This window comes from Carya illinoinensis, chromosome 11, assembly GCF_018687715.1.
Source record: "Carya illinoinensis cultivar Pawnee chromosome 11, C.illinoinensisPawnee_v1, whole genome shotgun sequence".
Taxonomy (NCBI): domain Eukaryota; kingdom Viridiplantae; phylum Streptophyta; class Magnoliopsida; order Fagales; family Juglandaceae; genus Carya; species Carya illinoinensis.
Window position 1 is genome coordinate 18,037,720 of NC_056762.1, and position 72,089 is coordinate 18,109,808.

The following is a 72,089-nucleotide window of genomic DNA, read 5'->3' on the forward strand; positions in this document are numbered from 1 at the left end:
TTCAAAATGGGCTTGAAAGAAGGAGAACCAGCTTTAATCTATGTGATACAAGCTATGGGATAGGGCAACATGATTTAGGGTTTATTATTTGATCTTATTATTATATTTATTAGATTGAGGCTTTGTACAAACAAATTCATTAAAAGGGCTTATTTTATTAGTTATAAGAATTAGTTTAGAATAATTGGGTTTGAGGATGCTTGGCCCACATATGTCTTATATTTTATTAACTAGGATTTTAAGGAAAAGTTTTTAATGTAAAAAATAGAGGGGGCGTCCATCCAAGGGCAGTTCGGAAAAGTATGTAATTTCAGCTAGGGTTTGGTTTAGGAAGGCCTTTAATTTTGGCCAGGGTTAATTTGGGGGATTGGTTATTTAAGTTACTGTAGCCACACTATTGAGGAGTTTATGAAATTTGATGAATATTTTCTCATTGTTAGTTGAGTTTACCTTATCTTGTTCTTGAATGAACTTTTGAACTTATCAAAGGCAAATCACAACCTTTGTGACATTTTTCCTTGTAATCTAGGTTTTTTTTTTTTTTTTGAAAGGTAGATCTTGCATTCATTCATTGAAACAAGTTTTGAATACAAGGGGGACAATCCCCCAGCAAAATACATTCATCTGGATGTGACAGAACGTGCTTGGTCAAACCACGAGCAACGCCATTGCCCCTCCTTGGTACATGTCCAATGGACCAGCTACTGAAATTAGAAAGTAGAAGTTTTATGTCTCTAACCATAAGGCCAACTGAAGACCAACACTCTTCTGTCTACTGCACTGCCTTGACTATTCCTAACGAATCACCTTCCAATATAATGTGATTGAGACCCAGTTCAACACAGAGGGATGTAGCTCGAAGAGCAGCAGCTGCCTCACCGAGTATGGGATCCAGGTGCATGGCCTTGCATGCCCACAAAGTAGCTATCAGAAGACCTTTTGAGTCTCTGATTACAACCCCACCCTTGAGTTTGTCTTATCTACTGCAGCATCCCAGTTTGCTTTGAACACTCCTAGAGGGGGAGGTGTCCACGTTTGAGGACTCAAATTTTGTTTTGGCTGCTTCTCAGCTCTTTGCTCAGCTTCTGATTTAATTAGTGCCACTTTTGCTTGGATCTTTTTGGAGAGCTTAGCAGGTGAAGTGAATGAATCCTCGAACACTAGGCAGTTTCTTCGATGCCACAAGAGTTTGGCTGTTACTGCCATCTCACACATTACTTCAAAGAGAAATTTATCAAGCATAGATTCAAGAAGCTCTCTGAAAGACTTAGCAAAACTACTCATCTTCTGTATTTGTCTCGAGCCTAAATACCATACATCTTGAGCTGACTTGCATGACCAAAGAGCATGGGAAACTGTCTCCTCTTCAGTGAGGCAGATGGGGTGATGTGAACCCCAATCGACTCGCTTTGAGACCCAACAACAATATTGGAAAAACAAATCCAAGAACGCCAAACTCAAGTCTATGGATGGAGAATTTAGACCCGTTGAGATCTCGTTTCAAGAACCTAGATTATATTAAAATCTAGACCCAATGAAATCTCGTCTCAAGAACCCAAATTACAAGGAGGAACGCCACAAAGGTTGTGATTTACCTTTGATAAGTTCAAGAGTTCAATTAAGAACAAGAGGAGAAAACTCACTCACAATGAAAATTCAATAAAAAATGTCTTACCCCCTCATATGAGGCTACAAGTGGTTTAAATAAACAATCCCCAAAACCCTAAAGTGAGCCGCGGGTACTGTAGCGTGAACAGTGCCTGGGCTACAGTACTTCTAAAACCCTAGTTCACTTTAATTTATAACTTTCCAAATATGCCCTTGGCCAAAATACAAGACCTTCCCAAAAACCTAGTTCATTAGAAATAAGACATATGTGTGGGCTAACATACTCAAGCCCACTTATTCTTAAACTAATAAGATAAGCTCTTTTAATGAAATAAATAAGTTCATGGTCTTCATTAACAGTAGGCCCAAGTCGTGTCTTCCATAACTTGGATCAAGTGGATCAAAACTGGTTCTGGCTCTTGCTAGCTTTATCCCAATTGGATTGTACCAATCCTTGCATTGCTTCTTTGATCTTCATGGCTCTTAATCTTATAATTGATCCTTAAGACTTGGTCCACCTTGGGGCCCATCATGGGGCATAAGGGAGATGTCACCACCTTCTTCTTTAGTAGGTTGAGATTAGTAGGAAGTGACTCCTTTGCTGCTCTCCACGGAAATGATTTGGTTCCATTAGGAGCCTTGATACTCCACAGCCTCTCCCATAACTTAGAACCAGTGTTGTTCTTAGAAGGTTGTCCCATACTATCCTCCCTCATAGTACCCTGTAGGTGGTAAGCACTTTTTACAGAAAACTTTCCATTATTTGAACACCTCCAGGATAGGACATCTTGGCTTCTGCAGGGACTAATGGGCATGTTACAAATTAGCTTTGCCTCCTCTTCTGAAAAAATTGAATGGACTAAGTCGAGGTTCCACTACATGGTTCCTGGGTTGATTAGTTGATCAACTGAAGCCTCCTTGTCTAATACACTCACAGGGGATTGTATCATATAGGAGGATGGCCTTGGCACCCACTTATCAACCCAAATCTTAATATTTTTACCATTGCCTACTCTCCATAACAAGCCTTCTTCAAGAACATGTCTGGTTGCAAGGAAGCTTTTCCATACATAGGAGTTCGAGACTCTCTTTCTGATTGAGAGAAAACTCGAAGTAGGATAATATTTTGCTTTAAGGACCTGTGCAGCAAGGGAGTTTTGGTCTTGTATGAGCCTCCATCCTTGCTTTGCTAGTAAGGCTAAATTGAACTGTTTAAAGTCCCTAAACCCCAGTCCTCCTTTGCTCTTTAGTTCCTATGGTCTTCCAACTGATCCAGTGAATCTTGGATCTGTTATCCTTTTGGCCCCACCAGAAAGACTGTAGGAGTTGGTTAAGCCTTCTTAAGATAACTTTTGGCAGGAGAAAAATACCCATGCTATACGTTGGGATGGCCTATAAAACTGACTTCAGCAGAATTTCTTTACCTCCTTGAGACAGCATATTAACTTTCCAGTTTGACATCTTTCCTTTAACTTTATCAAGTAATGAGCTTGAAGGCTTTTTGTTTGTTCCTACCAACATAAGATGGTAGACACAAGTATTTGTCGAATGCTCCTGTTCCTTTGATGCCTGCTAGCTCTAAAATAGAGAGTTGAGTGTCTGGCTTAGTGTTGCTGCTGAAAAAAATGGTTGTAATCTAGGTTCTTGAAACCAGATTTCAACAGGTCTAGATTTTCTATAATTTAAGCTCTTGAAATGAGTTCTTCAATGGGTCTAGATTTTTCATTGGCTTGATTTTGTCTTTCTTGGGTTGGTTTTAAAATTAATTGTGGGTTCAAGAGATTTCAATCCTACAGGTTATCAGGTACTCTTGGTTGACCTCCTTCCCTATGGGGTACTCCCATCTTGAGCCTAATACAAAAAAGAATTTCCGATTTCACTCCTTGATGAGTGATGCTGCTCGAGGGTGATGATCTTCTAACCAGGGGAGCAAGCCTAGAAGCTGCATATGCTCCCCTTGATCCAGTTCACTTGGTAGGCGTATAGGAACTCCCAAGAGGTCAGGTCAGGATAGTCCTCCGCAATTAAAGTAAGAGCCTTTCGGTAGATAATGCAACTGGATATCAAAAGCACCCAGGTGTTGGGATTAAGCTGTGCAAGGGCCAACCCCATAAAATTGAGGACCTCGCAGATTGGGCGGCAGAAGGGAAGATGCAAGCCATTCACAAACATGAGTGGGTAGCACTACCTGGGATGCCATCCTAGGGTAGCACTACATGTTGTCCCACCCTAGGGACTTCGATGACCTTGGAAGAAAGGAAGTCATACTTTGAGAAAATCGCTTGAAGATCTGCCGGTGTGATGGAGGACACCCAGTCTTTCCCCGTGAAGTAGGGAGGAAGAGGCTCAGAAGAAGCTTTGCGAGCCATGGGAGGAATGGAGGCGGTGGGAAGGAAGGGGGAGACAAACATTGTCGAAGAAGCGGGAAGAGAAAGCCGGCTGGGAAGCACCTGGGGAGCAAAAGGGGAATGAGGGGGGTATGAGAGGAGGAGGAGGCACAACGGAGAGCCAAGGACGAGAGGAAGAAATGCCAAAAAGACTGGGACTGAGGAAGACCCAGAAGAGAGGAGATGCCGAAGTAAAGGAGACGCGGGAGTAAGGGAGAAGAAGAAGGGGGGGCCTTATATAGCCAAAGATGGCTAGGAACGACACAAGAAGCAAAGCGACATTGAAAATGTTGACAATAGCAAAATGGCTTTCAGATCCCAACCAACGCGAGTAGCAGCAGTCATGTCAGGCATGTGGGAAGTATGGGCCAATGTGCTTCGCGAGATGTGGGGAGAGGAGAAGACGACCTGTCCCATCAACCATCAAAAGACAGGAGGGCACAAGAACTGAGGAGACGTGCATTCATTAAGGGGAACAGGCGGCATAGGGAACCCAACCAATGGGGAATGGCTCAAAAAAGAGTAGGGAACGCATGGAGGTAACAAGAAAGAAGGAAGGAAGTCGAGCCGACCCCCAACCATCAAAAATTGAGGGGCCTCGAGAGCCCAAATGATGTGAACCCCAATCGACTCGCTTTGAGACTTAACAACAATATTGAAAAATCAAACCCAAGAACGCCAAACTCAAGTCTATGGATGGAGAATTTAGACCCGTTGAGATCTTGTTTCAAGAACTTAAATTATATTAAAATCTAGATCCAATGAAATCCCGTCTCAAGAACCCAAATTACAAGGAGGAACGCCACAAAGATTGTGATTTACCTTTAATAAGTTCAAGAGTTCAATTAAGAACAAGAGGAGAAAACTCACTCACAATGAAAATTCAATAAAAAAATGTCTTACCTTCTCAAATGAGGTTACAAGTGGTTTAAATAAACAATCCTCAAAATCCTAAAGGAATAGTGTCGCGGTACTGTAGTGTGAACAGTGCCACGCTACAGTAACATCTAAAACCCTAGTTCAAATAAAATAATAACTTTTCAAATATGTCCTTGGCCAAAATACAAGGCCATCCCAAACACCCTAGTTCATTAAAAATAAGACATGTGTGGGCTGACATCCTCAAGCCCACTTATTCTAAACTAACAAAATAAGCTCTTTTAATGAAATGAATAAGTCTAAGGCCTTCAATAACAATAGGCCAAAGTCGTGTCTTCCATAACTTGGATCAAGTGGATCAAAACTAATTCTCCTTCTTTCAAATTCATCATGAGTGTCGGGCTCTTGCTAGTTTCATCCCAATTGAATTGTACCAATTCTTATATTGCTCCCTTGATCTTTGTGGCCTTAATCTTGTAATTGATTCGTAAGACTTGGTCTGCCTTGGGGCGCATCACCAAAGGTCTCCCCCTCCCATCTGAAGAGTTGGTTGGTGATGGGACACGTGTTTGAAGGGTAGCACGGGCCATGAGGCACAGTTGAATTCCCACCATGCCCCTGTGATAAGAATTCGCAGGGTAATGTGTGGGAAAAAGGGCCCTGTGCCCAACTGTCATAGAGCGCAGGAAGCTGGAAGGCCCTAGGCCCATCAAACAAGAAGCAGGGCAGGACTTGGTAGCCTGGGGAAGAGGCCTTGTGCTGCCCTGTGATGCACCTCACAGCCTAAAGAGCCCCAGGCCCTGGGCTTGGCTTGGTCAGAAAGCCCACCATGGGCAATGATCACCCAGTGCCTCGGTGGGGAACCGAACCCTACCAAAAGGGTACAATGATAGGCTACTAATGCAGAGCACTGGTGGCTAGGCGTATCAAGAGACCCGAACACTCAACGGTGTACAGCCTAAGACCCATGGGACGGTACGACCTCGGCCTAACACTTCGCCGCAGCAATAGGGTGGTGGCAGGTCTGACCTAGGCACGACCTGACACCCCACGATCTCCCTAATCCCCAATCAAGGGAAGATGTCTGATTCTTTTTCTCTTTATTCACTTTCTAAGCTTTCTCCATCACCAGAGCTTCGACTAACTTTGGCATTGGAGGGTCCTTGGACTCTATTGAAGCCCACTTTTCTTCCTTCTTGTAGTTGCCGAAAGCTTTGGGCCACTATGGAACTGCTCATGCCGCGAAACACAACATCAACACCAGGGTAATTGTTATGTCTTCTTTAATTTACTCTTACTCACTTTTCAACTAAACTTTCTCTAACTTAAGTATCGGAACTCCCTAATTTAACCATCTAACTCTCTCTTGACCTATTTTAAGAAGCGACCAGTGGAGGATGGTAGCTTAGAAATTGCTCAAAAAAAAATATTAATTTTTTTTGCCAATTAAGAGGTATTTAACAAAGAAGATGAAGAACTTGGGACTCAAAGGGGGAGGAGGGCCAAGAAAAAACTGAGCTTATCACAAATGATGCTGAAAACTTTCGTTCTTTTTTCGGCTAGTTACACATTTCAGTTTACTTGAGATGCAAGAAACGCTTTCCCCTTCGACTAATTTATAACCAATCAGCAAATCAACATTAAATGACATTCGTGTTAATAAAAGAATAGATACTTCTCTTAGATATTTGTATCTCTTATCCAATATGGATTTGAGTTTGCACATTCAATCTACTCAAGCACAAATGGCACACCTTGGGTTATTGGGCTTTAATAACGCCTTCCTCAAATTGGGTTGATGTTGCATCCATCCATCAGATACTATCATGGCCAGTGACTTGTGTTGCTCTTCCTTTACCAAAATATGTAATTGTTATTTCTATTTGGCATGCTAATTTTGTAAGCTTGTGATTTTAGGATTGATCAAACTGATCATCCTGCAAGAAATCTTTCACGACTTTCTAAAAGAAAAAAATATTTTAGAATTTAAGAACAAGTTAAAAAATTAAAATATAATAAAAACAGAATAGAAAAATATGTTAAAAAATAAAACTAAAATTAGAAACTAAAAACGTATGAAATAAGAAAGTGAAAAATGAAACCTTTTAGAATCGAAAAAAATATATATAACTTCAAAAACTTTGAACATTTATAAAAGAGTTGTTCTACGGAACAACAACTGTACAGCTGCACACCTGCACACCAGACGTGGCATCCCATTTGTTATTTATTTATTTATTTTTTTTAATAATTTGAAATGTGAATTTGAAAATTTAGGTTGATCCCGCTTCTTCAGCACCCGCGTTGCCCAGCAACCGCGTCGCCTGCCCAAAGCACCCTGCGACGGCCATCCCTCGGTCCAGCACCACCCCGCGCCGCCCAGCCCTCGCTTTGACTACATAATTTATATGATATCTCGCCAGCCATTTTCATTTGTCACCTTCACCGCTGTAAGTGTTTTTCGACTTATAGCATACAAGCTCGCTGCGAAGTATAATTTGGAGAAGGAAAACCGAGGAGAAAATGCCTAGGTTCGATCCGTGGCCCGTGTTCTTCAAGTGAGAGTGGAATCGGAACTAGCCTTTTCTGGTAAGGTTCGCCATCACCGGAACCATCATCACTAAGTTCTCTCTCGGTGTCTCGAGTAATCCACTTGCAGTCTCTCGTTTCCTATTCTAAATCCCTGATTTTATTTTTATTATCTAACCAAAGCTTTCCGTCCGTCCATTAATAATGCGCAGAGGAAGACGTGAAGAACTTTGCCTTCGTTCAGAGGCACGAGAGGTAGCCTTTCCAATCCCCAAACCCTGGTTTTCATCTTCAATCCCCGTGTTTATTTTGTTCCTATTTGGTCCAACAATCTGAAAACCCTAATCTCAATGACCCACGCATGGACAAAGAAACTTAGATTATCATATTGGAAATGAAAAATCTTCATAAACATAGACTGAACTAGCTCAATATAGAATGCTTACTACGGAGTGTTAGACTTATGAAAATTTAGGAATCTGCTTATGAAAAGATGTAGGTTCTAGGCTCCTGAAAATTGCTCTGGGAACTTGGGCAATTGACCAGAGCTAATGATCTTGTACCGTTACTGTGGTCTTGATTTGCTAAGATGATTCGAGGCTATTTTTGCTACATACAAATTGGTAGAACCTGTGTTTGTTTTTTTATGAGTTTGGCCCTCTGTTTTTTGTGCCATTAGTGTGTATTTAGTTCTATTGTCAAACACGAGTGAGTACCTTGAAGTGGTTGTTGATGTGTTCCACTACAATTTTTGGGTTTCTTAGGAACCAACAACATAGTTAACTGAATCTTGGAGCCATCTGCTCTGGGACTTCTCAAGTTTTATTACTGCTATTGAGTAGTCCTAGTCAACTCTCTTATTTCCTTTAACAAGAGAGGTGCAATGGCAGCTAAGAGTACATCCTTTATGTATTTATACTTTTATATTTGTATGGTTGTGATACTTAAGTTAGCTTAGGTGGTCTTTTAGCACCTGTTATATGAAGCTTGGTGGGAGGTTCTTACCCCATGAGTGATTATCTCAGTAGGAGGTTTCCAACCTTCAACTATGACACAATCCATGATGAAGGTGGATGTGTCTTCCATGAAAAGTAACTTGTAGATATGGACCTCAGCTTGAGCAACTTTGCATCAACTCTCAAGGATTTGTTTGCTTATTTTTCTCCTTTTTCCCCCACCTGTTCTCAACAAATTCATAAGTGTTTGGTGTTATCCCTTAAGTTCCCAGCTTTAATTATTAACGTCCCATTCTTTTTTCTTTGTTAATTGTTAACTTCCCAGTAGGAGGGCTTGAAGCTATCTAGTAGAGAACCTCAGTTAAGATTTAACTTTTAAGATGAACAAAAAATTGGCCATGCGCTGCAGTCTTAACAGTCTGATCTAAACTAATAGTGTAAATTAGAAAATTGGCCATGCACTGCAGTCTCATAAAAAATATGTTATTTGAAGTTCTCTGTTTTCATCCTTTACTAGTGAGTTCCTCTTTCTTTCTTTCTTTTTTTTTTTTTTTTTTTTTTCCAAATATGTAGAGTTTAGACGCTTCCTTAGCCATTTTGGGCTTGAGTTTTATAATTTTTCTTTGACTTGATTTCATAACAAGCGTGTAATTCTTTCACTACTTTGTATATCAGAATATTTTGAACTCTGGTGCTATTTGAGACTCTTTCTTTTGCCTGTTTCAAGTGCTAACTCCCAAATCTCTCATAACCATCTATCTGTTGATGCTTGTTTTTTACAGCAAGATTGTTGGTTATACAGTGCAATAGGAATGAAAATTTGAGATCTTAGATACATTGCTACAGAAAAAAAAAATAAAAATAAAAAAATCTTGAAGTATGGTGCCATTAGAGTTATTGTCTTCAGATTTAATGTCTCATCTGGTTGTAACTTTCCTTTTATGACCTAAATAGCAGTGATGGATTTATGCATTTGGTACTAAAAGATTTCGAAGGGATCCAATTCCTTGTGATTAAATGCAGAGATTTGATTTTAGATAGGGCTACTTCAACCATAGACTTTATTTATTTATTTATCTCTTCTTTACTTCAACCATAGACTTAAAGTAGAAAATATATGATGTTTAAAGGTATACTAATAGCACCAATTAAGTGGTTATGTACATACTTTCCTGCATTTGTTGGGGTTGAAAGTTTTCAAAATATGGAGTGTTGTTTATTGGTACTCTTGTTTGCTAAGAAGTGATTGATAATCTTGGTTTGCTAATACGCGTTGGTCGATTTTGTAGATTGGGCATTCTTTCAGGTTTTTTTAGTTGGTATGACTTGAAAATACCACCATATGGTGAAAAGAGAATCAACCAATTAAAAACCGAACTTCGAAAGATACAACTATCAATGGATATCCAAACAACTCGACATCGATTAGAGATAGAGGCTAAGAGGTGCAAGAGAAAACTTGAGTGTCAATTTATCTATAATAATTTCAATGATGTAGGTACTTTGTTTAGGATTTTATTTTGGGAAATTATTAGAAAACAATGTGAACAAGATTGTAATTTTCACGTCGTGGGTACTTTGTTTAGGATTTTATATGAAGTTGTTTTCATTTTAGATTAATTTTCAGCTTTTTAATTTTACTTATTGAGCATGTCATTCTTTGTTGATCCATCTATGTTAATTATCCATTTTGCAATGAAGAGGGGGAGGGCACCCATGTGGGCGTACTGCCTGCCCCCCATCTTCTGTGAGCATGCATGATTTTGAACTCATTGTTCTGATGCTATTTCAGAGGTCGATGTAAAATATTGTATGGTGAAAAGCCACATGTTGATCTTCTGAAAGTCTAATAAATAACAAAAGAACTTACATGGATCAAACTTGAAAATTGAAACCTGAAAAGTAATTGACATCGATCTTTAAATGATAGTGTAGTTTCATTACAAAAAATCTGGATCAAACTTGCTCAAAAAAGCATTGAAATACTCAAGAACAACAATGATGGGCCCCAAGGCAGATCAAGTCTTAAGGATCAATTACAAGATTAAGAGCCACGAAGATTAAGGGAGCAATGTAAGAATTGGTGCAATCCAATTGGGATGAAACTAGCAAGAGCCCAACACACATGATGGGCTTGAAAGAATGAGAACCAGTTTTGATCCACTTGATCCAAGCTATGGAAGACACGACTTGAGCCGATTGTTATTAAAGACCATGGACTTATTTATTTCATTGAAATGACTTATTTTATTAGTCAAAGGAATTATTCTAGAATAATTGGGCTTGGGAGATGTCTAGCCCATATGTCTCATTTCTAATGAACTAGGATTTTTGGGAAGGCCTTGTATTTTGGCCAAGGGCATATTTGGAAAGTTATTAATTTATGTGAACTAGGGTTTTAGAAGTTACTGTAGCGCGGCACTGTTCACGCTACAGTACCCGCGGCACTATTCCTTTAGGGTTTTGGGAATTGTTTATTTAAGGCACTTGTAGCCTCATTTGAGAAAAAAGACATTTTTTATTAAATTTTCATTGTGAGTGAGTTTTCTCCTCGTGTTCTTAATTGAACTCTTGAACTTATCAAAGGTAAATCACAACCTTTGTGGCGTTCCTCCTTGTAATTTGGGTTCTTGAGACGGGCTTTCATTGGGTCTAGATTTTAATATAATCTAGGTTCTTGGAACGAGATTTCAACAGGTCTAAATTCTCCATCCATAGACTTGAGTTTGGCGTTCTTGGGTTTGCTTTTTCCAATATTGTTGTTGGGTCTCAAAGCGAGTCGATTGGGGTTCACATCATTTGGAAATCAGAGCAAGGTTTCCAATCAGGTCTGATTCTATCTTTATTTATTGTATCGTTAATTCTAGAGCTTCATTGTTCTAGGGTTGCACAAAAAAAAAAAAAAAAAAAGTGCAGAAATTCGAATTTCCTAGGGCTGCCAAATTATTCTATCTTTTGGGTTTCATGTTCATCATCATAGGGTGACTAAATTCCATGTTTGAGAGCTGTCAAAATTTGCATCATCTAGGGTTTGAAATTTCTAGGGTTTCATTGATTCCCTTCTATTTCCTTATCAATTTGTATGTGTTTGAATTCAATTGTTTCATTATCACAATTGAATATTTCTGTTTGTGGTTGAATTGTTGAGAAAAGAAAAGAAAAAAAAAGGAAAGGAAAAGAAAAGAAAAGAAAGGAAAAGAAACGAAAAAAAAAAAAATCGAAGAAAACAGGCAAAAAAAAAACAATCCAAAATTCAAAAAAAAAAAAGAGAAAGAAAATGATTTTGGGTATAGTTGTTTGAAATACTTTGCCATATGAAATTGAGTCATTTGGCATTGATTGAGCGTTATCTTTAAAGGGGCTGAATACATTTTTTCTAATTGGTGTCTTGTTTTGTAATTACTCTTTCTCTCGTATAATTTCCTTGATTCTCGTGTCATTGTTGTTCCTTCCGTGTTTCTCTTGTTCTTGTTTCTTGGAGCTAATTGCAAGTTGGGATTAAACAAGGTTGCTTTGTCTTGATTTTGTTCAATTAGTTCTTTTAGAACTTGAGTGTGAAAACTCTTAAGGTAAAAGGCAAGAGAGTGTGAGATCATTATCGGGAAAAAGCCAATTAAGAGTGAAACACGAGTGGAGTGTCATTATTTGAGTGTAAACACGTGAGGGAGAGCGTGTGAGGTCTTTTTTCACTAACATTCTTTTTTGTGCAGCACATACGATGTCTCATTAAAGTGACTCATAACTAAAGGGGATGTCAGACAATTCATTCTTTTTGTTGCAGTCCATGCAACAAAAATTTGAAAAGTTAAATTTGAAGTTGGGGGAAGTGAGGTATAAGATGGAACAACAAGGTGCATTGATTAGAAATTTGCAAAGTGGGTGAGATAGGAGGAGACGTGAGCCTAGTATTGAGAATAGGTACAATAAGAATGAAGAGTATGGCGAGTCTCTTGTTGTTAGGCATGCTCCCAATACAGAATTTAAGATGGATGGTATAGAGCAGCAAAGAGAAAACATTTTTCGTACTAGATGCCACATCAACAACAAGGTATGTAGTATGATTATTGATGGAGGGAGTTATACTAATGTTGCTAGCACTACTTTAGTTGAGAAATTGAATTTACCTACTTTGAAACACCCTAGACCATACAAGTTGCAGTGTTTGAATGATTGTGGGGAGGTTAAAATAAATAAGCAAGTGCTAGTTTCTTTTTCAATTGGGAGGTACAAGGTTGAGGTACTTTGTGATGTAGTGCCTATGCATATTGGCGATATTTTGTTGGGGAGGCCGTGGTAGTGTGATAGGAGAGTGATCTATGATGGGTTTAGAAACATGTACAGCTTTGAAAAGGATGGAAAAAGAATCAAACTTGCTCCTTTAACTCCAACACAGGGTCCATGAGGACCAACTCAAGTTGAAAAGTGAGGTCGATCAAAAAAGAAAGAAAGAAAGTAAAGTTGATAAAAAAGAATAGAGAGAAAGTGAGATTGATGAAAAAAGAAAGAGTGAAAATGAGATTGAGAAAAGAAGAAATAGTGAGGCCAAAACTTCAAGAGAAGGAGAGAGTGAAGAAAAAACAGAGAGTGAAAAGGAAATAGAGAGTGAAAAGGAAAAAGAAAGTGAAAAGAAAAAGGAGAGTGAAAAGAGTAAAGAGACTGAAGAAAAAAGAGAGAGTAAAAAGAGAAGAGATAGTGCAGAAAATGAGAGGAAAACTGATGGGCCCCAAGGCAGATCAAGTCTTAAGGATCAATTACAAGGTTAAGAGCCACGAAGATTAAGGGAGCAATGCAAGAATTGGTGCAATCCAATTGGGATGAAACTAGCAAGAGCCCAACACACATGATGGGCTTGAAAGAATGAGAACCAGTTTTGATCCACTTGATCCAAGCTATGGAAGACACGACTTGAGCTGATTGTTATTAAAGACCATGGACTTATTTATTTCATTGAAATGACTTATTTTATTAGTCAAAGGAATTATTCTAGAATAATTGGGCTTGGGAGATGTCTAGCCCATATGTCTTATTTCTAATGAACTAGGGTTTTTGGGAAGGTCTTATATTTTGGCCAAGGGCATATTTGGAAAGTTATTAATTTATGTGAACTAGGGTTTTAGAAGTTACTGTAGTGCGGCACTGTTCACGCTACAGTACCCGCGGCACTATTCCTTTAGGGTTTTGGGAATTGTTTATTTAAGGCACTTGTAGCCTCATTTGAGAGGAAGACATTTTTTATTGAATTTTCATTGTGAGTGAGTTTTCTCCTCGTGTTCTTAATTGAACTCTTGAACTTATCAAAGGTAAATCACAACCTTTGTGGCGTTCCTCCTTGTAATTTGGGTTCTTGAGACGGGATTTCATTGGGTCTAGATTTTAATATAATCTAGGTTCTTGGAACGAGATTTCAACGGGTCTAAATACTCCATCCATAGACTTGAGTTTGGCGTTCTTGGGTTTGTTTTCCAATATTGTGTTGGGTCTCAAAGCGAGTCGATTGGGGTTCACATCATTTGGTAATCAGAGCAAGGTTTCCAATCAGGTCTGATTCTATCTTTATTTATTGTATCGTTAATTCTAGAGCTTCATTGTTCTAGGGTTGCACAAAAAAAAAAAAAAAAGTGCAGAAATTCGAATTTCCTAGGGCTGCCAAATTATTCTATCTTTTGGGTTTCATGTTCATCATCATAGGGTGGCTAAATTCCTTGTTTGAGAGCTGTCAAAATTTGCACCATCTAGGATTTGAAATTTCTAGGGTTTCATTGATTCCCTTCTATTTCCTTATCAATTTGTATGTGTTTGAATTCAATTGTTTCATTATCACAATTGAATATTTCTGTTTGTGGTTGAATTGTTGAGAAAAGAAAAGAAAAAAAAAAGGACAGGAAAAGAAAGGAAAAGAAAGGAAAAGAAAAGAAAGAAAAAAAAAATCGAAAAAAAAGGCAAAAAAAAAAAAATCCAAAATTCGAAAAAAAAGAAGAGAAAGAAAATGATTTTGGGTATAGTTGTTTGAAATACTTTGCCATATGAAATTGAGTCGTTTGCCATTGATTGAGCGTTATCTTTAAAGGGGCTGAATACATTTTTTCTAGTTGGTGTCTTGTTTTGTAATTACTCTTTCCCTCGTATAATTTTCTTGATTCTCGTGTCATTGTTGTTCCTTCCGTGTTTCTCTTGTTCTTGTTTCTTTGAGCTAATTGCAAGTTGGGATTAAACAAGTTTGCTTTGTCTTGATTTTGTTCAATTAGTTCTTTTAGAACTTGAGTCTGAAAACTCTTGAGGTAAAAGGTAAGAGAGTGTGAGATCATTATCGGGAAAAAGTCAATTAAGAGTGAAACACGAGTGGAGTGTCATTATTTGAGTGTAAACACGTGAGGGAGAGCGTGTGAGGTCTTTTTCCACTAACATTCTTTTTTGTGCAGCACATACGATGTCTCATTAAAGTGACTCATAACTAAAGGGGATGTCAGATAATTCATTCTTTTTATTGCAGTCCATGCAACAAAAATTTGAAAGGTTAAATTTGAAGTTGGGGGAAGTGAGGGATAAGATGGAACAACAAGGTGCATTGATTAGAAATTTACAAAGTGGGAGAGATAGGAGGAGACGAGCCTAGTATTGAGAATAGGTACAATAAGAATGAAGAGTATGGCGAGTCTCTTGTTGTTAGGCGTGCTCCCAATACAGAATTTACGATGGATGGTATAGAGCAGCAAAGAGAAAACATTTTTCGTACTAGATGCCACATCAACAACAAGGTATGTAGTATGATTATTGATGGAGGGAGTTGTACTAATGTTGCTAGCACTACTTTAGTTGAGAAATTGCATTTACCTACTTTGAAACACCCTAGACCATACAAGTTGCAGTAGTTGAATGATTGTGAGGAGGTTAAAATAAATAAGCAAGTGCTAGTTTCTTTTTCAATTGGGAGGTACAAGGATGAGGTACTTTGTGATGTAGTGCCTATGCATATTGGCCATATTTTGTTGGGGAGGCCGTGGCAGTGTGATAGGAGAGTGATCTATGATGGGTTTAGAAACATGTACAGCTTTGAAAAGGATGGAAAAAGAATCAAACTTGCTCCTTTAACTCCAACACAGGTCCATGAGGACCAACTCAAGTTGAAAAGTGAGGTCGATCAAAAAAGAAAGAAAGAAAGTGAAGTTGATAAAAAAAAACAGAGAAAAAGTGAGATTGATGAAAAAAGAAAGAGTGAAAATGAGATTGAGAAAAGAAGAAATAGAGAGGCCAAAACGTCAAGAGAAGGAGAGAGTGAAGAAAAAACAGAGTGTGAAAAGGAAATAGAGAGTGAAAAGGAAAAAGAAAGTGAAAAGAAAAAGGAGAGTGAAAAGAGTAAAGAGACTGAAGAAAAAAGAGAGTGAAAAGAGAAGAGATAGTGCAGAAAATGAGAGGAAAACAAAAAGAAAAGTGAGTTTTTATGCTAAGGCAAGTTTTAATACTAACGAACATAACGTACCTTTGCCTAGTATTGTTGTTTCTTTGTTGCAGGGATATAAGATCATGATTCCTACTGGTGTGTTTAGTGGATTGCCACCTATTAGAAAGATAGAGCATTATATTGATTTTGTGCTGGGTGCAACAATTACTAACCGACCACTCTTTCAAGAACATGAGTCCTTAATACACTTGAAGGGACAAGGTAAGTTGTTGACTAGAATGCATGCTAAGTGGGAGGAATGTATTGAGACTTTTCCTCATAAAATCAAATACACACATGGTAAGGAAAATCTTCTGTTTGATGCATTATCAAGAAGGTATGTCCTTATCTTCATTTTGGATGCAAAGTTATTGAGACTTGAATATGATAAGAACTTGTTTGTTAATGATGATGGCTTGGCTAGTGTGTATGGAGTACGTAAGAAAGCATCGTTTTCTTATTTATATAGACTATATTGGTACTTGTTTAGAGAGAAAATACTTTGTGTGCCTACTAGTCTTATGCGTGAGTTGCTTGTGCATGGATGTGGTCTGTTGGGAAATTTTGATATAAAGGGAATTTTAGACGTGTTGGATGACCATTGGTGGGAGTACTACTTACCATTCATTGAGTTTGCATATAATTGGAATGGTCATTTTGGTGCAAAGAAAACTTTAGATGTGTCTCATGAACATTTGTGGGAGTATCATTTGCCTTTCATTGAATTATTGGATGAACATTTCTTTTGGCCTAAGATGAAAAGAGACGTCAATTGCATTTGTGGCATGTGCATCACATGTAGGAAGACCAAGTCTAAGGTTTTGCCACATTGGTTGTATACACCTTTACCCGTTCCTAGTAAACCATTGGTAGGCATATCTATAGACTTTGTTTTGGGGCTGCGTACAATTAAAAGGGGTAGAAATTCTATTTTTGTGGTTGTGCATAGATTTAGCAAAATGTCACATTTCATTCCATGTCATAAAATTGATGATACCACAAACATAGCTAACTTATTTTTCAGGGGGATAGTGCGACTTCATGGTATACCTAGGAGTATTGTTTCTAATACTCAGTTCTTATGCACTGTTCTTCATAAGAATTTAAAAACTTGGGAGGATTGTTTGCCATTTAAAGAGTTTGCATATAATAGGACCTTGCATACTACTACTTTATATTCTCATTTTGAAGTTGTTTATGATTTTAATCCATATAATTATTTAACTCTGATACTTTTGTTTGTGGATGATAGAAGTAGCTTGGATGGACATTTCCAAATTCTTGATAAAATTAATGATATCTCATATCTTGTGGATCTTCGAGGTATGTATCATGTGTTTGTTATTTTCAATATTACTAATCTTTTTCCCTTTGATCCAGGTGGAGATTCGAGGTCGAATCCTTTTGAGGAGAGGGGGAATAATGGGCCCCAAGGCAGATCAAGTCTTAAGGATCAATTACAAGATTAAGAGCCACGAAGATTAAGGGAGCAATGCAAGAATTGGTGCAATGCAATTGGGATGAAACTAGCAAGAGCCCAACACACATGATGGGCTTGAAAGAATGAGAACCAGTTTTGATCCACTTGATCCAAGCTATGGAAGACACGACTTGAGCCGATTGTTATTAAAGACCATGGACTTATTTATTTCATTGAAATAGCTTATTTTATTAGTCAAAGGAATTATTCTAGAATAATTGGGCTTGGGAGATGTCTAGCCCATGTGTCTTATTTCTAATGAACTAGGGTTTTTGGGAAGGTCTTGTATTTTGGCCAAGGGCATATTTGGAAAGTTATTAATTTATGTGAACTAGGGTTTTAGAAGTTACTGTAGCGCGGCACTGTTCTGGCGTTCCTCCTTGTAATTTGGGTTCTTGAGACGGGATTTCATTGGGTCTAGATTTTAATATAATCTAGGTTCTTGGAACGAGATTTCAACGGGTCTAAATTCTCCATCCATAGACTTGAGTTTGGCGTTCTTGGGTTTGTTTTCCAATATTGTGTTGGGTCTCAAAGCGAGTCGATTGGGGTTCACATCAAAAACAAAAAGAAAAGTGAGTTTTTATACTAAGGCAAGTTTTAATACTAACGAACTTAACATACCTTTGCCTAGTATTGTTGTTTCTTTGTTGCAGGGATATAAGATCATGATTCCTACTGGTGTGTTTAGTGGATTGCCAACTATTAGAGAGATAGAGCATTATATTGATTTTGTGCCGGGTGCGACAATTACTAACCGACCTCTCTTTCAAGAACATGAGTCCTTGATACACTTGAAGGGACAAGGTAAGTTGTTGACTAGAATGCATGCTAAGTGGGAGGAATGTATTGAGACTTTTCCTCATGAAATCAAATACACACATGGTAAGGAAAATCTTCTGTTTGATGCATTATCAAGAAGGTATGTCCTTATCTTTATTTTGGATGCAAAGTTATTGAGACTTGAATATGGTAAGAACTTGTTTGTTAATAATGATGGCTTGGCTAGTGTGTATGGAGTACGTAAGAAAGCATCGTTTTCTTATTTATATAGACTATATTGGTACTTGTTTAGAGAGAAAATACTTTGTGTGCCTACTTGATGGGAACCAAGGCAGGCCTACTCTTAAAGATCCTTTGCAAGTTCCAGATGGGCCAATTACAAGATCGAGAGCCAAGAAGATCAAGGAAGCAATGCAAGGATTAGTACAAACCACTTGGGAAGAAGCTAGCAAGAGCCCAACACTCAAGATGGGCTTAAAAGAAGAAAAACCAGCTTTGATCCACTTGATCCAAGCTGTGGAAGACTTGACTTAGAAATATGGCCTTTAGATATTAAGGCTTTCAATTTGTTTAAAGGATTTTTATTATTAGTTTTGAATAAGTGGGCTTGAGGATGCTTAACCCACATATGTCTTACTTATTTGAACTAGGGTTTAGAAGTACTGTAGCATGACACTGTTCACGCTACAGTACACGCGGCTACTGTTCACAAAGGGTATTTTTGAGAGAAAGGGTCTCAAATTTTAGTCTAGGGTTTTATCATGTTTTGGGGAGGGTATTTAAAGGATGTAATTAGCCATTTCAAGGCAGACATTATTTTATTTCGAATTTTAATTGTGAGTAAGTTTTCTCCTCTTGTTCTTAATTGAATTCTTGAACTTATCAAAGGTAAATCACAACCTTTGTGGCGTTCCTCCTCGTAATTTGGGTTCTTGAGACGGGATTTCAACGGGTCTAGATTTTGATATAATCTAGGTTCTTGAAACGAGTTCTCAACGGGTCTAAATTCTCCATCCATAGACTTGAGTTTGGCGTTCTTGGGTTTGTTTTTCCAATATTGTTGTTGGGTCTCAAAGCGAGTCGATTGGGGTTCACATCATTTGGTATTCAGAGCCAGGTTTCCAATCAGGTCTGATTCTATCTTTTATTTATTGCATCGTAAATTCTAGGGCTTCAATGTTCTAAGGTTCCCAAAAAAAATAAAAAAAGGTGCAAAAATTCGTTTTTCCTTAGGCTGCCAAAATTTCCACCATCTAGGGTTTGAAATTTGTAGGGTTTCATTGATTCCCTTCTATTTCCTTGTCAATTTTTATATGTTTGAATTCAATTGTTTGATTATCCCAATTGAATATTTCTGTTTGTGGATGAATTGTTGAGAAAAGAAGAGAAAAGAAAAGAAAGGAAAAGAAAAGAAAAGAAAAGAAAAGAAAGGAAAAGAAAAGAAAAAAATCGTCCAGAAAAAAATAAAAAAAAAGGTGTAGAAAAATCTCCAAAAATTTTTTCTTGAGCCTTTCATCATAGGGGTTGTGCATCCTTCATTATAGTTGGTATCTTGTGTTACAGTCACTCTTCCATTCGTATAATTTTCGTGATTCTCATGTCGTTTCTTTCCTTCCGTGTTTCTCTTGTTCTTGTTTCTTGGATCTAATTGCTAGTTGGGATTAAACAAAGTTGCTTTGTCTTGATTGAGTTCAATTAGTTCTGAAAGAATTTGAGTGGGAAAACTCGAGGTAAAAGGCAAGAGAGTGTGAGATTATTATCGAAAAAAAAAAAGCCAATTCAGAGTGAAACACGAGTGGAGTGCCATGATTTGAGTGTAAACACGTAAGGGAGCGTGTGAGGTCCTTTTTTTCTGCTAACATTTTCTTTTTGCTGCACATTACAATGTCTCACCGCAGTGGCTCATCACCCAAGGGGATAGCAGATAACTCATTTGTGTTGCAAGCCATGCAACAACAGTTTGAGCGGATGAACATGCTATTGGGACAAATGGAGGATAGGATGAATCAACAACAAGCAGAGATTAGAAATTTGCAAGGTGGGAGAAATCGGAGGCAATGTGAGCCTAGGGTTGAAAATGCATATGAGAATGAAGGAGATGATGAGGATGAGGAAGACCTAACATCTGAAATTGGGTTGGGTAGACATAGAGGAGTTAGGCGTGAAAGAGGATTTGAGGGGAACCTAGGGGGTCGGGATGGTGTCGATAGAGACTTGGGGAGCATCAAAATGACAATACCATCTTTCCAAGGTAGAACTGACCCAGAGGTTTATCTAGAGTGGGAGAAAAAAATAGATTTGGTATTTGATTGTCATAATTACTCTGAGGAGAAGAAAGTAAAGTTGGCAGTAATTGAATTCACTGATTATGCTATTATTTGGTGGGATCAATTAGTGACCACTAGGAGGAGGAATCATGAGAGGCCTATAGAGACATGGGGAGAGTTGAAAGCTCTCATGAGGCGGAGATTTGTACCTAGTCACTACTATAGGGACCTTTATCAAAAGCTCCAAAATCTTACACAGGGATCTTGGAGTGTGGAGGATTACCATAAGGAGATGGAGGTGGCTATGATTCGGGCTAATGTAGAGGAGGACCGGGAGGCCACCATGGCTAGATTTTTGAGTGGTTTGAATAGAGATATAGCCAATGTGGTTGAATTGCAACATTATGTGGAGATAGAGGACATGGTGCACATGACTATGAAGGTGGAGAGGCAATTAAAGAGAAAAGGGACAGCAAGGTACACTTCGGTTCCTAGCACTACTTGGAAATTAAAGTGGGATAGGAATGATCCTGCTGAAGCAAAGAGAAAGATTGAACCACCTAAGGGCAAAGATGAGGGACCTAGCAGCAAAGCCAAGGTAGAATCTCAACCTTCAAGGAATAGAGATATTAAATGTTTTAAGTGTTTGGGTTCAGGGCACATTGCTTCTCAATGTCCAAATAGGCGAGTGATGATTATGCGTGACAATGGGGAGGTGATGACTGAGAGTGAGGATGATCGTGATGGAGTGCCCAAGTTGGTTGATGCTAGTGATGACGAAGGAGTGATATATGCTGTGAGTGAATCTCTTGTTGCTAGGCGTGCTTTCAACACACACATTAAGGTGGATGATGCCGAGCAACAGAGAGAGAACATTTTCCATACTAGATGTCATGTCAACAGCAAAGTATGTAGTATGATTATTGATGGAGGGAGTTGTACTAATGTGGCTAGCACTACTTTGGTTGAGAAACTGAATTTACCAACCTTAAAACACTCTAGACCATACAAATTGCAGTGGTTGAATGATTGTGGGGAAGTTAGGGTGGATAGACAAGTGTTAGTTCCTTTTTCAATTGGAAGGTATCAGGATGAGGTGCTTTGTGATGTTGTGCCTATGCATGCTGGCCATATTTTGTTGGGGAGGCCGTGGCAATATGATAGGAGGGTGACACATGATGGGTTCAAAAACATGTACAGCTTTGTAAAGGAGGGCAAAACAATCAAGCTTGCTCCTTTAACTCCAAGCCAGGTCTATGAAGACCAATTGAAACTGAAAAGTGAGGTTGCTCAGAAAAGAAAGAGTGAAAATGAGAGTGATCAAAAAAGAAAGAGTGAAAATGAGAGTGATCAAAAAAGAATGAGTGAAAAAGAGATTGAGCAGAAAAGAAAGAGTGATAGTGAAAATGAGCACAACAAAAAGAGTGAAAAGAAAGTAGAGATGTGGCTGAGAGTAGAGAAAAAAGAGTAGAGCCATGAGAGAAAAAAGAAAGAGAGTCTGCAGAGAGAAAAGGAAAGACAAAAGTGAGTTTCTATGCCAGAGAGAGTGAGGTTAAGAGGGCTTTCTTCGCAGATCGCCCTATGATTTTTCTTATCTATAAAGAGTCTTATCTTACTCTTGATGACATTCACCAGTCTCTTCCTAGTTTGGCTATTTCCTTGTTGCAGGAGTTTGATGATGTATTCCCAGAGGAGATGCCTAATGAGTTGCCACCCATTAGAGGCATTGAGCATCAGATTGATTTTGTACCTGGAGCTGCTATTCCAAACCGACCAGCCTATAGGAGTAATCCAGAGGAGACAAAGGAGCTTCAGAGGCAAGTTGAGGACTTGATGAGCAAGGGCTACGTGAGGGAGAGCATGAGCCCATGTGCAGTACCAGTGCTATTAGTGCCAAAGAAGCATGGGACGTGGAGAATGTGTGTTGATTGCAGGGCGGTCAACAATATTACGGTAAAGTATCGGCATCCCATTCCTAGATTAGATGATATGCTTGATGAATTGCATGGCTCTTGTATTTTTAGTAAAATTGATCTTAAAAGTGGGTACCATCAAATTAGAATGAAAGAGGGTGATGAATGGAAAACTGCTTTTAAGACTAAGTATGGCCTTTATGAATGGTTGGTTATGCCATTTGGACTTACAAATGCGCCCAGTACTTTCATGAGATTGATGAACCATGTCCTACGTGCATTCATTGGCAAGTTTGTGGTTGTGTATTTTGATGATATTCTAGTGTACAGCAAGGACTTAAATGAGCATATTGAGCATTTGAGATATGTGTTTGATGTGTTGAGATGTGAAAAGTTGTATGCTAATTTCAAGAAATGTACCTTTTGCATGGAAAGAGTTGTTTTTCTTGGATATGTTGTTAGTACAAAGGGTATTGAGGTGGATGAAGAGAAAGTCAAGGCCATCAAGGAGTGGCCAACGCCAAAGATTATCACTGAGGTAAGAAGCTTTCATGGTTTAGCTAGCTTTTATCGGCGTTTTGTTAAAGATTTTAGCACCATTGCTGCACCACTCACTGAAGTCATTAAAAAGAATGTTGGGTTTCATTGGGGGGCTACTCAAGAGAATGCTTTTGCCACCATTAAAGAAAGGTTGTGCTCTGCACCTGTGCTAGCATTACCTGATTTTAACAAAGCTTTTGAGATTGAATGTGATGCCTCAGGTATAGGGATTGGAGCTGTTTTGATGCAGGATAGGCGGCCCATAGCTTTCTTCAGTGAAAAATTAAGTGGGGCCTCACTCAAGTACCATACTTATGACAAAGAGCTTTATGCTCTTATTCGTGCATTGGAGACTTGGCAGCACTATCTATGGCCTAGGGAATTTGTGATCCACACCGATCATGAATCATTAAAGCATCTCAAGGGTCAAGGTAAGTTGAATAAAAGGCATGCTCGTTGGATGGAATACATTGAGACATTTCCATATGTCATCTGTTACAAGCAAGGTAAGGAGAACATTGTTGCTGATGCTTTGTCTCGAAGGTATGTACTTCTTACTTCTATGAGTGCTAAGATGCTTGGGTTTGAATATGTAAAAGACCTATATGCCGATGACGTTGACTTCTCTAATGTGTACGTGGCATGTGATAAGGTGGCATTTGGTAAGTTTTACAAGCATGAGGGTTACTTGTTTAAAGAAAACAAACTTTGTGTGCCAGGTTGTTCTATGCGTGAATTACTAGTGCGTGAGGCACATGGTGGTGGATTAATGGGACACTTTGGTGTCAAGAAGACTTTGGATATTTTGCATGAACATTTCTTTTGGCCTAAGATGAAGAGAGATGTCACTCGCATTTGTGGCAGGTGCATTACATGTAAGAAGGCCAAATCTAAAGTGTTGCCACATGGGTTGTATACACCCTTACCCGTTCCTAGTGAACCATGGGTCGACATATCTATGGACTTTGTTTTGGGGCTACCTAGGACCAAAAGGGGTAGAGATTCTATTTTTGTGGTTGTGGATAGATTTAGTAAAATGGCACATTTCATTCCATGCCATAAAACAGATGATGCCACAAACATAGCTGACTTGTTTTTCAGGGAGATAGTGCGACTCCATGGTGTTCCCAGGAGTATTGTTTATGATAGGGATGTTAAATTCCTTAGCTACTTTTGGAAGGTGTTGTGGGGCAAATTGGGTACCAAGCTCTTATTTTCCACTACTTGTCATCCGCAGACTGATGGTCAAACTGAAGTAGTTAATAGGACCTTAACTCAGCTTTTACGCACTGTTGTTCATAAGAATTTAAAAACTTGGGAGGATTGTTTGCCATTCATAGAGTTTGCATATAATAGGACCATGCATACTACTACTTCATATTCTCCTTTTGAAATTGTGGGAGTATCATTTGCCTTTCATTGAATTATTGGATGAACATTTCTTTTGGCCTAAGATGAAAAGAGACGTCAATTGCATTTGTGACATGTGCATTACATGTAGGAAGGCCAAGTCTAAGGTTTTGCCACATTGGTTGTATACAACTTTACCCGTTCCTAGTAAACCATTGGTAGGCATATCTATAGACTTTGTTTTGGGGCTGCGTACAACTAAAAGGGGTAGAGATTCTATTTTTGTGGTTGTGCATAGATTTAGCAAAATGTCACATTTCATTCCATGTCATAAAATTGATGATACTACAAACATAGCTAACTTATTTTTCAGGGGGATAGTGCGACTTCATGTTGTACCTAGGAGTATTGTTTCTAATACTCAGCTCTTATGCACTATTCTTCATAAGAATTTAAAAACTTGGGAGGATTGTTTGCCATTTAAAGAGTTTGCATATAATAGGACCTTGCATACTACTACTTCATATTCTCATTTTGAAGTTGTTTATGATTTTAATCCACATAATTATTTAACTCTGATACTTTTGTTTGTGGATGACAGAAGTAGCTTGGATGGACATTTCCAAATTCTTGATAAAATTAATGATATTTCATATCTCGTGGATCTTCGAGGTATGTATCATGTGTTTGTTATTTTCAATATTACTAATCTTTTTCCCTTTGATCCAGGTGGAGATTCGAGGTCGAATCCTTTTGAGGAGAGGGGGAATGATGGGGCCCAAGGCAGATCAAGTCTTAAGGATCAATTACAAGATTAAGAGCCACGAAGATTAAGGGAGCAATGTAAGAATTGATTCAATCCAATTGGGATGAAACTAGCAAGAGCCCAACACACATGATGGGCTTGAAAGAATGAGAACCAATTTTGATCCACTTGATCCAAGCTATGGAAGACACGACTTGAGCCGATTGTTATTAAAGACCATGGACTTATTTATTTCATTGAAATGGCTTATTTTATTAGTCAAAGGAATTATTCTAGAATAATTGGGCTTGGGAGATGTCTAGCCCATATATCTTATTTCTAATGAACTAGGGTTTTTGGGAAGGCCTTGTATTTTGGCCAAGGGCATATTTGGAAAGTTATTAATTTATGTGAACTAGGGTTTTAGAAGTTACTGTAGCGCGGCACTGTTCACGCTACAGTACCCGCGGCACTATTCCTTTAGGGTTTTGGGAATTGTTTATTTAAGGCACTTGTAGCCTCATTTGAGAAAAAAGACATTTTTTATTGAATTTTCATTGTGAGTGAGTTTTCTCCTCGTGTTCTTAATTGAATTCTTGAACTTATTAAAGGTAAATCACAACATTTGTGGCGTTCCTCCTTGTAATTTGGGTTCTTGAGACGGGATTTCATTGGGTCTAGATTTTAATATAATATAGGTTCTTGGAACGAGATTTCAACGGGTCTAAATTCTCCATCCATAGACTTGAGTTTGGCGTTCTTGGGTTTGCTTTTTCCAATATTGTTGTTGGGTCTCAAAGCGAGTCGATTGGGGTTCACATCAAACAATGTCTAGAATTTACAATAGCTACAAGTTTATGGAGACAATATGCACTAAAAATAGTCATTTTCACAAAAAAAATATGACATCTCCACCAATGATACTTCACGAAAAAGGGAGTAGTCTGTCTATCACCAAAATAATCCATGTCGGAAGCCATCACCACCAATGTACTTGGAATTGAGGAGCCTCATGTTGTGTACCTTGTTCCATGTCGGAATCCATTGTCCGTCCAGCGTTCGAATTATCTATGAAGATCCAGCACATTTCAAATAAAGATAATACCTTCTATATGAAAGAAATCATATACAAGGGAAAAACCTTTAAAGCATAAGTGTATAAAACATCTACAGCCCCGCAGCATTAGTTTCTAGCAAATACAGGGAGCAAAAATAATTAAGTAAATAGAGATCAAAAATAATTTTTCCCCAAGCCCTAGATTCATAGATTATTTACCTTTCCACAGATTTTAGGTATTCGCGTTGGTGGAGTGAGGGTGTGAGGGTGGCTTCGCAGCAGTGGACTTAGCGCTTCGCGTTGGTGGACTTAGGGACCCACGGCTTGGGGACTGATCTCCTCGGGTGGGCTTGGGTTCGAGGGCTGAGATTGAACAAGACGAGCCGCCTATGGGAGTTTCGGGAGGGCCAGTTTGATTGAGACGTCCGGCGATACGAGGGGGAGAGTGGGCTCATAGTTTTATGGTGGGGGGACGCTGCCGACGGAACGAGGGAGGGAGATCCAAGAAGACGAATGGAAAGGATGAGGAGAGAGGAGCTCGTGCTTTCAGGATGAGGAGAGACGATCGAAGAAGACAGATGAGGAGATTCGGCCGCCGGAGTTTGTGGGAGAGGATGGGCGAGATGAGGGGGAGAGTGGGCTGAGAGTGCTAGGAGGGGGGATGCTTTCGACGGAACGAGGGAGAGAGGAGCTCGTGCTTTCAAGTTTGTGAAAACTCAAATGTTTCCCAATGCTGAGGGAGGGAACGGAAAGTTAGGGACATTTTTGTCATTACACAGGCACCACGTAGGGTGTGCGTCCGGCTGCTCCCAAACAAGGGCTGACGCGAAGATTAATTCTTTATAAAATAATTTTCTCTTTTACAAAATAGGGCTAAATAGTCTAGAACCTAGCCGAAAAGTGGAGATCTAGACGCGATCGGGCAACGACAGCGAGTTCGTCAGGGGACCACCGCAGCCCAACCTTCCTAGAGCCCACATTGGTGGCTCAATTCCAGGCCATCAATTTTTTTTTTTTAGTACTCAAAATGTATTTATATATTTATTTATTTTTAATCTTTGTGAGGAATCTCACTTCAGTAGTTGGATTAACAAGTTTCTGGAAACCGAACCATAAAGTAGGCAGAAGGAACATGCTACCACGAGTGAAGAAGGCAAACAATGAAAATGTGGGGCATTTTCAAGTTGGACAACTCTCAGGGCATGCATACGAAATCACCCATGAGGCTTTTATGACTTACCTTTTAAGATTAGAAGGAATTTCAGATACGATTTTAAGATGAGCATATACTGTTAAAAAAAAAAAAAAAGATGACCATATACCTTGCAATTAATTTATAAAAAAAATTAAAATCCATAATGAAAAAGTTAATTTCTTCATATGAATTGTGTGCCACACTATTTTCAAATAGGCTGCTCAAAACTTGCATACATTAAAATCAAATTATTTTAGGAAAATGTTAAATATACTTTAGAAAAACTTGCAAAAACTTTTTTCTTTTTCTACATGTCAATTATTAATATGCTTAAAATTATAATATTTAAAATTTAAAAGAAAACTAATAAAATGAATCTTGTAAGTAAAAGTATAAATAAAATAGTAAATACATGTAGCACTACTCATTATTTTACTGAGACAAAATTGGTTGCCAATAATTTGTCTCCTTGCGCAAGGGTCCCATATGAAAGAAAAGGAAATAATCTCTCAAGATGGTCAAAACTGAATGTAACCCCTAAAGACAATGAGTTTCCCCCGCATCTCATCAAAACTCGGTTTCTGATAACATTTTACAAAAGTTGCACAATGCATGGATAGAAGAATGTAGTTCAGATTCAAACTAGCCTCGCATTAACCATGAACATATTCGACTGACCTTGGTGAGTCAAAGTCCATAAGTTGCATCTTTTAGTATAAGGTGTGTCTGATTGAAGGCTGAAGGGAGGACTAACGGCTTTAACTGCCTTTGTTAAACAATGCGTGTTGATGGGAAGGGAGAAGTGATTGTGGAGCTACAATATGCTGTGTTGAGACATTAATAAAATGGTGCATTACGATAAGACTTTAGAAAGGGGTGAATGAAAGCAAAGCAACGTCATGTTCAATTGCATTTAGTTTGTTAGTTGTTTTTTCTATTAGGATGGGAAGTGTAGTATAAAAAGGCTGTTCTGTTTACTGAAAAATTATCTGAATTCTTGTAATTGTTACAGAGAGAACTTGTGGAGCTTAGAGAATGCTTGAAAATCTCTACCAAAGAATTATAGTAGTTTCTTGGTTGTTCTTGTGTTTGTTTCTTGATTTGTGTGATTGTGAAGTGTATTGCATTCTGCTGCTCTATTTCCAATAGCCTAAAATAGAGTTCTTCTTCTGGAGTTATCTTGAGCAAGAAGAACATAACAATTGGTATCAGCATAGCGGTCGATCCTTACTAATGGCATAAGGGACACGAGGAGCATTGAAAGGTCAACAGCAAGAAATGGTGCAGCAACAATTGGAGCATCACCAGATCGCAATTTCTGGCATGGCAGAAAGGTTAGATCAAGTTTCTGATGTATTAAAAACTTTGGTTGAAACAGTGAATGTAATGTCTCGTAGAGAGAGAGAGAGAGAGCCCTCATGATAGAGATAATGATACTAGAACTCATGATGAAAGGGGTGGGGCTCAGAGAAATTTTAGATTAGATTTTCCACGTTTTAGTGGAACTGAACCTACTGGTTGGGTCTTTAAGGCCAATCAATACTTTCACTGTTTTCAAGTTCCATTCCATCAGAAGTTAATGGTAGCTTCACACCATATGGATGGGGAAACTTTGGTTTGGTACCAAAATGGTTTAGATTCGGGGCAATTTAATTCTTGGGAGACATTGGTGGTAGCTTTACAAACAAGATTTGGACCATCCTCATTTGATGATCCTATGGAAGCTCTTACTAGGTTGAGACAAACTTCTTCTGTGAGTTTGTACACTTCTCAATTCGAGGCATTGACTAATAGGTTGAGAGGATTATCTGAAAGACACAAAATGAGTTGCTTCATAAGTGGATTAAAAGATGACATTCGCATTCCTGTTAAAATGTTCAATCCATTAAATTTGGGGACTGCTTTTGGTCTGGCAAAGTTATAGGAGGAATATGTGCTGTCCTCTAGGAAATCTTGGAGACCTACTACTCATTATACTGATAAGTGGCCAATTAACAATACTGGCCTTAATGATTCAGCTTCTAAGGACCACAAAGGGTTGTTGCCTTTCAAGAAGGTAAACCCTTCTCATATTGATGAAAAGAGGAGAAAGGGCCTGTGTTTCCTTTGTGAGGAAAAATGGAACCCAAATCATGTGTGTAAGAAACCAAAAGTCTATTTTACTCAACTTGATTCTGATATAGAAAACCAACTAGAAGTTGACGAGTCTGAGGTTACTATACCTGCAGAGCCAAAGTCTGAAGAGGTTGATAGCTTGGAAGTTCCTGTCAATGCCATTTCAAGTTGTATTTGTGGTAATGCTATGAGATTGCATGGATATGTGGGTTCTTGTGTTGTTGAAGTTCTGGTCGATTCAGGGAGCACACACAATTTTTTGGACCCTTTAGTAGTTAAAGAAGCAAAGCTGAGGGTTCAGCAAGATTCCTGTTTGCAAGTCTCTATGGCTAATGGTGAAAAAATTGTGACTCAAGGCAGTGGGCAGGAAGTTATTAAGATTCAAGGCTCTAGGTTCCCTGTTCCTTTTCATGTTCTTTCATTAGGAGGTTGTGATGTAGTACTTGGAGTCCAGTGGTTGAAGACCTTGGGCTCGATTACTTGGAATTTCTTGGATATGACCATGAGCTTTAATTGGGATGGTCAAGCCATTAAACTGAAGGGATTGACTTCTGCAAGTGTTCAAATGTTGGCTGGTGCTAAAGGCTTCAAGTTTGATTTTGTGAATAAACAAGGTTGGTTATTGCAATTGATGCTTATTAACAAAGAGCCTACTAAAGTGTGTGATGAAGGACCAATGTTTGGGTTACTCAAGGAGTTTGCTGATGTTTTTGAGGAACCAGTGGGACTACCACCAAGAAGAGAATTTGACCATCCAATTAACTTGAAGGAAGGGGCTTTACCTGTTTCTATTAGACCTTACAGGTACCTCATTACCAAGAGTCTGAAATAGAAAAAATTATTCATGACTTGTTGCATTCTGTTGTGGTGAGACCTAGTTAGAGTCCATTTTCTTCTCCAGTTTTGTTGGTTAAGAAAGCTGATGGAACTTGGCATATGTGTATTGATTATAGAGCCTTAAATTAGGAAACTATTAAAGACAAGTTTCCAATCCCTATTATAGATGAACTTTTGGATGAATTGTTTGGGGCAAAGATTTTTTCAAAGTTGGATTTAAGGGCTGGCTACCACTAGATTCAAGTAAGAGAAGGGGATATTGAGAAAACTGCCTTTAGAACACATGAAGGCCATTACGAATTCTTAGTGATGCCATTTGGGCTCACTAATGCACCTGCCACCTTTCAAGGGTTGATGAACCACATTTTCAAACCTTTTTTAAGGAGGTTTGTGCTAGCCTTTTTTGATGATATTCTGGTCTATAGTAAAACTGTTGAAGACCATTTGGTGCATGTGAAAATTGTTTTAGGCATATTAAGACAACATATTCTTTATGCTAAAATGTCAAAGTGCAAGTTTGGGTTATATGAGATTGAGTACTTGGGCCATATTATCTCTGGGAAATGTGTGCAAATAGATTCAGCAAAAATAGCAACTATGGTTCAATGGCCCATTCCTAAAACCTTAAAGGCATTAAGAGAGTTTTTTGGTTTGACTGGCTATTATAGGAAGTTCATTAAAGGCTATGGTTCAATAGCAACTCCTCTAACTGAGTTGTTGAAGAAAAATTCTTTTTGTTGGAATGAAAAAGTTGTTGTTGCTTTTTACATGTCAAAAACAGCAGTTAGCAATCCTCCTGTGTTGAGATTACCAGATTTCAGTAAATCATTCACCATTGAGTGTGATGCATTTGGTGTGGGTCTTGGTGCAATGTTAATGCAAGAGTCTCAACCTATAGCATTTTACAGCAAAGCTTTGAAAGGGAAGGCATTATTGCTGTCAACTTATGAAAAGAAATTGTTGGCTTTGGTTTCCGTTGTGCAAAGATGGAGACCTTATCTTCTTGGCCATTCCTTTAAAATCAAGACTGATCAACAAGCACTCAAGTTCTTGGTGGAACTGGAGATTGGAACTGAAGCACAGCATAAATGGGTTTCAAAACTCATTGGTTATGATTTTTCTGTGGATTATAAAAAAGGCAAGGAGAATGTGGTGGCTGATGCCCTATCAAGAAAGAATGAGGAAGAGAAAGCTGTCTTGGCAGTGATTTCTTTTCCCACTCCCTTGTGGATTGATGAGCTTAAAGGGAGTTATTCTTTGTGCCCGAGGGTAGCAGATATTGTTACTAAGTTGCAGCTTGGAGAACCAGGTCCTAAACATTTCTCCATGCAACAAGGGTTGTTGTTGAGGAAGGGTAAGATGGTGGTTGTTCCTGCATCCTCTATTCAGTCTAAAATTCTCGAGTATATTCATAATAACTCACAAGCTGGTCATGTTGGGTATCACAAAACACTGCATCGTGCTAGAAGAGATTTTTGGTGGGAGGGTATGAGGAAAGATGTCAGGAAATTGGTCAAGGAATGTGATGTTTGCCAAGTCAGTAAGAATGAGAATGTCTCGTACCCTGGCCTATTGCAGCCCTTGTCCATACTAGAATCTCCGTGGTTGGACATTTCCATGGACTTCATTGAAGGCTTGCCTCTTTCAAATGGAGTTTCTATGGTTTTTTCTGTGGTTGATAGATTAACCAAGTTTGCCCATTTTTTTCTCTCTCACATCCTTATACATCAGCTAAGGTGGCTCAAGTATTCTTTAATGGTGTTTTCAAGTTACATGGCCTACCTCGTTCTATTGTTTCAGATAGAGACACAGTTTTCACCAATGCATTTTGGAAACAATTATTTCAGTTGCAAGGAGTTTCAATGGATTTTAGTTCCTCTTACCATCCACAGTCAGATGGGCAGACAGAAGCATTGAACAAATGTTTGGAGGGTTACTTAAGGTGTTATTGCAGTCAAATACCTAAGGAATGGAATTCTTGGTTGTCAATGCTTAAATGGTGTTATAACACCACTGTCCATTCTACCATTAACATCACTCCTTTTGAGGCTCTTTATGGATACCCTCCTCCTAAATTGCTGGCTTATGTGCCAGGTACCTCTTCAAATGATGCTGTGGATAAGCAACTCAAGTCCAGGGAAGAGTTGCTAATTTTATTAAGGAATAATATGCTCAGAGCACAACAAAGAATGAAGTACTTTGCTGATAGGAAAAGGAGTGATAGGTCATTTGAGGTTGGGGATTGGGTATTTTTTAAACTTCAACCCTATAGACAAAAGACAGTAGCTATGAAACACAATATGAAGTTAACCCCATGTTTTTATGGCCTTTTCCTTGTCCAAAAGTTAGGGACTGTGGCATATAAGCTGAATGTGCCTGACTCTTCAAAAATACATCCAGTCTTCCATGTTTCCTGTCTTAAAAAGAAACTTGGCCAGCATATTGTACCATTACCTACTTTACCCCCTATAAATTCTTCTGGTCAAGTACAACTTGAGCCTCAACAGATTCTTGAGAGGATTATAAAGGAAGGGCAATCATGCTATTACAGAAGTGTTGGTCAGTTGGGTAGGGGCTACGGCTGAAGATGCTTCTTGGGAAAGTTTGTATAAACTGCATCAGCTTTATCCTCATTTGGTAGGAACTGTACTATGAAGGTGTGTCTGATTTAAGGCCTCGTGAGCAAGTCCTTTAAGGAGGAGAGAATGTAAGGTGTGTCTGATTGAAGGCTGAAGGAAGGACTAACAGCTTTAACTGCATTTGTTAAATGGTGCATGTTGATGCGGAGGGAGAAGTGATTGTGGAGCGTACAACTTTAACTGCATTTGTTAAATGGTGCGTGTTGATGCAGAGGGAGAAGTAATTGTGGAGCTACAGTACGCTGCGCTGAGACATTAATAAAATGATGCGTTGCGAGAAGACTTTAGAAAGGGGTGAATGAAAGCAAGGTGACGTCGTATTCAATTGCATTTAGTTTGTTAGTTGTTTTTTCTGTTAGGATCGGAAGTGTATTACAATAAGGCTGTTCTGTTTACTGAAAAATTATCTGAATTCTTGTAACGATAATTGTTACAGAGAGAACTTGTGGAGCTTAGGGATTGCTCGAAAATCTCTGCCAAGGAATTATAGTAGATTCTTGGTTGTTCTTGTGTTTGTTTCTTGATTTGTGCGATTGCGAAGTGTATTGCATTCTGCTGCTCTATTTCTAGTAGCCTACGTCAAAACTCTTCTTCCGGAGTTATCTTGAGCAGGAAGAACATAACATTTAGGCTGGATTACTAGTTAAGTCCCTAAGAAATCCTCTAAAAAGTGCTAAAGAAGGCAAGATCTCGGTCACACATGCAGGGAAGAGTGCACCATCATAAATTCTGAATCAACAAAATGGGTGTAGTAGAGCGCAAACAACCTTAAATTATTACACTTGGAGAAACTCTTTTACTTGACAGCACCCACAATTTTACTCACATTCAGTACAAGGAAAAGGCGGAAGATGAGAAAATAAGGGAGCGTAAGTTGGGAACTAAAATAATTTAGAGCAAGTTGGGCCCTTCTCCTGAGCAAGAAGGCAAATCACCACTCTGTCCAAATATATCATAAATCCCATCCCAGTTCTTCTTTTCTCTTGCTTCCCAGTATCCACCCTTATAACAGTAGCAACCATCCTCATCCTTCTGAAACCATCTTGGCTGCCACCCTCTCTCCTGCAACTTCCTTGCCTGTGTAACAAAGTAAACAGGAGCTGCTCAATGCGCTTATTAAAAAAGATAAAGAAACGGAAGGAGATTTAAATAAATTTCACTTATCACCAAAAACTTAAGAACTTCATTCCCTGATAACCATGACTCCAGTATATAGTGGCTTCCAACCCAAATGCGCTCCAAAAGTGGAGTCCCAAAATCCAGACTTTAGGTACAAATTGTATAATTTCTTACATTTATATTTGTTACTGCAAAATACGTTATCATAAGGAATGATCAAAGTATGTCTCGAGTAAGCAATTATAATAAAAATGATGCTAGCTGAAGCATTTTGAAAAATAGCTGAATGTGGTGTAAGGCTAAAAGTTCACAACTAGTAAAACATACCCCAGACCTGAGGCTAACTAAACATAATCCTTCATCACACAGCTTATTACAAATTTCATCAGCTCAAAGGATAGATACATAGAAAAAGAAGGGGGGGAGAGAGAGAGAGAGAGAGAGAGAGAGAGGAAATACCTGTCTCTGTAACTGTTCAAGTCTTAGTTTCTCTGCATTTGCCAATTCATATTCTCCATTCTCTAGATGCCTTTGATCTGGCCTCAGCCTCGAGTCAGTCGGAGGCAATCTCTCTAATAAGCCAGTTGTCAGTTCATTTAAGGATATTGCAAAAGGAGAGAGATTGTATCTTGTCTTCGTAACATATTTATCTCTTTCCCACAGCAATACAGCTTCTGTCATTGGGTCATAACCCTTAGGCTTTGTAGTTGGATCTCCCAGCACATAGTACATGGCCTCATCCCACTTCCCAACCAACATAGCTACCTTCTCTCCAGTTCTATTGTCTTGAACAAATCCATGGACCTGAGATTTTATAAGATCAAACTCAGTGATGCTTACCAGTAATCAGCAGTGAAATTCAACATGGCCACTATAATTGTCAATTGTGCTTTCCCATCAATGACTTTGAAATTTTGTTGGCATATAGGACGGATATCTAAATTAGCCTTTTCTTTCTAGCCCCTGGGGGGGGGTGTTGGAGGTGGGTTTTGTGAAAAAGTAGAACGATAATTCTTGTTATGTTATGATGACTATGATACAACATGGATCAGAGCAGAAATGGATTATCACCAGATCCTATATCTACCTACCATGTGGCACATTGATAGAAGTGGAAACCTCGTTTCAAAGAAAAGAACCATGAAATGGACAAAACCAAAGTGCTGTGAATCAAGAAAAGGAACAAGTTTGGTATTTATCAGCTTTCATAGCATAGGAAATCATTTTTCTGACATGTCCATCATATGGAAAGTGTGAAGAGTGTTATTGTGTCTTATATCATTTCCTTCCAAAATGTAAAATGTACCTGATGTGGATTTCGGTCAATGATAGACTGCTCCTTGAACTTTAGCTTGCAGGAGTAGTTGCCACTGCCCTTAATGCGCATGGTTCCATAATGGTCACAATAGATTTTACCAAGTATGATATTATATATAGAAGTTGTAACCTTGCTCCACTGGAACGTCTCACCATCCTCAAACTGGAGAGTAAGGACACCTACAGGATCAAGCTGAATAGAACGCCCCCAAAACTTGCCTTTGAGATTGGAATCAGCCCAGAATTTCCATCCTTTTCCTTCACAGTGACATGCGACAATCATTGGGTGGTGACTCACCTGAGTAGTAGCTGCTTATTAGACAACAATTATCACTTTTAACACACAGAGCCTCCACCCCAAAACTCAAAGTTCAATGGGTTGGAATGACAAGGCAAGACATGATTTCAGAGATCGAAACTTTGAAGAAAAAACATGCTTAACAAGAAGGGAGAAAAATTACTTTCTCAGAGAAAAAACGAAGCCCTTTATCTGGGTAGTCAGCCTCATATGTCTCCCCAAGGAGAGGATTGAAAGGTTTGCACTGCCGACCTTCCGTTGATGAATAACCAGATACAGCAAAAGCTGCAATTTTTAAAATTCTCAACAACTCATTCCCCTGCACCCCATTAAATCCAAACTTTTTAAGTCCCAATTCTCATACATATGTCAAACCCGGTCATAACATAAGGAACACAAGAACAAGTACAAAACCATTGAGTAAACACTCAAGATTAATTCCATAGCACAATTTTAAACCAATAGAATGAAGCATGAAGAAAAGAAGGTTTTCTGACTACATTCACAGATGGTTAAATCTCAACCCGGTTCCTCTCTTATTCCCTAGCACAGCATTCTTCATTGAACCAAATTTTCTTGAAAAAACCATAACCAAGCTATGAGTTCTAAAAAAGGTCACTTAAATCGTGGCTTAGAGCTGGTGAGGGACTTTGGGGGGTTGGGGAGGGGGGTGTTCACACACACTAGAGAATCAAAAACTACGCACAGTCAACTACACTTGAATGTGCTGGTCCCTCTGCTACATTGCAACATGCATTCCACTTGAAATGTTCTCTGTATCCTCTCTTCAAAACTATAACAAAGGGTGAATAGTGATTATGACCCTAATCCAAGAACTAGCATTAAAAAACAGAACTCCTCAACAAGCCCTGCCCTCCCTGACGAGAAAAAAAGAGAGAGAGAGAAATAACTGCATGTTGAAAATTTCATGGCTTATAAATTGTACACTAGATTCCAAAGTCTTTCTTCATTTATAATTTATAAGTAATAATCATTTCATCAGTTGCCAAATTCATTATAAAATAAAACTAAGGTCGGCATCTCAACTACCTGGAATACAAATGTAACTAGGACATCATGCGTTAAATCTGCTTTGTGACAAAAGAAAGCACAGGTGAGAACCTGACCTGCTTTCCCCATTCCAGAGCTTGATCAACCAAATAAGAATACTCCAAATCTTCAAAGCACTTTTGCAAAGAAGACAGTGGCTCATTAAAATAAACAGGAAGACAAACTCCAGAGAGGTCCTTTCCAATATTGTCCTTAATAATTGACCACAAGCCAACAGGCTTCTCTTTCTCCTTGGGTTCGGGCAAATTTTCTCTTCTTTTGACATAAGGATATTCAACTAGCCTGATCTCTTTCTCAACTCCATGCAAGTGATCAGAAGAAAAAGAATCTCTACCGTATATAAAAGCATTTCCCAGAGCTTCCCTACTCCTATATGAAGCACTTCTTAAAGCGTCTGCAGATAAAAAATCATTTGTATCAAAATACGTTCCATCATCTTCATCTGTTTCAACATCTACTCCATCGTTACTCTCATTATCAGCACATGAGTCAGTTGCACTACCCTCTGACATGACAGAATAGAAATCTGCAAGCAAGAGGAAAAGAAAATGAGTGGCTTGGTAAAATCTGGGTGTGCACACCTCATGCGCCTAATTATGTATACATATGTTGTATATTACTACTATGCATACAGATAACTAGGGGGAAGGAAACTTTTTGAGCAACCTCACTGAGATCCTGAAAAGTTCAATACGAAAGACTGGTTTGTCGGGCTAAGGATATGTAAGTATCACCACAAAAAAACAAAACTCCAAGCATACAATGTAATGTTATAATGCAAGAACAGCAGTTACCTAAAATGTAACCTAGCCGTTGAAATCTTTTATTGAGGAAATCAAAACATATCTTGTTTCCATACAATGAATTATAGTAAGTGTAAATAAGGATAGATTTCAAAGATATAAGAATGTCGTGCATTAACTAGACATGTTGTCCATGTAATAGCGAGGATGTTCATATATTCATAGTGAACCCAAAGAATATACCTCTTGATAAACAATTTGTTTACAAGGTCAGTTCAACATTAAGGAAAATGAATTCAACGAAGCAATACTACAGTCCACAACAGAAAGCATAACTAACCACTAAATCTTCTATTCCCTTGCAAACAACATGACTCGCGTTCCTTTGTTTCATCCACTACAGTAGTTTCCAGCTCTATTTTATCTGTCTGCAAAAAACAAATTAGAAGGGAGAAATTATTCCTCAAACTAAGTACCTTATAACAAAATATTCACACAGAAACTTGACCAACAGGGGGATGTTTCTTTACCCTAGTGTATAGAGACCTACAATCTTGTAAGACAATTATCAACAGGTGCCATTTACCGCAAGCCCCAACAGGACGGCATATCTCTATGTCACAGACCCATACTGCAGGTAAGGAAGTCAAACTAACACCCTGTCATAATATACACCATGACACTTTTGCTCTAGTGCACTGCCCTACCTTCTATTAAGACACCTACCAACAGATTCTACAGCTATTTGGTCACCCACCATCTAACAAAAATATACTGAGCATGGCTGTGGTTAAAAAGAAAAAACAGCAAGTAAATAAAGTGGAGAAAGCCAAAAAGGTTTTGAAGTTCTGCATCAACTACACATCAAATTCCAAAACCTGCTTTGGTGTGAGTTGCATACAATCCACCAAAATCTCTTAAGAACATCTTAAGCCCAAAAAACAAAAAGATAGAACACCATGCAAACATTTGAAAAATGAACAAAAGCTGTCCAGCTCAATTCCCAGAAGTATTGGATGATTGTAATCCCTACATTTTAAAGCATCTTTTAGCGCAGAATAATGAACCAGGATGGAGAAATGGAAGGGGAAAAACAAAAAAAATACCTCCAGTTGTCTCAATGAGTCTAGCAACATAACATGTTTATATTGAAGAGCCTTCAGTTGGTTTTGCAACTCCGAGAGTTCTAAGAGCATGATTGATTCGCAATCTTTGATGACGGCCTCACCAATGCCTTCCTGCAATAATCGTATTCGGAGCTTCTCTGTTGAAACAACTATATCTTCAGTAGATGCAAAATCATTGCTAGCCAACGTTCTAGGGAATAGATCTTTAGCAGCCAGCAGTGCCTCAATCCATGCAAATCTGTCCTCCTTAGATACAGAGCGCAGGTGAAGAGTTTTTGTTCCAGTAAATATGGAAAGCCTTTTATCGTCTGATTTGCTAGCACGGATTGAAGAAACCTGTAAAGCAAACTTAAAGAATCTCAGCAACCCTAAAACAAAAGGAAAATATGGAAGACTGAGGTCACAGGCACGAAAAATGCAAAGCAAAAGTGAGAAAATACGAAAAGCAGTTGTATCATGAGGATAAGCTAACTATGCACAAGTTGTTTTAGTGTGATCAGTAAGCAATATTTATGAAAGGGGTAAATTTATTTCGGACAAGTTACCATCCAAAACTGGTATGAGAAGTGCAACAGCAGCATAAGGGAGGATCAAGAACCAACAACTATCTTTTGGTTATTGGAGTCTGACTGTAGGTTTTGATGGAATTCCAGACACTCGTAAAACTAAGGCTACAACAACTTAAACAGAGCAAGAGTTCGTTGGAGATGTGGGTAACAACACCCAACTTTAATTTTCAACTGCAGGTCGGGAGAATACATGGTTAAGAGTCTACTTCTCTTTGGTACACGAATCACTTACACAAACGAGAACAACATGAGTGAAACTGTATGCATGAATAGAGATCTGATCTCTTAGGAGGTTGGTGCCCTTCCTGTCAAATTCACGTCAATGCTAAAAAGAGAAAAGCACAAAATCTCTCTCTATAAAATTGGAATCTCTCTAAGAAAATAAATTAACAGGTTTCTGGCATCTTACCAAACTAGTCTCATCTCAGGATAAAACATGCAATTTCATTAATCATTCAAAAGTGCCTTTAATTGTACATCCTTGATCATTAAATAGCTAACAAAATAGAATACTAATCTAACTAGGTAATAACAATTGTAGATAGAATAAAACTAGAAAATACTAATCTAACTAGGAAATAACAATTGCAGATAGAATAAAACTAGGAAATACTAATCTAACTAGGAAAGCAATATATTAGGAAAAGATAACAATCAATTAAAACAGCTCCACTAATTATGGAGCATCCTCCTAATTTGCATCAATTTTCAGCTCCCCTAAAGAACTTGACTCTGGCAAGTTTTGACGTGTAAGCAACAAATAGATGCGGATGTAAACGCTGGACTTCTAATGCTTGCAACCAAACTGATTCCGAATTTGGACGATTTTTCCATTGCACTAAAAACTTGTAATATCCTCCTCGATGGGTTGTAACAAATTGGTAATCAAGTATGGAGGCAATCTCATCTCAAGTAGCTATATTTGCTGGGACACAAAGAGTTGGTGTTTGTGATGCCTCTGGAGTTGGTAATGTGGAAAAATCATTTTCATCACCCTTAAACTCAGTGAGATCTTCTATGTTAAAAATTGGGTGAATCGCCGAATACCAAAATCAGAGAGCAAATCAATGATATACGCATTGGTGCCCAATTTCTTGGCGACTTTAAAAGGACTCGCCCGTTGTGCATGAAGCTTGGTAAAACTCCCCGGAGGAAATCGCTCCGATCTTAAACAAATAAGAACCATATCACCCATGCTGAATTGCCTATCTTTGTGCCTTGCATTTGTAGAAGCTGCATAAGAATCTATATGAAAGGTAAGGTGTCATTTGCATTCTTCATGAACTTCCCTCATACAGCTAGAAAAATCTAGTGTAGCTTCGCTTGGTTTGGGGGGCAATGATAAGGAGTTGTTATTGATTGGAGTGCTAGGTCGAAAACCATAAACCACTTAGAATGGGGTGCACCCTGTTGATCTGTTAATAGAATTATTGAAAGTAAATTCTGCTTGTGGAAGTACTATATCCCAACTGGTGACATGATCTGCGATGAGGCAACGTATTAAATTTTCCAAGCTCATGTTGGTTACTTCAGTTTGGCCGTCTGTTTGGGGATGAAATGCACGAGAAAACATCATTTTCATCCCCATTTTCGTCCACAATGTCTTCCAGAAATAACTCACAAATTTTACATCCTCGTCAGACATGATAGAAGCTGGAACACCATGTAATCAGATTACTTCTTGCAAGAATAATGTAGCGATCTTTGAGGCATCATAAGTCTTGTGACATGGAACGAAATGCGCCACTTTTTAAAAACAATCCACGACCACCATAATTGAGTCATGTTGCCGAAGAGTTTTAGGCAACCCAAGAACAAAGTCCATGCTAATATGTTGCCATGGCTTGTCCGGAATGGGGAGTGGTGTATAGAGCCCCGCTTGTTGCTTGGTTCCTTTATTTATTTGGCAAATCTGACAACGATCAACCATTGTATGCACATCTCTACGCATCCGAGGCCAATAGAACCGATCAACAACAATAGCAAATGTTTAATCATATCCAAAACGCTCAGCTAAACCCCCACCATGGAGTTCTATAATTAGGAACTCTTGGAAAGACTCATGAGGAATGCACAGCCGTGTTCCATAAAATAGATATTCATCTTTCAAAAAATATTCACTACCAAATATGTGCACGAGTAGATAGATTACTCCACACGTTGCCCAAGTCCTCATCATTAGCATACTACGTTTTGAGACTTTCAAATCCTATAAAATTAGCTGAAAACATATGCAACAAGTGAGGTCTCCTACTTAAGGCGTCAGCCACCTTATTTTCAGTCCCCAACTTATGCCTGATAACTATCGATTTGGAAGGAAAAACTAAATATTCCAATATATTTCAAATAATGATTACATTCCCCTCTATATATAGATGATAATACTCATCTATTTTAGGGATATTTACAACTTACCTAGGAAAGAATTAAAACTACCTAAAACAGAAAGCTATAAAAACGGAAACTCATATCTACGGATTTGGTAACAGACTACCAAATCCCCTAAAATCATGGGATAAGAAAACATGATCTGTTAGCTGTAGATCTCCTCAATCTTAGCCCCTAACATTGCTGACAGATCATCAAATTAAATCTCCCTATAATTTTACATTTATTAACCCCAGCTTGGAACTCAGATCATCAAACACCTTTCTCGTAGAGCCTTGGTAAGAATGTCAGCTGTTTGAATGCATGTAGGCATGTACAACATCTTGATTATTCCTTCCTCTATCTTCTCCTTTATGAAATGTCAATCAATTTCCACATGTTTTGTTCTATGATGTACTGGATTTTTGGCAATGCTGATTGCTGACTGATTATCATAGAACATTTTCATAGGTTCTTCATCTAAAATCTTTAATTCCTTTAGCACCATTCTTAACCATATTCCCTCACAAATGTCGTATGCCATTGCCCGGAATTTAGCTTCTGCACTGCTCCTTGACACCACTGATTGCTTCTTACTTCTCCATGGGACCAGATTACCCCACATTGATCTTCGGTCTTGTACTGATCTTGCCCAATCTACATTGCTAAACACTTCAATATCTATTCTTTGGTTCTTCTCAAAAAATAATCCTTTACCTAGTGTTAGTTTCAGGTATCTCAGGATTCTATACACAGTCTCCATGTGTTCTTCATTTGGATTATTCATGAATTGACTTACCATGCTGATAGAAAAACCAATATCTGGTAGTGTGTGAGATGGGTATATTAGTTTACCCACTAATCTTTGGTATCTCCCTTTATCCACGGGTGCACAATTTTCCTTAACTCCTAGTTTGGTTGTTGGATCCATAGGAGTATCTGCCGACTTACACCCGAGCATTCCAGTCTCTTTTAAGAGATCTAGGACATATTTTCTTTGTGAGATAGAGATTCCCTTTCTTGACCTCGCAATCTCCATGCCTAGAAAGTATTTGAGATTCCCAAGGTCCTTGATCTCAAATTCTGTAGCTAGAAAACTTTTGATGGTGCGGATTTCCTCTTCATAATCTCTTCTTAGAATTATGCCGTCCACATATACAATGAGGACAGCAAGCTTTCCTGCAGGAGAGCGTTTAACAAATGGAGTATGGTCCACCTGACATTGAGAGTAGCCATGTTTCTTAACTACCTTTGTGAATTTTTCACACTAGGCTCTTGGAGATTGCTTGAGCCCATATAGAGATCTCCTAAGTTTACAAAATTTGTTGCGTGTAGTTTGTGTCTCAAATCCTGGAGGAACTTTCATGTAAACTTCTTTAGCTAGATCCCCATTTAGGAAGGCATTCTTGACATCTAGTTGGTGGAGAGGCCAGTCAAGGTTTGCAGCCAAAGATAGTAGAACCCAAACTGTGTTTAACTTGGCTACAGGGGCAAATGTCTCCCCATAGTCGATTCCATATGATTGGGTGAATCACTTTGCAACCAGCCGTGCCTTGAATCGATTAACACTCCCATCTTTATTATATTTGACTGTGAAGATCCATTTGTAGCCTACTGGGCATTTTCCGACTGGTAATTCTGAGATTTCCTAGGTTCCATTTTTTTCAAGTGCATGAATTTCTTCTACACTGCTGATCTCCACTCAAGTGAGCTGAGAGCTTCTTGTATATTATTAGGAACATGGATGTTGTCGAGGTTGGCAACAAATGCTTTGAACTTCAGTGACAGCCATTCATATGACACAAATGTGTATATAGGGTGTTTTGTGCATGATCTTACACCTTTTCTCACAGCAATAGAAAAGTCACTATCATCATTAGTTTCGGGATTATAGTTACCTGATGGATCTTCACTTGATCTAGGACTTGGGTCAAACTCTTGGGTTTGCTCAAGAGATGCTTGTTGTTCCATCTCCTTTTGGTTCTTTCTCCTCCTTGAGTAGGTAATCAACTCATCATTCTTTGTTGATTGAATAATGTCCAGATTTTGAGGTGGATTAGTAGGCGGATTGTTGGTTTGATCTTGAGAAGGAGATTCTAGGAAGTAAGGAGATTCAAGGAAGAGATTTTGAGGAGGAATGGATTCATGATTTAGTGATGGGCAGGGTTGGTCAGAATTAGGAGAGAAATGAGATGATTCTTCAATATCCCAAAGCTGGTATTCCTAGATAGAATTAGTCTCCCCCTGAATATCAAATTTGGAGAAATTAGGTTGTTGCTCAAAGAAGGTGACATCCATGGAGTGATAGAACTGTTTAGTGACCAGTGAGTAGCACTTATATCCTTTTTGAGTTGGAGAGTACCCAAGGAAAATACATTTAAAATCTCTAGGATCAAGTTTGTCCTTGTGTTGTTGATGGACATGGACAAAAGCTGAGCACCCGAAAACTTTGAATTGAATGGTGGAAATGAGACGAGTATTAGGAAAGGACTCGAGAAGAATTTGACAAGGAGTCTAGAATTTGAGAATACGAGATGACATCCTATTTATGAGATATGCGGCAGTGAGGATGGGCTTCACCCCAGAAAAATTTTGGTACATGGGTAGAGAACATTGGGGAGCGAGCAACATCAAGAAGATGCCAGTTTTTTCTTTCGGCAATACCATTTTGCTGAGGAGTGTTGACATGGGAACTTCGGTGAATTATACCATGACTCAAGAGATAATCATTAAGAATGGAGTTGAAATACTCTTTCGCATTGTCAGTTTTCAGAATTTGGATTTTTGCTTGGAATTGTGTTTGGATCATGGTGTTGAAGGTTTTGAAAATCTGGTTTGCCTTTGATTTTCCTTTCATGAGGAATACCCATGTGAGTCTAGTGTGATCATCAATAAATGAAATGAACCAGCGAGAACCATTAACATTTTTGATCCTAGAAGGACCCCATACATCACTATGAATCATGGAAAAAGGTTGAGATGCTTTGTAGGATCGGTTAGGATAAGAATTACGAATATGTTTAGAAAATTGACAAACCTCACATTAAACTCATTTGGATTTTTATTATGGAATAATGAAGGAAACAACTTCTCAAGATACAAGAAATTTGGATGACCTAACCTATAGTGCCACAACATAATTGCACCATCATTATTAGACCGACTCACAAACAAAGAAATAGGACTATGGACACTGAACAATCGGATTGGTGAGTTGCTCCTTGAGGAGGATAATTAACCTCTAGAAGATAGAGCCCCGAACACATCTTAGCACTGCCAATCGTCTTCCCTGAGTCCAAGACCTAAAATTCACACAGATTGGAGCTAAATTTAGTAACACAGTTGAGATCCCAAGTGAGTTTACTAATGGACAGTAAACTGAACTTTAATTTTGGCACAAGGAGAACTGAATCAAGAGTGATGTTCTCTAAAACTCTAACAGAACTTGTACCAGCCACCTTTGAGATTGAACCATCGGCTATTCTCACAGTTAAATTTTTATAGCATGGATTGTAAGTGGAAAAAAGCTTCTCATCTCCAGTCATATACTCAGATGCTCCTGAGTCTATAATCCATGGACTTAGCTTCTCCTTTTTAACATTTAAAGCACTCAAAAAACTACCTTTTTGTGCCAAGGAACCAGTACCAACCACAGTGGGGGTAGGTGCAGGCAAGGATTGGCTGAACAATTTCTATAAGACTTCTATTTGTTCCTTGCTGAAGGGAGTGGGTTCGGGTGATGGTTTTTAATCCATGGAGACGAGGTTGCCTCGTCCTTCTTTGTCATTAGCAAACCGGGAAGGCTTTCAGTCTGCAGGTTTGCTGTAAATCTTCCAGCAAGTGTCCTTGGTGTAACCAGGACGTCGACAATGATCACACCATGGTCACCCTTTAAAGTCTGTGATCATTGTTGTTGGATGGATTTCCTCTAACTGAAAGGACTGAGCTCTCAGGATTTGTCACAGAATCTTGAGAGCCCATCATGATCTTCTTTCGACTTTCCTCTCTCCGAACTTCTGAAAATGCTTCCCGAATATTTAGCAGTGGTTTGGATTCTAAGATTCTTCCTCGTACTTCATCGAGATTCTTATTTAATCCAATCATAAATTTGTATATTCTTTTCTGTTCAATAATCTGTCTATACCTGATTCCATCATCCGGACAGCTCCAATTGTGCTCCTCGAACAAGTCCAGCTACTGCCGGTAGCGATTGAGTGTGTTGAAGTACTGAGTCACCGTTAACTCTCTCCTTGGCGGAAGTCATGGAGAACACTCTCCACCTCAAACAATTCCGACATATTCTCATTGTTAGAATACGTTTGCTTGGTAGCATCCCAAATCTCCTTTGTTGTTCCATAGAGAAGAAAATTTTCTCCAATGTCATTTGTCATGGAATTAATGAGCCATGACATGACCATATTATTTTCAGCATTCCAAACTTTGAACTTTTCATCCGTCTTGTTCGGTTTGACAGCAACCCCGTTGAGATAATCGTCTTTGCCCTTTCTGCATATGAACATCATTACGGAATGGGACCATTGGAGATAGTTGTTTCCATTCAGTTTATGTCCTATAATGGGCATGAGGTTACTATCTGCACTACTGTTGCTGGAAGCCATGGCTTCCTGATTGGAGGTGATTTGGGAAACGGTAGCAGTTGAATCACGTTTCCCGTAGTTGGTCATATGAGAGAATTAGGGTTCAGAGAATACTCTGATACCATATCGATTTGGAAGGAAAAACTCAATATTCCAATATATTTCGAATAATGATTACATTCTCCTCTATATATAGATGATAATACTCATCTATTTTAGGGATATTTACAACTTACCTAGGAAAGAATCAAAACTACCTAAAACAGAAAGATATAAAAACGGAAACTTATATCTACGGATTTGGTAACAGACTACCAAATCTCCTAAAATCATGGGATAAGAAAACATGATCCATTAGCTGTAGATCTCCTCAATCTTAGCCCCTAACATTGCTAACAGATCATCAAATTAAATCTCCCTATAATTCTACAATAACAAACTCGAACTGCTGCAAATAGTCCATCCAGTGAGCATGTTGGGCATTTAGCTTACGTTGGGAATTTAGATGCTTCAAGGAATCATGATCAATGTAAAGAATACACTCTATGAATCAAACATGATCGCCAGTGCTTGAGAGTTTGAATTAAAGCATAGAATTCTATGTCATATATCGAATATCGCTGGAGAGTGTCATTAAGCTTCTCACTGTAAAAAGCGATGTGGCGACCTTCTTGACTCAATACACCCCCAATTCCTACATGTGAGGCATCACAAGCCACTTCAAAAACTTTGGAGAAATTAGGCAACTTAAGAAATGGTGCTTGCCCATCTTCTCTTTAATTTTGGTGAAGGCCTTGGCATCTGCAGCACTCCTCGAAAATTTCTTTGCTTTCAAGCACTCAGTGATTAGGGCCATTATAGTACTAAAGGCGATAGAACGTGGCCAAACCGTGAAAGCTCCTGACTTCGGAAAAATTCTGGGGCGTTGGCCAATTCTAAACAGCTTGCACCTTTGCAGAGTCAACCTCGACACCTTGATCAAAAATTATAAAACCCAGAAATTTGGCACTTTTCTTCATAAACAAACACTTGCCCCGATTAATATAAAGTTGTTTAGCTCTCAAAGTCTTCAATACCTGCTCAACATGGCCTAAATGGTCCTGTAAACTTCGGCTAAAGATTAGGATATCATCAAAATAAACAACAAAGTTACCCAAGAATGGCTTGAGAGCTTGTGTCATAACGCACATAAAGGTGCTTGGCGCATTGGTCAATCCGAAGGGCATGACTAACCAGTAACCATTCAAACAAACCATCTTTCGTTTTGAAGGCAGTCTTCCACTCGTCACCCGGCCGAATACGGATTTGGTGGTATCTACTTCGAAGGTTGATCTTAGTGAAAGTAGAGGAATCATTTAGCAAATCCGACATCTCATCAAGACGGGGAATGGGAAAACAGTATTTCACTGTTATCTTGTTAATTGCTTGACTATCTACGCACATCCTCCAACTACCATCATTCTTGGACGTAAGTATAACTAGAATAGCGTAGGGGTTAAGACTCTCTCAGATAAAGCTTTTGTCTAACAATTGCTGAATTTTTCCGCTGAGCTCTTCATTCTCTGTTGGGCTTATGCGATAGTGCACTAAATTAGGCAAGGTTGATCCGGGGATCAAGTCTATAGCATCTTGCAAATCTTGCATTGGAGGTAGTTGCTTTGGTATCTCATCCGGGATAATGTCCTGAAATTCCTCCAACAGTGTGGCGAGTTCCACTGAAACATAACCATCATCTTGTTTCATTTCACGCCTTACTACCACTAGCACCATAGCTTCATTATGTATGACTCGAGAAAATTGACACATGATCAAAACTGAGACAGGTTCCTTTTATGTCTCAAATTCCAAGATCTGCAAAGGATCCAAAACAAATTTCTTATCTTTGAAATTAAAGGAGTAAGCGTTTGCATACCCATCATAGGAAACCCTCCGATCATAGAGTCATGGACACCCCAATAGCATGTGACAAACGGTCATATGGATCACGTCGCACCAAGCCTCGTCCACATTTTTTTCCCAATGAAAATTTAACCAAACATCGTTGCTTCACTAGGACTAAGTTTTCTTCATTAACCCAACTGATCCAATAAGGAGTAGGATGCTTTCAATCTTCAACCCCAAACGTTCTACAAATGTTTTGGAAATCACATTCATCCGCTGCCATTATCAATAATGACGTTCAAAGCTTGACCATTATGTTTCATGCGCGTGAAAAATATTAGTACGCAATCACTCAAGATTAGCTTGAAGCTCTTTCTTAATTATAGTCAACGCTCGATGGATCACGCAGCTATGTAAATCCGATGAACCCAAGTGTTCTTCCTCACCGTGACTACCCCATCGGTCTCCTCTTCATCTGTTTCTTCAACAACATCCATTACCAATAATTCTTTTCACATATGAAGGCTACTTTTTTATCTCTTGTACAAAACACAACAGCATAGTGTAAAAAACCTTTACATTTATAACATTGTGGCCCTTCGCTTGTAGCTTTTGCTTTTCCTTTCTGGTCTCCAATCACTGGGCCCTTGGGTTGATCTTTCAATAATGGTGGCCTTTGGAATGAAGGCGTTGTGACACGTTCTGGGCTTGGATCCATTGATATCGTTTTCTTCCCAACCGAGGTCCCCATTTGTTTCTCACTACCTAGTGCCAATTGATACACCTTCTCTACATTGTTTCTCAATACGTAGTGCAGTCAACATCTCCTGGCTTTGATACCAAAATTGGTGCCAACTTCCTGGTTCAAGCTCACATCGATGCCAAGAAGAGAAAAACACATAATCTTTCTCTATAAAATTGGAATCTCTCCAAAAAACTAAATTAATAGGTTTCTAGCATCTCACCAGACTAGTCACATCTCAGGATCAAACATTCAATTTCATTAATTATTCAAAAGTACCTTTAATTGTACATCCTTGATCCTTAAATAGCCAACATAATAGAATATTAATCTAACTAGAAAATAACAATTGCAGATAGAAAAAAACTAGGAAATAATAATCTAACTAGGAAAGCAATAAATCACGAAAAGATAACAACAAATTAAAACAGCTCCACTAATTATGGAGCATCCTCCTAATTTGCATCAGAGGTCCTTGGAGATGATACCATAATCTCCCAAACTCACATACATCATATATATTGTAATACCCCCATTTTGACAAGTGATAAGGGTAGGTGGTACATGAGATTACACATTGCTGGGAATGAGAAGTTCTTGCTCTTTATAATGTTCCGATAAAACTCCAATTGTATCATCAGATAGTCTTTTTCAAATATAAATCATGTGGTTTGGCCTTTCTTTTTCTTTTCTTTTTTTCTCAGTAAACAATTTTTTATTGATAAAAAACAGTACACAAGGACCCAAGTATGTGGGACATATACAAAATCAATGCCTAAGTGTACTAGTTTAGTGATACAGGGAATTCATGAAAAGTCATGCCATGAAAGTCTATTACAATCAATAAATGAAGTATTAAAGAATAAGCTTCTACAAGCCCAAGAGTAATGCCATGTGGCTTAGGCCTTTCATGAGGACATTACATATATTTAACCAATGGTCATAATTGAAGTTCACATAAGCAACATAATAATCAATTTGCAAGTAGAAACTGTTCTAATGAGAGATATTTACAGAACATATAGATTCACCTCCCCCCACAACCCCCCCCCCCCATCCCTGGGTTTATCGCATTCCATAAAGTAGAATTAGAGTATGCAGCAACTAGAATGCATGTAAAAGCTGTTAAGAGTGCGAGATAAATCATCGCAACATCTTTCCTCCAATTTTCTTGCTTTCAATTGGAAAATATTTTAAAAGTAGTTACAAATCTTTATTTGTAGACCAGAAGGTTAAATACGGAAAAGCAACTTGTAACATACGAACCTAGAATTTAGGTTAATTCAGTTAGAAATGATTTAGTTATGTTATTTTTATATTTATTCTTTTTATTAATTACTTATTTATTTATCTTCAAATGCTTATAATTATTTATTTATTAAATAAGATAATGAACCAGATTAATTAGAGTTCTAAAGTGGTTTCCTTTTATCTTGTATTCTTTGTTATTATCGGATAGGTTTAAAATTTTTTTGAAAAGATTCTAAGATCAAAACCAAATCAGATCTAGCTAATCCCCTGAAAACTCTAGCTAATCTCCTAAAAAATCCCGTAAAGCCCTTTCCCTCACCTTTATAAAATCTCACCAGACCCCCAGATTAATGATTCAGAAATTTTAGTTGACAAAGAGGGAAAAGAAAAAGATAGCACTCGTGCAGCCCCTTCTTTTTTTTTTTTGACACCTCATCAGAGCACCTTCAGATCTGCACAGACTCTACCAGTCAACCACTTCGTTGAACACCCCACCATCTGGTAAGCCACTGCAGTCTGCCACCTCTTTTCTCTTTCTCTTGTCACATGTTACCTTTCCTTAGCAAGCCTTAGATCCCATCGCTGGCTTGCTTTCTCCAGCAAATGATTAATTGCTTTGTTCATATCCTTTTATTTCTTTTACTTTACTGAAAAGCACATGCAAATTTTAGTTATTACACAAATGCCCTTCAACCCACTGCACCTAACCTTTCCGTAAACTGCCTCATAAAGGTACTTTTGGTGAAGTTACCTCTTTACCCTCTAGTAACTAGGCAGACTTTATGTCTTAAACCTGATCATATACGTGGGCTATTTTCCTTGTGGGCTGGGCTTGAGGTTTATTAGACATGTTTCATTAATATGGACTTTTGTTTTAATTTGGGCTTGATTTTAGTATATTTCAGAAACTTGTTTTAATTGTTAAGTGAGTTGATTTCTTGTGGGCTTGATTTTTTTTTACTGGGCTGGTTGTATTTACAGAAACTGTTCTAGTAACCTTAAATGTTTTCTGTAATTGGGGCTGGGCTGAAACTTAAATCAGACCAAAGTTTCACTTAAATAAATATATTAGTCTTAGACTCATTCTTTTATACAATATATTGAAGGGCTTTTAAGCATATTTTAAAGAATTCTTTTACATTGTTTCAACTTATTATCTTAGCTAATATTTCAATTGACCTTTAACTAAGTTTTATAAAATTATTAAGATTATGATATGAGCTTTGGAATGATATTATTTTAGGTAATTTTTTTATATTTGAATATTTATTAAATTATCTCTATGGTAAGTTTTTAAGTAATTAGATTGCTACGACACGTCTTCTAGAAAGATTAGTAACGTCTAGTGCCTCGTATAGGTCACGAGCTATGACGTGAGATTTTGGAAGCAGCACTAAGAGGTAAATAATATGATCATATAAATGTATGTGTAATGTAAATATTATAATTGGGTATGATAATATGATATGGTTTTGATGGTTATCTACGTTGCGCTAAGAGCCAAGTCAAGGTTAGATCGCTTTCATGAACTTCTATGAATTATGATGATTTACATGAAAGTAAGCCTATATATATGTTATGCTTTTATGGATTGTTGGATTGTTGATTGATGGATTGAATGTTACTAAAATCACATGGAAGCCATGATATGATCATATAATAATTTAAGATAGGTATTCTATGAATTAAAATAGCCAGATCATGCATGCTTCATTCATGTAGTGCTTAGACCATGTATGCCATGTATTGTTCATGCAATAACTTAAGACAAGCATGCCATGTAATAAATAGCCAGATCATGTATGCCATATTCATGTAGTTTTGAGATCATGCATGCCATGAAATGTCATAAAATGATTAATTCATGTTAGGCCATGTCATGCTATGCTATACCATGTACAAGAATATATCATGTTATGCCATGCCATGTATAAGAATATGCCATGCTAGAAAAGTCTATGAAGTCCAAGAAAATTATCATGCATTAAGAAAGATAAACATTTTAAGGTAACACGGACCCAAGCGTGTTTACCATAGTTATGCTAAGACGGTACCACGGACTCAAGCGTGGTTACCACAAGTTAAGTGAAACACGGACTCAAGCGTGTTTCACTCCATGTCATACAAGTTAAGTAAACATGGACCCAAGCATGTTTCACTACATATCAAGCAAGATAAGTGAAACACGGACCCAAGCGTGATTCACTCCATGTCATGCAAGTTAAGTGAACATAGACCCAAGCATGTTTCACTACATGTCAAGCAAGATAAGTGAAACACGGACCCAAGCGTGTTTCACTCCATGTCAAGCAAGATAGGTGAAACACGGACTCAAGCGTGTTTCACTCCACGTCAAGCAAGATAAGTGAAACACGGACTCAAGCGTGTTTCACTCCATGTTATGTAAGTTAAGTGAAACACGGACTCAAGCGTGTTTCACTACATGACAAGTTATGTGGTGCCATGGATTCAAGCGTGATTCACCATGAAATAAGTATAATTCAAGATAAACAAGTTACTCATGCATTCACGCTTCATGTTTGCCACGATTATGAATGTTTCCGTTCATGTTAATCCATGAATGTTATATGAAAGTTATGATAAGGCTTTAAAAATCAAATTTATGCTAAGCTAGATAGTATTTTACGGTATGATGTATTATTTACTGAGTATTCGACTCATTTTTGTTGTTTGTCTTTTTGTTTTCTTCTATGTTGATTGCCACAGATGGTGATTATGATGATGCAGAGCTGGATGGCCAGGAGTAGATTTAGTATAAGGACTTAGAGATGAATAAGTGTCTTTTACACAAGGATTAAGTTTCTTTTATGTCATTTCAATAACTAGTCTTGTTTAAGACTAGCTCATGTTTTGCTTTATTCAGTTTCAAGTTTCAAGACTATTTATATCCTTTCAATTAAGTTTCTTTCAATAAATGAGGTCTTTAAGAGTAATGAGTCTCTTTACCAGGCATTTTATCATGTGTGTTACTAACGTCTCTATCCTACGCGAACGGGGTGTTACACAACTTTAGTCTTTTTTCTTTTTCTCTTTTTTTTTTTTTTTTTTTGATAAAGCAACTTTAGTCACATGCACATGCTTGTACATGTGGACTTGTGGTTACTAGAGATTGCTATTTATAGGGATTGCTCCCCCCCCCCCCCCCCTCTTTTTTCCCTCTCTCTCTCTCTCTCTCTCTAAGAGTTGCCCCCAAATTTCATTACTTTTCTTTTCCGTGGTTAATTTTCTTCATTGCTTCAGGAAATAATCCCCTAGTCCATGTGTGTGCAGTGAAGAGGGGGTGTCTCCTGCCTTCCAGGTTTACATTCTGTGCCAATTTGTTTACAAACCACTCTTCTGGGCCTATGTATCGTGAAGTGCATGTCATCTAACAACCCGGTCCTGAATTTTGGAGCTCTGCTGCAATATGTACGTCTAGAATATATGAAATTTAAACTTTATTCATCTCCAATACCTTTAAACTAAATTATTCATCACCCTATGTCCAACTGTAAAAACTGCCTGAAAACTGAGGAAAACTAACCGGAGACTCTTCCAACTTTAATTTACTTTTACTTTCTTTTCCCCTAGGCAATGCAATACAAGACGTAAGAAAAAAAGGACACCCAAACAAGTATTACTTTTCTTGTACTTAAGATAACATCAACATCTTATAGTAAACTGAAATCTCACATTTAAACTGAACTGATAAATCAAATAATCAGAAACCTATCAAATCGAATAAGAAAATAAACGAAATTAAATGTGCATTTTTTATTGGATCAAACTAAAGGCAAGAACCTTCAAATGAACTTCGCCAAAAGGCTTGCACTGCTTGTTCGACACGCCGAGCCGGTTGCTACTCCAATTAGCCTTCCTCATATACCTCAGAGAGTCCTCGCCGATCACCCTACCGCCTTGCTCTCTCGCAGGGCTCATTAGAATCTTGTCGGGGCCGTGAATCTTGTAGTACGAGAGCACCCCGTCTTCGAGCACGAACCACCTCGACTTCCACCCCCTGCCGTAGTTCACCCACTTGTACAGAATCCCGGCAACACTGCCACCGAAGCCCCCATACACTTTCGAATCGATGGATTCGACGACGGCATCTTCGACATCCTGGTTCGCGGCCGAAACTTTGTCAGAATCGATTCCGGTCGACGATACCCGAGCCGAGAGACCCGGTTTGTGATAGTTCACAGATTTTATTGACGCATCAAGCCCCAAGTGGCACTGACCGGGGGATTTGGCTACGGCTGGGTTGGCCCGATCCCGATCGATCGAAACCGGAGCAATGCAGCACAGTGGATTCATGTCGAGCACTCAAGAACATTCAGAGAGACCCACAACATGCCATCGTCAATCACGGAGTCACAAAAACAAGTAGGGATCAACTCCAAAAGCGGGTTCTAGAAATGAAAGGCTCCGATTTGAGGTGGTTCGAGCAATGCAGGACCCGATCGGAACCGAAAGGGGACTGAGAAACGAAACGTTTGGGCGATGACATAAAGATCAAGACAAGGAGTTACAAAACGGAGCCTGAAATCAGAGAGAGAGAGGGGAAGGAAGCGTGGATGGGGTTGTTAACAAAAGAAGTGGGAAGTCTGAGTAGAGTAGGGTGCACACATGCATTTAAGGCAATGGCCTTAAGTCAGTAAATTCAGTAGCCAGCAGAGATCACTGCAACGCCTGTGGCTTCCTCGCCTCCCACCTCCAAGCCTACTCCAATTAATTGTTAAAAATAGAAAGAGTCAAGATATATATATATATATATATAAATTTTTAAAAAACATATTTTTTTTTTATTAAAGGAGTAGATTTTCAATTCAAATTTTTTATTTAAAAAATTAAACCATATAAACTCAGTCAAGATATTTTGATTTTATTTCTTTTATATCAAAAATTGAATTTGATACCATAAATGTAATAAGAAGGTTAAATAGTTTACTTATTCTATATCTAAAATAATTTTTTTTTTCCATTCAATCAACGTAGTGATGAGCACATGAGGATGTGGTCCTCAGATGAGCTCTTTTTTCTTGACCGCCGCTCTCCCCTTCTCTCTGTTAATCACCCTAATCCCCTCGACCAAAAGCCGTGCTACTGGGGGGGGGGGTTGGGAGCTTCGTCTCCTGCTCCCCTCCCTCTCTTGTTTTAGTAATTTTTCTTTTCTTTTATCTGTTTTTGGGTTTTCAGGTCCAATAAGGGAGGATTACCACTCCGGTCTGTCCATGGTGTCCTTTAGCTGCCGATCTATAAGCCCACCAAACGTGGTGTCGAACGGAGTGGGGAGTTGGCCGTACGCGCAGGACGAAGCCTCGGCTCTCTACGGCGTGTGGCTGTCACGCGCCACCAAGGGGCCTTCTACGAACGATTTCCTCGGTGTGTTTGGATCCTCAGTCTTCGGTTGTCAGATTCCGATCTACGGTTTTCCTCCCAGTCGTTGCCCGCCGGTTGTTTTTTTCTTTTTTTTTTCCTTTGTTTTCGGCGTCCAGTGTTATGTTGTTGTACGGTATTTACCGTGGTTGGTTTTTGTGTTGCCGGTGGGTGTGCTATGTATCTCCGTTAATGGAGTCTTTTTTGTGTCTTGCCCGGTTACTCTTTGTAGCAGACGTGTGAGCTGTGCACGGCCTCTGCTGCCGTGTTTTTTGGTTGTTTGTTGTTCTGTTGTTATGTCTGTTTCTTGTGCAGTCCACGGTGAGGCGATGAGTTGCTAAGTGGTCATAATCTGAGGCGAAGAGCTAAGAGCGGCGGTCGATGTTGATTGCGTACGGTCGGCCTTCGCTGTGGAGGTTGTTGTGGTCCGTACGCAATCTAAGTGCTCGTGCCGTTGAGGCTCATGATGCCGATTGCCTGTGGAGGGTGTGCTGCCGGAACTCTTGTCGTGCTCGTGGTTGGGTTGTTTATGTTGGTTTTTTGGTTTAGTTGGTTGTCTGTTTTTTAGTTTCAGTGTGGGTATATGCTATTGAACTGGTTTGTTCATAGTAGTTGTCTCCGTATTCCGCCTCCTTGGAGGTTGGAGGGGTCGTCAAGTCTCTGGTCATACAGAGCATTTACTCTCTCGTTGGAGAGTTTTAGAAGTTTTAAGACAATGTTCGTCACTTTATGTGCGGGGAAGCTCTTGAGTAGTTGCGTTAGTTGATTTATAGTCCGATTTTCTTGATTTATAAGTCATAGTTGTAACTTCGTTTACTGAATGAATGTAATGAAGCATATTTCCATTAAAAAAAAAAAAAAAAGTGATGAGCACATGAGATAACAATGGGATAAAAATAGAATACCAAATTCATTACATAGTAAACCATCAGTCCAATATATATTCATTAACGGGGCGGCTCAATAAGTTGTAAGGCCTAAGGCAAAATTTTGAATGAGATAATTTTCATTAAAATGGTATTTGTGACACCCCCAGATTCCGCTTGGAATCGAACGGACATTTGAAACCTCAAGACATACAACGCAAGGTTACCTGCCCCCATTCATGATGTATAAGATGCAATATTCCTATCATGCATCTAGCATTATATAATATTCACAATGAATAATTTTTTTTTAACAATACTATACACCAAACTTATAATATCTCAAATAATTAAATCATAATCTAAGCATACTTAACAGAATAAACATCTACGATCTCTGTACCAGTCTCAGAAGACTGTAATCTAAAAAAAACATGGGAGGCCAGACTCCATATTTACATTACCAAAATACACTATTGAAGCAATTCGTCAAGTAACTCGTATAACTCGACTAACGAGGCCAGAATACTGTCCAAAAACTAATTAGGGAAGATGTAAGCTCTACGTCATGTTTGTGACATCTAGTCAACCTCTTTCAGTCTACCAATGTCCGCTCCCGACTCTGATCCTGACACATCGCCTATCATTCGGGGAGAATGGTAGTTGGGACTACCACGGTGAAATTTGATTACAAATCTTAGTAAGTTAATAGGAAACTCCCACACAGGTTAATGATGCATGCATGACAGTAAAATGAATGCATAATTAAAATCGTGAGTAAGCATAGCATAACTTGACATATAGCATGACATAACTGATATAACCTGAACTAAAACGTGAACTGAACTTGACTTAACATGAAATGAACTTGAACTTAAAATATAACACGGGTTAGCAACATAACATGAACGTGAACTTGAAACATAACATGAACTTGAATCATAGCATGAACGTGAACGTACATAACATAAACATGAACTTGAATTTAACATAAACTTGAGCATAACATGGTATAAACGTGAACTTGAGGCATAATGTAAACATGAACATAACATAACATAAACTTGAACATAACAAGTACGTGAATATAACATGACATGAACATAAACTTAAAACATAACGTGAGCATGAACATAACATAACATGAACTTGATCTTAAACTTATTCTTATCTCATGGGGTCTCCATAATTTCTTATTATTGCTTATTCTTAACTTCTTGACGTGAAATTGGAATCTTGTTCAATAGACTTAATTAATAACGTGACCATATGGATACTACACGGGTCCCCTTGACCCGTGTGTCCCTGCCGATTACCGCATCACAACAAATGTATCTACACCAGCTGTAAGTGCGTTAATACGTACTCCACAGTTGTTGTGGTCCCACGTATTCTACGTGTCATAATTGTTGTGTCTCACGTAGTGTATGCTCCACAGTTGTTGTGGCCCCATAAATTGTTTATGCCACACTAGCTATGAACATACGTAAAATAAAAATATGGCTCCATCAGCGTTAGTGCCTAGCGCGCTCCGATGACCAACTAGTTAGGCCTCATTCGCAACCTGTTGACTGTACTTCATCAACCCAAGGAATTTCACACCTATTTAGACACTCCAACGTGAACAAAGGAGTTCTATTAGGATATTACCCCATCCTAGCACTTAAGGTCGTGATTAACATGAATAACTTAACATGAATGTGATCTGAAACTTGACTTAACATAAACTTGATCTGACTTCTTTACTTAACTTGACATACTTGTAATGGTGAATATTACATGATATGACATACATGTAACATGTGGCATACTTAACATGTCATACTTATAACATATAGCAATACGTGATAGAATAAATTGCATAACAGATAAATATTCGTGACAGAATAAATCATGCATAATAGATCAACATGTAATGACGTGGTATGGCATGGCATATATGATAACATACATACATAAATTTTAGTTCCCTTATTCATCATACAGAAACAATAAACTAATAGTAAGTTAGAAGCTAACTTATCTCGATCGTCTCATTTTACGAGAATAAAGAGCGAAACACGAGAAACTGTAAGAGGATATTCTAAAAGTTAGAAATTTAATTACTAACAATTAGAAACATGAGAACAAGCTAACTTAGAGTAAAATTATCATTTTACCCTCTACATGTGGGAAAATGACCATTTTACCCTTAACTTAAGAATTTCACATCTTAACTACAAAAATTTTTAAAATTTACATTCCTCATGTAAATTTTGTCCTAAACTCACATATCAACTAAAAAAATTTAAAATAAATCACAACTATGGAAAACACAATATGGTTGAAACATCCATATGTCATTTCTCTTGATTTTTGTTGCAATTCCTTCCAATTTCAAAACTCATGCTTAAACCAAAATTTTGCAACAAAGATCTTTCTATTCTAAGTTTACAACCATACTTAAAACATCCATTTAGAAAAAGCTAATAGACAACCCCAAACTTTTTGTAAAAAGATCCAAACACTTAATCACAAGCTTTGACCCTAAATCAAAACAACTCCAAGAATTCCAAAAAATCAAATCTTTCTTCTAACATATTCATAACATTATTCTAAGATCAACCATGCTTTAAATCATCAAACTAAAGTCACCAAAATCACAAAATAACACTTGGAGTTTTTGGTTTTACACTTAGTCCAAAAACAGAAACTTTTTCCTCAACTAGCTTTGATAAATCTCTTGATCAATAGTTTAAGAAGGTGAGATCTTCAAAATAAAGCATCACATAGTTGAAAACTATGTCCTAAAGAATATTCAACCATCAAACTTAAAATCACATGACTAAAAATAAATAAAACATAGATCTAATCCAAACACATCAAATCTTAAGCCTAACCGACATTCTCTTGCATAGAAAAATCATATCTTTGAAACTAATACTAAATATCTTCAAAATAACACTATAACATGAAAATAAAAGACTTGGGATCATCATATAAAAATATCAAAACCTTAAGAGTAAGATCAAACCACGAAATATTCAAACTTTCTTCAAACAAAAACTGTTTTTCCACTTCCAGTTTTCAAGTTTCTAGATCTAAAAAAATCTATCATTAAAAACTTTATTCATGCAACAAAACCTCAATGTAAACTCATAAACATATATACTAACAACACTCCATAAAATGTTCGGACCAAGATATGTCCATAAGCTTGGTCAAAAACTCCAAAACATAACATGCTCTCCAGTTTCATGCCCAAAATGACATTTTCCATGGTTAAAAATACTTTTGACCAACCAAATGACCATAGAATGATATGAATAATATATCTACGGAAACTATACTCAAATAGGAACAACTTTTATGAATGAGTCATCATGTAAGAATACTTACAAAGGGTCAAAAAGCTCCACGCAAAGAGACCCAGAAATTTGCCCGAGAGAGCTCTTTTAGGGTTCTCTCTAAGAACAGGGTGAAGAAGTGATTAAAGGAAAATAAGTGTGTCTTACACGACTCTATACTTCTAGAGGGGGAAGATATGGACTTGAATGACCATTGATTGGAGGTGGATATGTGACATAAAGTGGAGAATAGTGGGGGGCAAAGGACTGCCTGTAGAAGCTGTGAAGTATGGAGGTTGTTGGGGTGAGTTTCTCCATCTCATCAAGGCACTATTGGGTGCAGCCAAGGGCAGTAGATGGTCTGCCATGTGGGAGAGGAAACTTCTTCAAGAAACTTTGCCAAGATGGCCAAATTCGTGGGCCTTGGTGGGTCTCAACCAAGTGGGCTTCAATTTGGGGTTTAAATGGGGTTTGGTTAGGATTGAGATGCTATCAAGCCCAAATCCAATTTTTCTTGGCCCAATCAAATTTTCAAGGTTTAAAAGGTTGGATAATGATGTCATAACAAGAATTTGAGAAATTAATAGCATGTGGAAGTTATCTAATCAAGTGATCAAAAACAATGCTAGAAATTGGATGAAAAAGGATTTGAAGGCCAACTTTAGGGTTTGGGGAAACCGTTTAGGGTTTTGGTTTCAACCAAGTTTTTTGGGATTTCAATTGGATTCCAACCATTTAGGGTTTCACTAGGGTTGAAACCCTTTTTGATCTGGCTCAAAATGATTGATCAGATGAAAAACGTTTTGCTTAAGTGGCATGATCTCACACCTTGATGTCCTTCACAAATCCATCTAATGGTTCCTCTTTGTGCCAAGTGTATAATACTATTCACTATGTGTGGCTAAGATCTTGCCAAGTGTTCAAATAAAATTTCTCTAACCTAATTCGGACATTCCACACTGTAATTTTAAAAACACTGCACTTAGTACGCTTATCAAGGTTACTATTCACTCCACAAAAAAAACATAACAAACTTAGTACTGAAAAATTCTAAATAATCATATTAACTTATAGTGAAAATTGTTTACCAAAACTCAACCCCAAAGTGCCCCTAAAAATAAATTCACAATTTTAAACAGCCGTTTCGTCCGAAATTATAAAAATGGGTTATTGTGTTATAAAATCCTAAATATTCAACTGAGTCTAGTGGCGTAGACTATAACGTATTCTGACACTTCAAACTACCTCAAACAATTAAAATCGTATTTCTAACACCACGATGAGTGATAACACTGACTATGTTGATAGTAGGGGTGTTCATCCAGGTTTTAGACCGAGCATACCCGGACCGGAACCCAGGTTCAAAATCCAGACCGGGTTCTAGCCCAGGTATACCCGGGTTATGATCCGGTCCGAAACTTGGATTAATCCGGATTTTTACAACCCGGAAATCCGGGTTTAGGATAAAATTCGGGTTTTTTTTTTTTTAAATATAACTGAAATCATTCTGTTATTAATTTTTTTTATGTTGAAAAAATGTTTATCAAAATTCCAATGTTTATTGCAATCTTTTCAAGAAATATTGTTGAAATGCAAAACTTTTTTTGTTATATAAAAGCTTATATTTTTTTATATCATTGTCCATGATGATAAAAATATCAACTAATTATAATTAACACATACATATCAGCTAACACTATCAACAACTAATTAACCTAAAAAGAAAAAAAAATCACTACATATTACATTGTTTGAACTAATTTGCTTAGAATATTACAAAACACATACATTGCTTTAATTAAATAAATAGAGAAATTACACCATTGGCACCAATACCTAAAGATCAGCATCACAAGCACTTAGAAAGGCAAAAAATTATTAGTAGCCATTAAACTTGCATCTATCCTGGTATCCTGATCATAAAGAGACCCCATTGGTGTATCCAGAATTGCTAGTTAGGACTTCACCCATGGTAGATTGTACCTGCCTTCGACCCACAGAGCTTCTCCAGCATCTTTGTGCTTAAAACCTGGATATTTTGGGTTTTGCTATCAACAAAAGAAAATCCCAATAATATGCTTTGGAAGCAAACATGAACAAGAAATTAGTTCGATGATGCTAAAATTTCAGGTCCACATAGAATACGTCCAGGAATTTTTCAATATTGTTATTTAGTAGAACGAACTATGTCATTATAATATGGTTCAAAGAATTATATTTAACATAACATTTGAATCAAGTTTCATAATTGCTGAAGAATTATCAAGCCAGTACATAGCCGAAAAAATATATATATCCACACTTTTCAAGCCAAGAAAAACAACCAATTGTTTATGTTGTTTATTGATCCATTATGCTTTCTATCTTATAATATTCACCCATTGTATTTTCTCATTATAAAAACACTTGTTGTATTTTTCATTTGGCCATGTAAATTTTGTGCATATTACATCAAAGCATATCTATTATTCTCCTCATTACATCCTAGGGTATAAGCACATGAACATGAATAAAAGATCCAATCTCCTAATAGAGAAAATTTAAATGGATTTAAATTTAGTACCTTGTTCTTCCTATTATCCCACCAATCCACTGGATTAGCAAAGAAGGCTTGCCATAATTCTTCAACAGAACCAACATTGCATTATTTCCAAGCTTTTTCCTTGCAAAAATAGAGGAAACATGTAACAGGAGCATTCAAACATAAACAAAACTCTTCTCAAATAAAGAATATTTCTTGCCTGCCATCACAGAATTAGTAAAACCATAATTATATTTTTTCTAATTTTTTACAAGATTAGGAAGCTACTTGAAAAAATATGAATCCCAAGTTCACATGCTGTTTACTTAACATTATAAATACTTCCTTCATCTTCACCACCAAACATATTCCAATTTGCCATCTCCCTTATGGAGTTCACAAAAATAAGTCCCATGAAAGCTCAACAAAATGTCCAAACCCCTTACATTTTCTTCCCAAACAGCCAAAACAGTATGGTTTTTTCAAACAATTTATTCAGCTTCTAGTTAAAAGTTTTCTTACAACACCTCCTCAGATGTGTACAAACTCCTAATCATTTGTTTCTTTAAATTCTTCATCACTGTAATCAAAATCAAGGACTGGATTTTTCTTCATGTTTCCTAAGATCTATCAAACTAACAACATATACTTTATATCCATGTTTAACAAAATAATAAAAAAAACCTAGATCTCGTAGCACAAACCTTACCTGAACAAAAGCTACACAAGCCGTAGCATTTCATCATCATCATTCCAAGGTATCTGACGACATGGAATAGAGAGGGTGAGAAGAGAGAGAGATCGAGGGTGAGAAGAAACATCAGCAAATAGCATTTTCTTATTGTAATAAAACAAACCCAAATTGGAATAAAAGGGATCCAAATCGCAGAGAACAAACCTTGGGTCACGAGAATGAGGCGATTTCACATGAAAGAGAGGCCTGAGCAGAGAGTGCTATAGGTCTCTGTCAGGACTCTGCCAGCGTGAGGAACCCATTTGAAGAGAGCTACCTCTTCGTCTTCTGCAGATTGCGGATTGCATTTGAAAGAGATATAGAGATCAAAGAGAGCTACCTCGTCATCTTCTACGAACTGCAGACTCCATTTGAAAGAGATACAGAGATTGAAAACTATGGACTGCAGAATCGTAGGGTTTTTTTGAAGGGAGAATAACGAGCAGAGTGCTATCACAGAGAGAGAGAGAGAGAGAGAGAGAGAGAGAGAGAGAGAGAGAGAGAGAGAGAGAGAGAGAGAGAGAGAGAGAGAGAGAGAGAGAGAGAGAGAGAAGGCACAAACCCTAGTATTGAGAAGATGAAGACGGCACAAACTCCATTTGAAGGGTTTTTTTTTTCAACATATATAAACCCAGGTACCGGATTGTAAATCCGGAACCCGGTTTACTTACCCGCAACCGGACCATATAGGTCCGGGTATTATAATCCGGGTTTCAGCCCGGATCCAATCCAGGCCGAAACCCATAAGCAGAACCCGGTTAAACCCGGATAATCGGGTTCTGGACTGGACTAGGAAAAAATTCGGCTCGGATGAACAGTCTTAGTTGACAGGCTAAAACCTTTGCGATTTGTCGATTTGTAAAAACTTATGGAGTTTTCACGAGATTCCTAAAGTCTATAGAAATTCCACCATTAAATTTCTAGCGGGCTATTACAGTATTTATTTTATGTTATATTTATTTTAATAAAGATATTTATTTTAATAAAGATATTTATTTTATGTTATATTTTTATTTTAAAATCACTCCTATCGTAAATTCCCTTTTATTTAAGATTTTATACTACCTTCTCAATTAATAACCGACTTAATCTTTATTAAAAAAAACTTATCGGTTCAAATTTTTTTTTATCAAAATTAGTTTATAACACGTGCTTTAGATTCTCAAAATCAACTATATTCATTATTGTAAATAAAATTCTATAAACACACACATTTGAAAAAAAAAGGCTCTTGTCTCTTCAAATGATTATACTAAAACCATTTATAACACTGGAAAGTAGATTTTTACTTTTTATAATTTCCATACTATATATTAAACTAATAATAACAAAAGAAAAGTGTAACCCAAGAATGAAATTATGTGAAATAATTATTTTGTGGAGATAAGATGAGAATTTAGATCACTTTATGTCTTGGTACCAATACTAGAAATGAAAACGAGATGGATAAGGGAAAAAGTTTCATCATCATCAAGTGAACTCAAATTGGGTGAGTTTTCAAATTGATTGTGGATTCAAAGGATTCCAATTGGGTAGGTTCACATCATTTGCTATCAGAGCCAGGTTTCCAATCAGGTCTGATTCTATCTTTTAATTCTTGCATCTTTAAATTTAATTTTAGAGTTTCATTGTTCTAGGGTTGAAAAAAAAGAGTGCAGAAATTTCCTTGTTCCTAGGGCAGTGAATTACTCTACATTTTGGTTTCATGTTCATCATCATAGGGTGGCCAAATTCCTTGTTTAAAGGATGCCAAAATTTGTACCATCTAGGGTTTGAAATTTCTTAGGTTTCTTGCATCTCTATGTTTATCAATTACTTCCTTGTTAATTTCGTGTGTTTGAATTCAATTGTTTGATTTTTCCAATTGAATATTGCTATTTGTGATTGAATTAGTGTGAAAAGAAAAGAAAAAAAAAAGAAGAGAAAAGAAAAGAAAATTTCAAAAAAAAAAAAAAAGAGAGGGAAAGAAAAGGATTTTGAGTATAGTTGTTTGAAATACTTGCAATTTGAAAATTGAGTGATTTGGCATTCATAGAGCTTTATCATCAAAGGGACTGAATATCTTGTTTTGTAATTACTCTTTCCCTCATATAAATTCCTTGAATCTCATGTCATTTTATTCATTCCTTGTTTTTTGGACCTAATTACTAGTTGGAATAAAATAAGATTGTATTATTTTGATTGAGTTCAATTAGTTCTTAAATAACTTGAATGGGAAAACTCTTGAGGTAAAAGGCAAGAGAGTGCGAGATTATTATCAGGAAAAAGCCAATTAAGAGTAAAACATGAGTGGAGTGCCATTATTCGAGCGTAAACACGTAAGGGAGTGTATGAGGTTTTTACCACTAACATTCTTTTTGTGCAACACATTACGATGTCTCATAATAGTGACTCGACACCAAAGGGGGTGGCAGGCAATTCATTCTTTGTGTTGGACTCTATGCAACAAAAGTTTGAAATGTTAAATTTGGCATTGGGGGAAGTGAGAGATAAGATGGATCAACGAGTTGCATTATTTAGAAATCTACAAAGTGGGAGAGATAGGAGGAGACATGAGCCTATTATTGAACATGATGAGTATATAAGAATGAGGAGTATGGTGAGTCTCTTGTTGTCATGTGTGCTCTTGATACACAAAATAAGATGGATAATACAGAGCAGTAGAGAGAACATTTTTCATACTAGATGCCACATCAACAACAAGGTATGTAGTATGATCATTGATGAGTTGTATTAGTGTGGCTAGCACTACTTTAGTTGATAAATTGAATTTAACTACCTTAAAACACCCTAAACCATACAAGTTGCATTCGTTGAATGATTGTGGGGAGGTTAGGGTAAATAAGCAAGCGTTAGTTTCTTTTTCAATTGAGAAGTACAAGAAGGAGGTGCTTTATGATGTAGTGTCTATGCATGTTGGCCATATTTTGTTGCAAAGGCTATGGTAGTGTGATAGAAAAGTGATCTATGATGGGTTCAGGAACACGTATAGTTTTGAAAATGATGAAAAAACAATCAAACTTGCTTATTTAACTCCAACACAGGTCCATGGGGACCAACTGAAATTTAAAAGTAAGGTTGATAAAAAAAGAAAGAGTGAAAGTGAAGTTGATCAAAAAAGAAATAAAGAAAGTGAGATTGATAAAAAAAAAAAAAAAGAGTGAAAGTGAGGTTGATAAAAAAAAAAAAAAAAAAAAAAAAGAAGAGTGAAAGTGAGATTGAGAAAAAAAATAGTGAGATCTAAAAAGGGGAGAGAGAGAAAAATGAGAGAGAGAAAAGATGAGGGTGAGGTTGAAACCTCAAGAAAAAGAGAGAATGAGTTAAAAAAACAATTGTGAGGCCGAGAGTTCCAAAAAAGATGTTGAAAAAGAGAGTGAAAGAAAAAAAGAGAATGAAAAGAAAAATGAGAGTGAAAAGAAAAGTGAGAGTGAAGAAGTGAAAGAAAAACAAAGAGAGAAATGAGTTTTTATGCTAAGGCGTATTTTAATACTAACAAACTTAACAAATCATTGCAAAGTGTCGTTATCTCGTTGTTGCAGGAATATGAGGTAGTATTGCCTAGTGATGTTCTTTGTGGATTGTCACTTATTAGAATAATAAAACATCAAATTGATTTTGTGACAGCATTGGAGAATTGGCAACATTACCTTTGACCAAAAGAATTTGTCCTACATACCAAACATAAGTCCTTGATGCACTTGAAGGGACAAGATAAGTTGTTGACTAGAATGCATGTTAAGTGGGAGGACTGTATTGAGACTTTTCCTGATATAATCAAATACACACTTGGTGACAAAAATTTTGTGATTAATGCATTAGGAAGAAGGTATGACCTTATCTTTATTTTAGATGCAAAGTTATTGAGATCTGAATATAATAAAAAATTACATACTCATGATGATGACTCTGCTAGTGTGTATAAAGTATGTAAGAAGGCATCGCTTGGTAAGTGTTATACACTAGATTGGTATTTGTTTAGAGATAATATACTTTGTGAACTTACTAGTCTTATGCGTGAGTTGCTTGTGTATGGATGTAGTTTGTTGGGACATTTTGGTGTAAATGGGACTTTAGACTTGTTGCATGACCATTGGTGGGAATATTGTTTTCAAGTCATTGAGTTTGCACGTAGTTGGAGTAGTCACTTTGGTATAAAGAAAATTTTAGGCATATTGCATGAACACTTTTGGGAGTATGGTTTGCCATTCATTGAGGTTGCATATAATTGGAATGGTCATTTTGATGTAAGGAAGACTTTAGATGTGTTTCATGAACGTTTGTGTGAGTATTATTTACCATTTATAGAGTTTGCATATAATATGACCATGCATACTACTATTTCATATTGTTTTTTCGAAGTTGTTATGTTTTTAATCCACTTACTCCTTTAATTTTGATGTTTTTGCTTGTTGATGATAGGAGTAGCTTGGATAGACTTTTCCAAATTCTTGAAAGAATTAATGATAATTCATATCAAGTGGATCTTCCAGGTAAGTATTATGTTTATGCTATTTTCAATGTTATTGAACTTTTTCCCTTTGATGCAGGTGGAGATTCGAGATCGAATCCTTTTGAGGAGAGAGGGAATGATGGGCCCCAAGATGGACCAAATCTTAAAGATCCTTTGCAAGTTCCAGATAGGGTAATTACAAGATCAAGAGCTAAGAAGAGCAAGGAAGTAATGCAAGGATTAGTGCAATCTACTTGCAACGAGTCTAGCAAGAGTCCAATATTCAAAATGGGTTTGAGAGAAGAAGATCAAGTTCTCATCCATATGATACAAGTTATGGAAGAGTACAACATAAATTAGGGCCTATTATTATGTTTATTTGATTGGAGGTCTTGGACTTGTTTATCTCATTAAAATGGGTTATTTGATTAGTTATAGGAATTAGTCTAGAATAATTGGGGTTGAGGATACTTGGCTCACCTATGTTTTACTTTGTTGAATTAGGGTTTCAAAAGGCAAAGTTACTGTAGTGGTACTATAGCTGAAGCACTATTTACTTAAGGGTATTTTTGGAAGATGGGGCTTTATTTTACCTTGGGTTTTGTGAGGTTTTAGTTTAAATATTCTTTATTGCCTCATTTTGATATATATGAAAGTTTATGAAATTGATGAATTTTATTCATTGTGAGTTGAGTTTATCTCATCTCGTTCTTGATTGAACGTTTGAACTTATCAAAGGTAAACTACAACCTTTGTGGCATTCCTCCTTTGTAATCTAGGTTCTTGAAATGAGTTCTTCAATGAGTCTAGATTTTAATATAATCTAGGTTCTTGAAACAAGTTCCTCAATGGGTATAGATTCTTCCATCCAATTAACTTGATTTTGGTTTTCTTGGCTAAGTTTTCAAATTGATTGTGGGTTCAAAGGCTTCCAATTCCACAGGTTCACATCACGGATTCTTTAATGGATCTAAATTTTAATATAATTTATGTCATTGAAACGAGTTCTCAATGGATCTAGGTTCTCCATTTGTTGACTTGATTTGACTTTCTTGGGTGAGTTTTCAAATTGATTGTTGGTTCAAGGGATTCCAATTTTGCGGGTTCACATCATTTGGTATGCAAAGTAAGGTTTCTAATCAAGTATGATTCTATCTTTTAATTCTTGCATCTTTAAATTTAATTTTAGGGCTTCATTGTTCTACGGTTAAAAAAAAAATGCAAAAATTTCCTTTTTCCTGGGGCTGCCAAATTACTCTATCATTAGGGTTTTTTGTATTTTGGTCTTGGGCTACTATATTGATTAGGGGCTGAAAATTGCATCATCTAAGGTTTCTAAATTTTAGGGTTTCTTGCATCTTTAAGTTTGTCAATTGCTTAGAGTACTGTTTCATTGATTCTCTTCTATTTCCTTATCAATTTTTATGTGTTTGAATTCAATTGTTTGATTGTCATAATTGAATATTGTTGTTTGTGATTGAATTGGTGAGAAAAGAAAAGAAAGGAAAAATCAGATATATTTTTTTTTTATTGAGCCTTATCATCAAAGGGGCTGCATACATCATTATAGTTGGTATCTTGTCTTATAATAACCTCTTCCATTCCTATAATTTTCTTGATTCTCGTGTCATTTTATTCATTCTGTGTTTCTCTTGTTCTTGTTTCTTGAACTTAATTACTAGCTAGAATAAAATAAGGTTGATTTGTCTTGATTGAGTTTAATTAGTTCTTAAAGAACTTGAGTCGGAAAACTCTTGAGGTAAAAGCAAGAGAGTGTGAGATCATTATCGGGAAAAAGTCAAGTAAGAGTGAAACACGAGTGGAGTGCCATTATTCGAGTATAAACACGTAAGGGAGCGAGCATGTGAGGTCTTTTTTCACTAACATTTTTTTGTGCAGCGCATACGATGTCTCCTAAAAGTGACTCATCACCAAAGGGGATGGCAAATAACTCCTTGAAGTGAGGGATATGATGGATCAATAAGATGAAATAATTAGAAATTTGCATGGCGGGAGAGATAGGAGGAGACGTGAACCTAGAAGAGAACATGACTATGAAGATGAAGGAGATGGTGAGGATGAGGAAGAACTAACGTCTGAAGTTTGGATGGGTAGGCATAGAGGAGTTAGGCGTGAAAGAGAATTTAGAGGAAACCCACAGGGTCGTGATGGAGTAGATAGGGACCTTGAGAGCATGAAAATTAAAATACCATCTTTCCAAGGTAGAATTGATCCTGGAGCTTATTTAGAGTGGGAGAGGAAGATATTGTCATAAGTATTCAAATGAGAAGAAAGTGAAATTAGTAGTAATTGAGTTTGTTGATTATGCTATTAATTTGGTGGAATCAATTGGTTACCAATAGGAGGAGGAATTATGAGAGGCTTGTAGAGACATGGGGAGCGTTAAAAGCTCTCATGAGGCGGAGATTCGTGCCTAGCCACTACTATAGGGACCTCTACCAGAAATTACAAAATCTTACATAGTGGTTTAGGAGTGTGGAGGACTACCATAAGGAGATGGAGGTGACTATGATATGGGCGAATGTAGAGGAGGATAGGGGCCTACCACTATGGCAAGAATTTTGTGTGGTTTGAATAGGGAGATAGCCTATGTGGTTGAGTTGTAGCATTATGTAGAAATAGAAGATATGGTGCACATGGCTATGAAGGTGGAGAGTCAATTAAAGAGGAAATGGACATCAAGGTACACTTTGGTTTCTAGCAATTATTAGAAACCAAAGTGGGAGAAAGATGACCGAGCTATAACAAAGGCAAAGATCGAACCACATAAGGGAAAAGATGAAGGAAATGGCAACAAACCCAAGGTAGCATACCAACCTTCTAGAAATAGAGATATTAAATGCTTTAAGTATTTGGGTTCAGGGCACATCACTTTTCAATGTCCAAACAAACTTGTGATGATTATGGGTGACAATGGGGAGGTGATACTGCAAGTGAGGATGATAGTGATGAGATGCCTGAGTTGGAGGATGCTAGTGATTGATGTGCTTAATTTCTATATAACTTTTGTCATACTTTTATTCTTAATTTTATGCAAGTTTGTGTTTAATTTTCTTATTTATTAGAGTTTTTATTTATTTTGTTTATTTTTATTTAGGAATAAATAAATTGAAGGAGTCATCAAGAGAATAGGAAACATTCAGTTTTCAAAATTCCTGAAGTACTATTCAGTAATTGGAGGATAACCTTTTCTAGACAACTCCAATAAGGGTAATTTCAGTGTCTACAGAAAGCCAATAGAAAATCCTAAAACTTTTGTCTTAAATCCTTTGCCAAAAACGAATATCTAGAAGGCAGAAAGGGTGCATCAATTCAAAAGTCGCAAAACTATCAAATTCCTAAAATACCCTTCAGTATTTAGAGCATAACTTCTTGTAGAAAACTCCAATAAGGGAAATATCAGTGTCTACAAAAATCTGAGATAACAACCTACAACTTTCATGTTTAAGAAAGGGCCGAAAATGAACATCTTCAAGGAGGAAACAACGCTTCAAGCAGGAGGTCAAACTCTGCAGAATTGGAGTTCATCAACGATAGAGATTCTTAATCTACATAGAGTTTCCTTTTTAACTCTTTAATATTCTCTTTGTATAATTATCATTATAAATTCCAGAATTATTATGGTTTTTTTTATTAGATTATGAATTAATTTCTACTGCTAAGGCTATAATGTAGCCTCTCCATGACAATCCCAAATCTTATTTCGTTGTGATCATAATTTTATCATTTCTTTTGAGTATACATCATTGAGTTTAATTCCTTCAATTATTTTTCCAATAGTTGAATGATTTGTTGTGCATGTTAATTTGAGATGATGCATGTAGTTTAGCTTCGTATGATGTATGCCATGAATTGAATGAAAAACAAGAATGTGCCAACGTGATTTGTGCAGCTTTTATGTGAAATATTATTAGTCTTAATGTGCTCAAATGCTTTTAAATTTGCATAGACATATCATGGGTTATCGTAGGTTGAGTAATTCTAATTCTACTAGAGAGAGGGTCTTAGATAATTTATAATATTTCGCCATCAAATAGGATGATAATTGATTGATTGTATGGTTAGGATTTGGGATTGGATTGGTTAGGTGAGTCGGATGCCTTAGTGTTTTATTCTTGGGTGAAATCTTCTTCTTTTCAAGTGTTTGGTCAATTCTTTAGTTGTTGATTTAATTTAATTTGTTGCTATTTTTCTAATTCAAAATCCACCACTTTTCTTGATTTTCAAATAACTTAGAATTAGAACAATTTCAATAGTTAATAGGTAAATAGTCCTCGTGGGTTCGACATCTTTCTTATCATTATATTGCTTGGTACGATTTCATACACTTGTGAAATTTCACAACAAGTTTTTGGCACCGTTGTTGGAGACTATTTATTTTCTATTACTTTTGATATCAACTAGTTCTAAGTTAATTTGATTTTTTTTTTTCTTTTTAAGTCTTGATTGTTAATTTTGTTTTTAATTTTCTTTTCAGGATTCCCGAGTTATGCATGAGACGTACTCGAAGCTTGGATTTAGTACCTTTTGATCTTGAAATTGAATGCACCCTTCATCGTTTGAACTAGGAGAATGAGGATTCCACAACCGGGAACGAAACAATAGAAGATCAAGTTGGAAATATGACTTTGGGAGATTGTAATGTCCCTTTGGTCACCGGAGCTACTTCTAGCATTAGATGACCTGCCATTCAAGCCAATAACTTTGAGATAAAGTCAGCTATTCTTCAAATTATGACTTCAACAGTGCAATTTAGTGGCATGCCACGTGATGATCCAAATGCTCACATAGCTAATTTTCTGAAGTTATGTGATACTTTTAAACATAACGGAATTTCCGATGATGCTATTAGATTGAGACTCTTTCCATTCTCCCTCCGAGACAAGGCAAAAGCATGGTTAAACTCACTTCCACCGTTAACCATAACTACATGGGATGATTTGGCTAAAAAGTTTCTGGCAAAGTTCTTTCCCCCAGCCAAAACTGTGAAGATGC

At 37.5% G+C, this 72,089-nt stretch overlaps 2 protein-coding genes and 1 non-coding gene across 4 annotated transcripts in view; 1 reads left to right on the top strand and 2 right to left on the bottom strand.

Annotated features, from left to right (window-relative positions):
• Window positions 1-20,385: 20,385 nt before the first annotated feature.
• Window positions 20,386-24,167, top strand: LOC122281311 (the record flags this gene model as incomplete). Its single annotated transcript, XM_043092687.1, has 4 exons — window positions 20,386-21,495; window positions 21,996-22,246; window positions 22,676-23,327; window positions 23,457-24,167. Coding segments are annotated over 4 exons (2,724 nt in total), but the record flags the coding sequence as incomplete, so codon positions are not given.
• Window positions 24,168-33,419: 9,252 nt separating this feature from the next.
• LOC122281310 (oxysterol-binding protein-related protein 1D-like) lies at window positions 33,420-54,533 on the bottom strand. Of its 2 annotated transcripts, none has more exons than XM_043092685.1 (8): window positions 53,603-54,533; window positions 38,373-38,729; window positions 37,607-37,694; window positions 36,580-37,049; window positions 35,616-35,771; window positions 35,144-35,452; window positions 34,297-34,641; window positions 33,420-33,795 (listed from the first exon to the last, which is right to left on the bottom strand). In XM_043092685.1, exons 1-8 carry the CDS (start codon window positions 54,113-54,115, stop codon window positions 33,610-33,612), a joined length of 2,424 nt encoding a protein of 807 aa, XP_042948619.1. In that variant the 5' UTR covers window positions 54,116-54,533; the 3' UTR covers window positions 33,420-33,609. The 2 variants fall into 2 exon arrangements, with proteins under 2 accessions (XP_042948619.1, XP_042948620.1); XM_043092686.1 differs by lacking the exon at window positions 33,420-33,795 and adding an exon at window positions 33,804-34,025.
• A 17,550-nt stretch (window positions 54,534-72,083) lies between these two features.
• The window catches only part of LOC122283582, a 107-nt gene continuing 101 nt past the window's right edge, over window positions 72,084-72,089 (bottom strand). Inside the window, exon 1 of the small nucleolar RNA XR_006230980.1 lies at window positions 72,084-72,089. This exon is cut by the window's right edge and continues 101 nt beyond it. This is a non-coding gene — a small nucleolar RNA (small nucleolar RNA R71).

Bases quoted from the DNA above. Each gene is read 5' to 3' on its own strand.
- LOC122281310 (XM_043092685.1), bottom strand. From the start codon at position 54,115: ATGAATCCACTGTGCTGCATTGCTCCGGTTTCGATCGATCGGGATCGG. The intron at 37,695-38,372 runs GTATTTTTTTTG...TGTTTTTTGCAG, and splicing joins ACTCATTGAGACAACTGGAG to ACAGATAAAATAGAGCTGGA. The intron at 33,796-34,296 runs GTATTTCCTCTC...TTTGTTACACAG, and splicing joins TTGAACAGTTACAGAGACAG to GCAAGGAAGTTGCAGGAGAG.